At 35.8% G+C, this 63,641-nt stretch overlaps 1 non-coding gene across 1 annotated transcript; it reads right to left on the bottom strand.

Annotated features, from left to right (window-relative positions):
* Positions 1-7,648: 7,648 nt before the first annotated feature.
* On the bottom strand, positions 7,649-7,721 carry Trnak-cuu. The gene has a single exon. It is a non-coding gene; the product is annotated as a tRNA-Lys (tRNA).
* Positions 7,722-63,641: the final 55,920 nt, after the last annotated feature.

Raw genomic sequence — 63,641 nt, 5'->3', positions numbered from 1 at the left:
ATTAAAGTCACTCTATCGCTCCAAGTGCGCGATTGCGATACCACTTTTGAAAAAGTTGCTGTCGCATCGCGTATCGTACAAATTGCTCAAATTGTACAATTTCAACCTTCTAAGATCAAACCAGAACCTCAATCTCGTGTGAATGATTCAATGAACTTCAAGAAATTTTTGTGAATGATTAAAATCTTCAACCAAGCTCTGTAATGATTGAACTGAACTGAAACGATTAATCAGCTCTTTGAAGTGGGGTTCAGTTTTCTGCAACCCTCAACTCTTAAAAGACGTGAGACAATGACATGTGTGATGTGAATGTGCAGAAATGCATCAGGATGCACATTGCACATTGCATTTGTAAGGGAGGAACGCCTTTTCCAGATCGGCCTGAACGCAACTTTAACAGTCGTTTTACAGCCCTATAATTCCAGGACGCACACTCCTGTTTGCTACATTTCATTCTCTTCCTTCTTCCTCTTTCCTTCCGCATTTCCTTAGTCATCACAGAGTTTTCTTCCAACTCGTTTGTCAAATCTTCAATTTTTCTCCTCGTTCACTACTTTGTAACATTCTCAGTTTGTTTTGGCTTCTTATCTTACACTTTTCGATTCTATTATCACCTCTTCCAAAACATCCTACTACTTTCTCCCACTCATTTCATCATTCCCTGCCCTATTTCAGCTTCATTGTCATTCTTATTTCCCCTATGCTCGTTTCATATATTTTCGCATCTCTTCCTATATATTTCTTGACCTCTTCCTTCTCCACGCGCTTTCCTTTTGCTATTCCACATTATTCATTAAGCAATATCCCCTTCTTTTCTTGTTCTGCTTCTCTCATGCACCTTTTTACTCTTTTCTTGCAACTCATTTTTCATCATCTATCGTTGCCTCTTCCCTCTTCTTTCGGAATTTATCTTTCTCCCCTTTCTCTAATTTCTTTTCCCGTTGTTATTCATTCTTCTCTCCATAATCTCACCTTATCCTTGACAGTTTATCTCAACTTCTCTTTCTCCTCATCATTAGCCTCTTCCTCTCTGTCTACTTCTACGTTAATGAGGTGATCATTCTCCTTCGTCTACCAGAGCCAAGGAAAACTGTTTTCTACTTTATTCGCTCTTCATTTTTTCCCAACTTCTCTTTTTCCTCACACTTTTCTCCTTCATCTCCTCACCACTTCCAAATCTTCTCTTTCATCCCTCAACTTCCATCCATTCTTCTCCTTTTCTCCCTTAATTCTATCTTCTCTACACTGCATTTGTTCCCTGAAAAAAACCTGGGATTTCGTGGAGCGAGATGTTTGTTCTCCACTGCAGCAAACCGTTGTGTCACGTTTTACGATGCAAGAAGTACGTCGCGGAACGCCTTTTAAATGCTCGCCTGTAAATGCATCGCTGCAATTCATGCATAAAATGTGCCAACACCACTGCTTTCCTTTACTTGAATTCACTTCAAACTCACAGCATTGGTTGAATGGAGAGAGCTGGTTCCATCCATTAGGAAAGCTGACAGTTCAGGGTAACTCTACAGCATTCTATTGGCGGTGTTCGCTAATTTTACTTAATTTACTGTATTTATTGAGTGTTGAGTGAACTAGAATTTATGAACTGAAATCGCTAGACAAGATGAAGAATGCTCGTAAATGATCTAAATCAACTGAAGAATCGTTTGAAGGAGATGTCAATTATCGCTCCATTAACAGCCATTGAAGTAATGACTTAGGAAACGGGCTATTCAGTTATTTCTGAAATGATGTTTTCCCATTCACATTATTTGTGAATTCCTCATATTATTTAAATCACATTTTTGCGATGGCTTTCCTTTCCTTATACTGTATAATCCACTATTGGCTGGAATTTGAGTATTTTCAATCACAATCAATATCATTGTTAATAAACAGCTGAACTCAAATACAATAGAATACAACTCAATATCATAGAATCACTTTACTTGTATGGGCTACTTTATTAAAATTAATAAAAACAATATAAAAACATGTTGAAATGTTTTTATAAGAAGGGTACTAGAATACATGTTTCTTTAATATTGTTTTTATTAATATCATAGAATATATTTTATGTAAATGTAGCCGTGTGAAATTTACACTCACACAACTACCGCTGATAATATTACAGGTGCCTGTGTCATTCATTATTCATCAATAATTCATACAATCTATACAATAATAATCTCCACGCCCCCCACAATGGCAGTTTTATGTTCTTCTAGTTTTTCTTTCCATGTTGTTGTGTCTTTTAATCCAATTTTATTCATTTTTCCACATTTTTTTCCTCTTCATATAATATTGCGAGAGAAAATGAACTATTCGAATTGAATACCTCAATCACAATTCACTATCCTTTTTCATATCATATGTTTCTCCAATTATGAGCAACAGTCTCCTCAAATACAACAAATGATGTTAATTTCTCAAATAATTTGATTATTTCTAGGACAAGAATGCATGTGAGTAATAGGAAAACTGATATTCTTAGGTGTAGAATGAAGGATAGATCAGAAATTATAAAAAATAAGAAGATTGAAACTGGTGATTCGAGGAGTAAAATATAATATATTCATAGTATGAATAGTAGAAACTTCTACAACACAAATTTTGTTTGATCTGTGGTAATGGAAACTGTGCCTATAGAATAATCTATCTATTGGCAATAAGAGTGAGAATATACAATAGTATCGACTCAGCTCGTTATAGAGGCGTCCGAAACCACATCGCATATCGAATGTGAGCACATTTGGTGAACGGGACGCGAGAGTCACGAACAATGGATGCCTAATTCAGTCGTCATTGTTGAGAAGGAAATGCCGCTATCGAGAAGTCCCGCTTAGTGACCGACAACCACTATAAATAATCAATCCATTCACGACTGTGTGTGAATAGTGAGTCATACCGTATCAAGCTGGGCATTTCACAATTATCCGAGTTATCCGAATTATTCAATTATTTGAATTAATCCAATCAAGTTGTATATTTTGATGATGATACAATGAAGCTGTTTCATCCCAATCATAAACTTATTACCAAGTAACTGATAGATCTGATGACATGGAGAGGAGCTAGAGAGAAAATCAATTCATATAATAATTGATGAGAGGTCATCATTTTTTTGTTGGATACAACTTTAGAAACTTAAAACGTGAAAACGTAGTTTCTTGTAAAACGTAAGCGGCTTTCAGTAATATGACAGAGTATCATGTATTAACACTCTTCAGATGAGTTATTGCAGTAAATTATCAAGTTATAGGGATATTATTGAGTATAGTAAATAATTGTTGGTACATATAAATCATAATGTATCACATTTTTAAGCTCTCCCATATGGAGTACGATATTAACTAAAAAGTTCTACAACTCTAGCCAGAAATACATAAGAAGTGGAAGGCAGAAGGTGAAGAAAATCTGAAGTAGATGAAGTCGAAAATGAATGAATGGGAATTGGAAATTATTGGAGGAATTGAAAACAAGAGTACTTCAGGAAGATTCTACTGAATATTAAATATTCAGCACCAAATATTTAATATTCAGTAGAATCTTCCTGAAATACTATTGTTTTATAGTCAAATTTTGACTATATTTTCATTTGAGTTTAAACTTTAAAGTAGGAATTACAAGTCAATGATGGAGATCCATGACTGGCAGACTTTCATCACTATTGAATACTTTAATATGAAGCATTGTTGGAATCATATAAGGAATGCTGACACTTGAAAGCGAATCTCATCAACACTGAACTATAGTGAAACTTATCCTTAACTGTCCCATTCGTTGAATGGGAAGTTTTGATTTATCTACAATAAATATGCTATCAATATCAAGTCAATCTTGCTATAAGAAGGAATAGTGCTTTGAATGGAAGAATACATGAGTGGAATTAGAAAAGTCAATAGTTGAGAACAAGTTACCTATTTTGACAATAGTTCACAAGTGGGAGGGATGCACTTAATCAGGGAAAACTAGAGGTTTGAAAATGAAGATTATGTAACCAAATAAATGGAATATCAATAATGGAAGAGCAAGCAATAGTTTTCTAGTGAAAGAGAGTGGAATTGATGAGGATGGGTTAAAAGCTAGTCGATAGAGGAGTGGAAGATGGAAAATTGGTGGTAGAAGAGGGCAACGGGGGTAGAAAAATGAGAAAAGCAATACTAGTAGACGTGTCGGCTACCAAATAGAATCTTTTTCGGCCAAAAGGCTGGACTTAGGACCAACAGCTGGTCGGCTCCTTATGAGATTCCCAACTTATCCAATAAAGTAGGGAAGTATAAATCCAGGCTCCTTCTCATCCTTGGGGATCTTTGGGATCTCCTTGAGATTTTCATTCGAGATACGATTGGATGACCCTCCCGGGCTGGATTGGCTATTCAGGCGTTAAAATGTGAACTCCAAGTAACGTTTCCGATATCTTTTATGCGAGTCGACGCCCTGAATATATTTTGGAAACGAATGTAGTCTCCACTGAGTCTATGATCCCGTCCTTGCTATTTTATTATCAATATCGATGATCCTTACATCTTATTTGGGAAATTTATGTTATCAGTTCTCTGAATGATAGACCTTGACCGTACCGGCATCTACAGAGACCAATTCAATAGTTACAAGATGCAAATTCATATTATTTCATACTTCAAATGAATTATTCAGTTCACAGTTGAAATGATTCTTCAGGTGTGAGAATATCAAACGCTCTTCACGTATCTTATCACACCTGGTTCTATTCTTAGCTACCTTTCAGTATAATTATTAATTATACTCGAATGAGTTGTATGTGAAAATATGAAAATATCGTATCCAATCATTACTGAGATACATTTTGAGAAAGTAAAGTAACTCACAAGGATAAGGAAGCTGAAACATGCCTCACAATAGTTTTATTTGTGCAGCTAGTGTGCAAAGTGACAGTTTGCTGCACCGTTTACGTACGAGCCGTAGGCGAGGGCGGAATGGTTTCTTGAGTGCAGCAGAGGAACTTGGCGCACGTATTTCACATTGCATTTTTCCTACAGTTGCCATTGAATATGAAAAGTTGTTGATTATGGGTAAAATTATAGCTGAAATCCATCAAATGTTTGTCTGTATAATTTTGTTATTAATAACAACTTTAATTCATTTTATAATCCAATTGAAAATTAATAATCAATAATTTATTCAAATTAAAAATTAAATTAATCCAATTAATCTGGAAATTTGAATAATTTTGAGTAAATCTTAATTTCTAAATAATTCTTCAGCTAATCAATTTATGAATGAAAAAAATATTATTTGAAATAATGAATAATATTCAAAATGTATAATTTAATGAGTTCACATTTTTATTTATTTGAAAAAAAATAGATACAACAAACTCGCATTCAAAATACACGTCAACAATGTCAACAGCTGATTGGGATGGCTGCAAGATAATAAGCAAAGTATTAAGAGTACACAAAGTAATACTTTGCGCACTAGAGCGGAAAAGTGATTCTTTGCGGCCTGGAATCGGTGCAAAAATGCTCACTTTCCAAGGTACCTGTAAGAAAAATCTATTTTATACAAGACTAGCAGGTAACCCGTGCTCTGCAAGGGTTTAATTGGATACTCAAAAAATAAAAAATTGTCCTACTGAAATCTTGAAGAATTTAAAATACACCTATAAACATCCTCGATAAATTAAGAATCAATATTAAATATATGCAAAATTTCAAGTTGAGACGTGATGATGCGTCATTCGTGAATTTCCTTTCCCGTACGTGTATAAGCCAATTTTTTCCTTTATCATATTGATAATTAACTCAAGGAACCTACCACAGTAAATCAAAAACCTGAAAATAATTACTCGATCCTCTCTCAACAATGAATGGGGGATCTTCTACCAATTGGTTTCCACAATCTTGTATTGAAGGATTGATAGTATATTGAAAAAGGAACAATTACTGTCGATTTAGCAATTTACCGTCTCTTATTAGCAATAGCTTGGAGGTCTTTTATTTGTTGTAAGCAATCTTCTATTGAAAGAAGCAGTTAAACAGCTTTTGTTGACTATTATTTATGTTACATTATACAGCATATCTATATATAAAAAGGATATAGATGGATACATATATCTATACTGACGTTATACACTGATGTTATATTTTTATTCTTTACAGTTCTTGTACCCAAAGGTAAGAGGTTGATCCGGAGAATACTGCACCTTTATCTATATCTATACTATGAAGGTATAGTTCAGACTGGAAGTAGAGGGAGTTTTTTTCATTGTTATCGGTCGATGTTTTATGGTCTTATTCTCAACAAAGGACGTCGGCGAATATTGGTCGAAGAAGAATGAAAAGCGAGAGTAAAGATGGATGATAAAGAGGGGGAAATGAAATTGGTGGGTGCAAAAAGAAGCCGTCCGGCTGTTAAAACTCACGTGAACCTCCTCTATGGTTAGATTCACTTAAAACTGTCTGTATTGGTTGGTCTGTATGGGGGTAGCTGACAGTATAAAGTGGATGTCACTATAATACCGGATGACTGATGAAATGAAAGATTTAAGATAAGAGATAAAAGTGTGGGGCGTAGAGCATCTGGTCAGTTACCTGTGCAAGGTGGGTGATTCAAGATGGGGTGGCCCCCTTTTTGGAGTGCCTCAGGGCTCTGTGAAAAGGTTGACACAACCTTAAGGGTGTAATTGTCGTCCGGGGGGCGAAGAACGCTTGAATGGCTGAAGCTGCATTTTTCTTTCCGGTTTGGCTTCACGCTTTCAAATTAATTAAGGCGAAACGTTGAGACCCCTCAAGAAGGCGGAGCTGCAAACTTTGGCGGGAGACGGGAGTCCTCCATTAGTGATGGAAGTTAGGGTCGGAATTTGGAGACTTGGCTGTTGAATGTTGGATGTATTGTGGATGAATTCTTAATGGGATTGAAGTGTCGTTGTTGAGTTGAGAGTCAAGAGTGATTTGGGGTTAAGCGACTAGAAGTTTTATCCAGAGCTGCTACTGTTGTTAATCTTGGGATTGATTTGAATGATTCAGTAAATCAGTACAGCATAGTTGTCTTATCAGGGCTGGATTTGAGGAACAGGCAGAGTGGGCTAGGTAGTTGCCTAGGGCTCCGCGGCACATGCAAGGAAAAATGTAACAAAATAAATTGATTTCTCAAGATAGATCTTACACTGAAAATAAGATTATATCCTTCAGATATCGGATATGCTAAGTAAAATTGCAAGGTGAAATTCACACCTTCTCCTTCCACTGCTTCTGAAGTTCTAATAGTAGACTAACCAATTTTTTCTCAGAAAATGATCTTGGAAAATTATTTAAAAATAATATTTCTTGATTCTTGATAGTCTCAATTTTTTTATTTTTCAACTTCTTCAACGATTTTTTCTTTCTCCTCACTTTCAAAAAATATCCGCCTAATGTGGGGAAAATTCTTTAAAAAATAATATTCCTTGATTCTCGATAGTCTCAATAATAATATCTCAATTTTTTTCTTCTTCTACTGTACTTCTGCAACTATTTTTTCTTTCTCCTCACTTTCAAAAAATATCCGCCCAATGTGGGGAAAATTCTTTAAAAATAATACTCCTTGATTCTTGATAGTCTCAATTACTTATCTCAATCAATTTTTTTCTCCTTCAACTATTTTTCTTTCTCCTCCACTTTCAAAAAATATCCGCCCAACGTGGGGCTCGAACCCACGACCCTGAGATTAAGAGTCTCATGCTCTACCGACTGAGCTAGCCGGGCTTGATGATGACCAATAGTAGGCGCTCTAGTAGGATCATAATAATGAGATAAATAACAATCGTTTGTCAATGAAATTAGGTTGGGCCTATTGATCAACAATGATGTGTTATGAGATAACGAATTTGCATTTTCCATTCATTAATAAAACAATCAGAATGCTCTTAGGCATTTTTATCCAAATAGATTATATTTTCACAAAAATTTAAAATTTTCAGACATTGAAAATTTTTAAATACTGTCTTCTTCTTTTTATTCTTCTTCCTCTTCTTTTTCTTCTTCTCCCTCTTCTCTTGCTTCCTCTTCTTCTTCTCAAGACGAGTTCCAAACTACAGACACCTCTTTACTCCTCATATACTAGTAGTTCTGTGAACAGTAGACCTCGCGCTCAATAGGTTACATTGACCTGTTGTTATGTTTTTCATAGTAATATTAATTACTATTAATTACTATTAAATATTTCAAGTAATAAATAATTTGTCAATTTAAAATGTCTAGAAAAAATCCTAAATAAACATAGAGCTTTCTGTCTTATCGTACCGTGACGTGTCATCCAGGAATGTGAGTGTGAGCGAAGTTATCAGGTCTGGCTGCAACTGTCTACAACGTTGATAGAAAGATTCATTTTCAAGATGTTCGATGCTTTTGAACGAATAGTATTATAGTCCTCTAAACAGCTGATTTATAGTGAATAATTCTATAGTCTGATTTTTACTCTAATATTGACGTATGAAGGAGGCTCCTTTCTCCTTTAATATTATCCTTGAAATGCAAAATTTCAAAAAACCTTGTATATACGTCGACGCGCAATTTAAAAAGGAACATACCTGTCAAATTTCATGAAAATCTATTACCGCGTTTTGCTGTAAATGCGCAACATAAAATAAACATTAAGAGAAATGCCAAACCGTCGACTTGAATCTTAGACCTCACTTCGCTCGGTCAATTAAGTAATGCTAAAAAAATATCCACTCTCTCCTTATTGATCTACAATGGGCCTATGTATAGTAATATTTATGTGATCCTCAACTTAGTCAAAAAATAGCATTATTATTTTGCTTGAAGATATATTCAGATAAGGTGGCTGTGTATTTACTTCTTGCTTATACTGAGGGTCATCATTATATTATTTGGAAATTTGAGAAAAATTCTGGCTACACAGTTAAATGTGTAAGTATAATACGTTTTTTAGTGGAATAATATAATATGATTCAATCGCTCGTGATCTGTAAATTTATCAATTCCAATATAAAGTTTATTTCAAGTTCAACCCATTCATTATCAACTTTTTTCCAAGAAAAGAATGTGAATTTGATACCTTCATACATTTGTCACACGTGAACAAACATGAAATATTGTACGATGATAATTCATGACTAATTTGGTATAAGATAACTTGATTTGTTCAGAAATAGATAATATTATATTATGAGAAATAATTTTTTTCACTCAAGTATTATCTAATCATGATGACCTCAACACTCTTGTAATGATGTAAATTCTATTTCTGAGCATCTAATCGCATGGTAATTCAATTTACGAATAACTTTATTCGTAGTAAAGTTACAGTTTACAGTTAAAGTATAAGTTTGGAAAAGTTGATAGTCTGATAGTTAGACATATTCTTGGGCCCAGGAGAGACATGGTAGAAAACAACAGACCTCGTACCGAAAAATATGTAATATGGGGAACATTGAGAGGTTTGTATTGTAGTTTTTTTATGCATTTCTTTCAGGTTGTTGAACTGATCAAAATAGGACTAAATTTTTCCAATATGAACTCACTTGAACCTTGTTCTTGATAATTGAATAATTCATTCATGCACAAAGTAAGAACCTAAATTTTGTGTTGCCAAAAAAGATTTGCTAACTTGCTTCTTATCCATCCAAATTATTGTAGACTTCTAGCATTTCCATAGTACTGGCTTGAATTTCGTAATGAAATTAATGCAAACGTATTTGAACCGTGTGACCCCACGACGTTTTAACCTGAAATTATTAGGCCGGGCGCTCCACGTGTTTTCTTGCAAATCAGAAAATTTGAGTGGAAGAGCGGCAGTTCTAATCGAGTCGTCACCGCGAGAAGAACTGATGTAGTCGCAGAACAAGTCTCGATCTCTAATTTAGGCTTCGGCCTAATTAGATGAAAAATCTCCTTATTATTTTATTTTGTATAAATCAAAAGCATGTAGTCTGAAATATAGTACCGTAGTTGAAATGTAAGCGTGAGTGAGAATGCCGATTTATTTGTTAAATTTTCAATTCATTGGTGAGTGCCAAAATTATTTTATTAAGCTCAAAAAGATTGACCAGATAAATTGACCGAGCAAGCAAATTCTTGACTAAATATCAATCAAGAATAATTGCTATAAAGTAGTAAATTGAGAAATATTATTTCAAATTAAATTTTTCAATGTTGTAATATTGAAACAAGTAATTGAATAAATAACCGGATTGATTACAGTGAATATTATAATTCGATGTAACAGAATTTCAAAGATTACCGATAATTGTATAATTCAACTATTAAATTAATACCAGTAGCATTTCTACAAAATCTTTTATTTTACGTTCCTGGCTCGTGATAAGTTAGTAGAGTAAGATTGGGATAACTGATGGGCTTTTTTGCTCGAAATCCCCTCCTTCCTCTCCCCCCTCGTCCATCCCTCCTCCCCTTCCCCCCGCCTGTAGGGTGGGGGGTGTTCTAAAAATAGATTTCCCCTTCCCCTTGCCCAGTGGTGGTGAGGGGGATGAAAAGAGAGAGATATATATCTTTCTCTCTCTCTCTTTCTAAAAATAGATTTCCCCTTCCCCCTGCCCAGTGGTGGTGAGGGGGGTGAAAAGAGATATCTCTCTCTCTCTCTCTCCCCTTCCCCTTCCCCAGGTGAGGGAAAAAAAAATTCCCTTTTAGGAGGAAAAATTCCCTCTCTATACTGTCAGATTAAAGTGAATCCATATTTCTACATCTAATGCTATACTGACAGATTGAGGTGAATGCTAGATGAGGGAAAAAAATCTCTTTGAGAAATTCCCTTGGTGACAGATTAAAGTGAATTCATATTCCTACATCTAATGCTATACTGACAGATTGAAGTGAATCCATATTGCTATACTGACAGATTGAAGTGAATTGAGAAATTCTCTCCCAGTATAGATGAGGGGGAAAAATTCCCTTGCTGACAGATTAAAGTGAATCCATATTACTCTATACTAGCAAATCCAGAGTGAGGTCAATGACTCTCTCTCTCTACATCTAATTGAATTGAGAAATTCTCTCGCATCTAATGCTATAAATCTCTACAATGATCTAAGTTCTTTTACATTTTTTATCTGCAATATCGTACAAGCATTTCCAAAGTTCATCGGAATTTTTAACAACAGATAATGACGAATCATTTGTACAATCATAATGTAGATGTCCGCTGTCTAGAATATTGAGCAGTTCGAAAATCTCAGATAAAATCGAAAAGTGTACATTTTCTGTTTTTGTTAACGGTAAATCAACATCTTGACATCCTGTTGAAAATTTAATATTCTTCGCAATTGAATCAAATTCATTAAATGAAATTGACATCAAGAGACGAGTTAATTTTTTGAATTTTGAAAAACCATAACACTGCATCTCGCAGATGTTTGACGTGTCTCGAATGAGGGGGAAAGATATATCTCTCTTTCTAAATTGATGAGATGCACGTGTTATAGGGGCTCGTGTCTGTATAAAAAAGATCACCCCACATGTGTTGTCTGGTCTAGCTCTAAGCAGCAACTAAACTAAAAAACGTGAATGGGATATTGGAATGAAAAATCATTTGAAGGCAGAAAACATTTATTTACACATTTCGACACAACTATTCATAATTTCATCTTCAATTCTAATTAGCTTATCTATACACAAATCATGAGGACGATAATAACATAGATAGTCTCTTATATCATTTAAATTAACCGTGCTTAGAAAAATGTCTTTCAATTGCTTTGCCAAACTATAATTTTCAGGAGTTGATTTCCTAATTGCACTTTCACACTCATTGTACCAATCAATACAGTTTTTTAACCTCACTTCCAATTCGTTGTCAGCAGCCAATCACTTTCTCGGATCCATGTTGTTGAGCGAATGAAGAAAACTAAGTATATGCAGGAACTATTATAGAGTAATTAAGTGGTCTTTCTTCATTAATTGACGATAGACAACATGTACGCGCTTTATGCAGTCTCAATGCATGCAGGCAATAAACACATTGTAGATCCTTTCCGTTGTAGAAGAATCCATAACGAGCAAAGTTTCTTTTCTGTGAATTCGTGTACATCGGAGCCATTTTCATACTTTGCATTCGATTGTTTTCGCACAAGAAATTATTTGTTTGATACATATTTTTAAACAACAAAGAATTATAATGTTGGGCAGAGAATAAAGCACAGCGAGAATGTGGTCTATTTTTATGAATGTTGCACGCAGCATAACACCATGAACTAGTGAAAAAGCTGAAATCAGGTTTTGGAAAATCCTCTGGTATACATTGAACGTTGCTATGCAATCTTCTTAAAAACTTTGCTTTCTCAGTTCCTTTTGTGAAAATTTTCTCATAAGCTGCAAGGTAATCACGTATTAATGACTCACTGTATTCTAAATCTCCATCTTCCCATTTTATTTTATGATAGTGACGTTCTAACCATGTTACATCGTTATACAATTTTGCACTCAATTCTGTCTTTGCAAATGGTGATTTGAAATGGAACACAATATAATTATTAAACTGATCAATTATGGCAAGTTCTTTCACAATAATTTGATTACAATCTTGTTTAAACCAGTGAAGATCAACCGTAGCAATTTTCGCACTCGCTTCCTTGTGCACTTCTTTCTCTTCGCCGACCTCGTTGAATCCTTCGTCTCTCCCCTCCTCTTCTCGTTTCTCCTCCTCCACCTGCAGCAGCTTCGGTGTACCCTCGAATCCTTCGTCTCTCCCCTCCTCTTCTCGTTTCTCCTCCTCCTCCACCTCCAGCGGCTTCGGTGTACTGCACCTTGCTTCATAATAGAAACTATCAAGATCGCACTGAATACCAATAGAGCGAGTTTGTGGCTTGTCCAAAATATCAGAACACAAAGAATAGGACATGTTGTCTGTTCAAAGGTGAAACTGATAATGAACTAAATTGAGCAGAATGCACACCTTATATAGGCGGCGCGCTCTATCAATAAAATTACTGAACTTCTTTCACCATGCTCGTGAGAGGTGTGTATTCCATCACACGATCGCTAATTAAAACGCAATAGGCGGAAGTATTTGCAGGTACTGCACTTTTAAATTCCATTTCAATACGAACATCTGTCGATGATTTCAAATGACTTGGTTGGTGTGAACAATCTACAACAATCAGCGGTGTTGATTCACAAAACGTTTTAAAATCGATTTCTGTTCCGAGTTCGCTATTGATTGAATGATTATAATACGAGGGCGCGAAATCCAGGAACATCCGGTATAAAACTTCCTTCTTACCTAGCAGATTTTCATATGGATAATACTCACTGTTCAAATATACTTTAACATTGTAAATACTGCAGCTATCGAAATTAGATATTGATTTTTTAATTTTATTCTTACGATCAGTTTGAAATGCAATTATAACGTATTTTGGACTATCAAAACTCGATGTGGTACGAACTGCCCAAGAATGGTTAAGTGAATTTTGCAAATTTGGTAATTCACAAATTTCCCAATGGCGGAAACCTAATTTCAGTGGAGTGTCAGCATCAAGCAGTCTCAAAAATTTCAGTCTTACATGATCTTCTAAAGTTATGTAGGGCATTCTCCATTGCAGTTTTGTAATTTTCACACTAACGCTTGTTCCACTTTGAGACTCAACACAATTTAGATCTGTCGGTGACCTCAATAAGACGAGTTCCTGTTTCAAATTTAAAATTATTCTTTGAAAATCTTCAAAAAACGGGAGGATTAATTTCAGCGGTACACAGAAAGTGAATGTATTATCCATTAGCTCATATCCTGCTCTGTCAAAACCAGCCAAGTGATATGTGTTTTTATCGAGAGTATTTTTCACCAATATAGCTTTAATTGTGGATGTTAATCCAATCAATCTTGCTGACCTGCTAATTCATATCGTATTTCGTCAAAAAGGTTACCGATTACGTTACTGCTTAATTTATAGTCTGCTGCAACTGGTGCATCGGCTGGGTCTGTTCCCGGTTTTGTACAGCTAACTGTTCCCTCAATCAATATGAATGATTTACAAGGTAAAGAATAGACATCTAAAGAATTTATGCCAATACGTGCCTCGTCAGAGTTTTTTATTTCCTGTCCCGAATAAACTGTATGAGTGTGAAATTGGAATTTAGTAATATCATTATAAAACTGAAGGTCTGTCTCCACATCCAGAATTTCACTAATTGCCGCTCCCCCTCCTAACATTTCCCCAATTAACTATAAAACCCAACTTTTCTAATATTCTCGCGCTTTTAGCCGACAAAGCACGTTTGTTTTTAGGTGTTGTCGCTATCGCGTTCCTTTCTCTAATGACTTGATTGGTCTTATTCGAACGTGGGTTGAAAATAAGATAACCCATTACTTTTCACGTATGTGCAACCTAATTGTAATTGTATCTCCGCGGAAATCAATAAACGATCCGTTCTGGTCCGTTACCTTTACATTAATAGTTTGAATTCGATGCGTATTCAAAGGTACATAAATAATCGGTGATGGTACTTCGTTTATTAAATAACCGCTAGGAACCTTTGGTAAAAATTCGTAGATTATATGTTTTTGTTTTCCCTCAGAGTAACTGCCGCAAGCTAAATTACACTCAACTACAATACTGTCAACGCTTGTTATGTTAACCAAATGTTTGGAATAATGCCATTTATTTGGCTGCAAAACAACATTATCAAAACCAAGTATCTTAGCAATCGAATCAGAACGTGTTAAATCAATGGGTTTATCAGAATGAATTTCAATCTTCATAGTATTTACGTTTGCACGTATAATAAGTTTATTCTTCTTGCCATCAATATTCAATTTATTCTTTAAAGATTTTATAATATCCTCAACTTCATATGCACCAGTATCCAACTCGATTAATCTATCACCATATTTGAAGCTGGAATTTGTTCCTTTGTTAATGTTTGCAATACTATTGTAACTGGAAAAATTAATCAATCCAATTTCCCATTCACGATTTTTATCCAATTCTATAATTTCTTGTAAATGTTCATAGAGATCACTTGTGTTAGATCGTAATGTAATAACCACCATCTTGTGTGTTCACCACAAACACTTAATTACAACTGATTTGCAAGAAACAATAATGTAAGATGACCACAAAAATCGCTATTTAATGGTTGCATATGCTCTACATTATAAAATATATTTACTCCATTTTCTTTTTTCCAATATTTGTCCAATTCGTATGGAGGTTGTAAATTTCCAATTGGATCAAAATACCAAACATTAGAACCAACTTTCTTATATGCTACCCAATGTGTGCCATCCTCGCTTTCCCTTGCTAAATTCACAATGGCATTCTCGTTTTTTAGAATTTTTTTGGGTAATGCATCTAGCATATATATGCCTCTTAGCTGAATCTGTAATAATTTCGACCAATCAATCAAATCATAATTACTCAATTCTCCTTCAATATTCATGCCTTCTTCTTCTTCTTCTTCTTCTTCCTACTCTTCTTTGTTGTTCTACGTTTCTTAACTTGAGGGAATAAACTCACTCCATATGATGATGGGGGTAGGGGTGGAACTCTCCCCCCACTAGTTATTTGAGGAAAAGGCTTCAAAAAATATCCTTTTCCTGCAATATGCTTTTTCAACTGAGCTATAGCTTTGCGTCTAATTTCGTTACTATAACTTCTCCTCTCATTCTTCTTCTTCTTCTTCTTTCTCAAAGACCCACCAAACGCCGCTTTAGCTTTCATAACGTTTGTAACAAGATAGCTAAGTGCTTTCTCGGCAAGGGGTGTTTGTGGATTTTTGAAAATGTCCCATGCAGCGTTTGCTAGAGCTCTGTTGGCTACCGCCCGAGTTTTATTATCGCTATTTTGAGTATAGGCTATATCATGTATCTTGCAAGCTCTATCTAACGAATTTATACCTTGATCACCTCTCTTTAACCTTTCATTAACCTTTGTGCCCGGTCCGCAATACTCGTATCCCGGAATATGATATTCTTCCCCCAGGTTATCAATTACCTTATTTAAAATAGTTGATGTCACATTACCTGCCAAACCTGACACACCTTTAAAAACTCTTGCCGCTGAACTCAAGATTCCTCTACCCCGTTTCCTCGAACTCTGCTTTTTTCTCCTACATACCATTTTTCATTACCTTTCAACTCAATGGTTGAACATTAACTGAGGTTAATTAATCAATACACCAACTTGAATTGGTTTAATTTTCAATCGAGTTGGAAGTGAATTCATATTTCTACATCTAATGCTATACTGACAGATTGAAGTGAATCCATATTGCTATGATACATTGCTTGAATGATAAGAATATTATTTCAAATCTGAAAGGTGAATGCGATTTGAAAAGGGGAGAAATGATGCTGGGCCACCCACATCTGTAGGAGCACGTGCGAACACGAGAAGGAGGGAGCGAGAAGCTGCCAGCGCTTGCCTGCACGGCTGTGTGTGTGTGTGTGTGTGTGTGTGTGTGTGTGTGTGTGTGTGTAGCGGAAAAGACTAGTGAGCATGTTCACAACAAACTATAAAAGTCGTACTCACCTTATTTGAATATCATTCACAACAGAGCAGCTGAAGCATTTCTTCTTCTGCATGTTTCTACTATTCATTACGAACTTATCAACAACGGCAACAACAGGTAAGAATTGAAAACAATTTTTATAGAAACAATATTTCAATTTTATTTTATCTATATTCACACATACATATTAACATGTAAAGCATGTTAATGCTAGATGCTTACCGACATTAGAATTTAACAATTTTTATGTCAGTGATAAAAGCATTAACATGCTTTACAAACAGAGATAATGTTTTACACTTTATTTTGAAATTTTCAATGTCTTTTGTGCTCAAAATCCGGGTAAATCTTTCTGGAAGATACACATCCGTTGTTCTTAGCCCGGGTACCCGGATTTTGAGCACAATTCGCCGCCCGTGCTGGTTGGACACCTCTCTCACGTCGCATATTGGATAAGGTAACCCCTCTTCCAGCTCACGCAGAGGCATCCATGGCTTCTCGGTGCGACTATTTAATAATCTTAAAAAGCTCTCTGATTCCATCTCGTTCTCTATCTCCACTTCCTCCTCCTCCTCCTCCTCCTCCTCCTCCCTTCGTTGCACCTCCTTCATCAGCGGACCCATGGATGAGTTCTTGTGCTCTTCCGGCACACGTTTCTGTTGAAAAAATATTTCATTAGACTCTTATTTGTTTCAGATCTCTACATCAGATTAACATCGAATTGTCATCATCGAATTCTCTGCATAAAGTGAGTAATATCAGTTATTGAAATAACATTGGATTGACTACTTTAAACAATAATTTCTAAGCAGTTCAAATAATATTCCCTTTTCATTCTAATCATTTCAAATAATATTTCCTTAGCATCAATTTCTATTCGGTTCAAATCATTCCAAGCAGTTCAAATAATATTCCCTTGCATTCTAATCATTTCAAATAATATTTCCTTAGCATCAATTCTATTCGGTTCAAATAATATTTCCTTAGCATCAATTCTATTCGGTTCAAATCATTCCAAGCAGTTCAAATAATATTCCCTTTGCATTCTAATCATTTCAAATAATATTTCCTTAGCATCAATTTCTATTCGGTTCAAATAATATTTCCTTCACATTCTAATCACTTCAAATAATATTGGTAACATTTATGCATGATTGATTACTTTAAACAATAATATCTCATAATACCATTTCTAATCAGTTCAAGGAAATAACATTAATACATGATTGATTAGTTTAAACAATAATATCTCATAATACCATTTCTAATCAGTTCAAGGAAATATTGCTTGCATTCTAATCAGTTCAAATAATATTCATATCAAATAATATTCGTATCAAATAATCAAAGACTCGTATGTGCACAGATTTTTTAACAATCAATCACAGAAAAAAAAATCTGTGCATACACAAGTTAATAATATTTGTTGAAACTAACCTTTGATTGAGTGAGCACCTCATCCTCCTCTTCGCCGCTAACTTCAGGCTCCTCGAAGGTTAATTTCCTCTTGGCCTGCCTCTGCCTGATGTTGTTTGACAGCGTTGTCAGCACAGCACGCTGCGGCGCCCAGGTAGGTGCTGGAGCCAAGCGCTGAATAGGGCTGTCCCCGATCACGATCTCGCCCCCTGGTGATGTTGGATCCTGTGGAGCGGGTGCGGGAGCAGCGGCAGCAGCGGCAGCAGCGGCAGCAGCAGCAGCAGAAGAGGCGGCACAGGACTCGGCAGCTTTGCGCTGCCAGTAGTTGAGCACACGCTGCGGGGGTGGGCTATCCGGCAGGATAAAGGATGGAGAACTCATCTCGTACGATGCATGAAGTCTCTGATGTCTCTGATGTGAATGATAATTTTCCTCTCATCGCTTGTGTTTATATAGCATACGTTTCTCTCTCTGTTCCAGGCACGTGCGAGCAAGAGCGTGCTACAAGGCGAAAAAAATTCGAATTTCTCCCCCAACAACATGTGCTCCCAGATCGTTATCAGATTGTAAGTATCCCACACATGATCATTTTTCAAATAGCATCCATGTGTTAGAAGACGAAAAAAAAAAAAAATCTCGTCTAGAACTCAGCATGAGACTTCACCTGCTAGAAGCTGAAATCCCCATGTCTACGGGAATAAAACCCATGATTCTAATTTTATAATTCAAATCAATGTTAGATCCTTCAACATGGAAGTAAGAGGACCTCATTTTTCAAACATGAATCTTATCTTGTCAGTGTTTTCTATCATCAATATGACATTTTAATATTTAACCAATCTAATGTATTACAGTAGCAAAGTTGTTGCATTTCATTTATTTACAATATTGCACACATACTTGATTTTGATCTTTCTTTGTCAATCCTGTTCTAACCCTGTCTTATCTGCAGAATCTCGTAAAAAATTCCAGATAAGTTGATTTAATTGTTCTTCTGTTAAATGAGCATTGTTTTCATTATAACTTTTTTAATTCTATTGATAGACTCTTTAAGGATTGCACACACACATCTCCATGAATCGGGGCGGTCCCCATTCCCCCAGAATTTATCATATGATGTACCATATAAATCACAAACAAGAATATGATCGTATCCATCACTGAAGCAAGAACCTAATTTTTCATAATCTCTCACAAAAGTTAAATATTGTAGATTTGTCCATCCTTTTTCTGCTAATCGCTGCAATATATCTAGGTGCGTGTCCAAGAGTTCACTTAATTTATATTGATATCTCATTTTTTCTAAAGGAACAGAATGGTATTCACTTAATTGATTAAAATGTCTATCTATAATGAATTGAACGCACAAATCTGAAGACTTTAACTCAGACTCCGCACCAAACACATTATCCATCTCAGTACACTAGCTTGATGTTGTATCAGCAAAGACAAGATCACTACTAACAGATTACCTTGCTCTAGCTTATTATTATTATTATGAAAAGCACACTCTAGCGATAATTTATTGTACTTTATAGCACTCTATTTCTAATAAATATTTCAGACCATAGAGGAATAGCATTCTTGATTCAGTTATTAAATATTTCACGAGATAGAGGAATAGCATTTCTCGATTCAGTTATTAAATATTTCATTGTTTTCACAGCATTTTCTCACCTCTCAACTCGAGTTCCGAACCTCATAACCAGTTGAGCTCTCGTTGAGACAAGAGAGCTGAGAGGAATCAATCATAGGACGTTATCTACAGCTCTAGCATAGACCGCTATCTACACCTGTAACCCGCTATCTACACCTGTAGCCCGCTATCTACACTCGAGGAGATTCACGCAGCATCAAGCACTACATGTAAGTACATTTTTACTTTGATTTTATCCTCTGAGGAGGAAAATAGTCCTCCGAGGACAGTTTTTCTCCTCCGAGGACAGTTTTTCTCCTCCGAGGACTATTTTTCTCCTCCGAGCACAGTTTTTCTCCTCCGAGGAGAAAAAACCTTCTACAATATACTGCATGCATGCGATTTATCTTTAGAATATGGTATATCCGGAACATCCAAGCCCCGCTCTTCTTTCTCACACTCTTCATATAGACAAAACGGTAAATGTATTACTTTTTCAAATGGTCCATCGATAATATATTTACAATAGACACATTGCAGATAGTGATAGTTATGTAAGAAATAACCATTTCTCGCAAAATAGTCTGCTCTATCAGTTAATGGTTTGCAAATGTAACAATGTAGATGGTGTGGAGGTAGTTTTTCAAAGTACTCTCCTTGAACAGATAAATCTTCTGGCATATTGGTAAATGATAAATATCTTTCTTCATATTCTCGCAGAATATTATTATCGTAATTCTCATCTTCAATTGTTATATTCCCTTTCCTTCTACAGTTTGGACTGAACTTTGCATGTTCTATTGCTGGTATGTCACTTTCTTCCCATTTTCCCAAATAAATTGAACAAAATACACATCGCACAATGTCTGGTGGAGATGAGAATATAAATCCCTCTTTCGCCATGTTTTCCGCGGACAAATGCGGAGAAGATTTCAACCATCTTTTATCAAAAGATAATAATCTTAATCTTTCATACAACATTATGTGATCTTGAGATATCATTTTCACACACCCTTCTTCTACCAATGACAATTCACAACTAAACATGTTGTTGTACTCTATCTCATCCTGATCGTTTTGTTTTTCAGAATCATGCCGAGGGAACGCAGACTACGTGGCATCAATTCAAGCGCAGCCCGCCATCGCATCACCCTCGATGACGAGGATATCGACATCACCAGCGTGCTTGAGAGCTTGAAATGTCGAGTTTTCGATATAATTAGGGAACATGCAGCACACTATGATGGGAATGTTAAGTGGTTTATAGTCTTAAACGTTTTGCTGTATAAATTAGTGGTGATGGATGACAAGCAGGTTGGTGACTCTGTCTCATCTCTAATAAATCTACATAGTTACTCCAACATAGCGCTAAACGTGCTTGAGAACTATGAAGATTTTAATGAGCATTTTTTCTTGGCTGTGAAAAAAATCCTCTCATCTTTCGAAAATTTCGTAAGACATGGGAGTGGATGGGTGCTAAAGAAAATTGAATCACTGGATGTGAACGTGATTAAATTTAATCCTATATACACATCCAGTTTCATTCAAACACCCCAGTTTTTGAAAAACAAAAAATGTATTATAAATGTGAAAAATCTCTCTGACGAAAAATGCTTTTTATGGTCAGTGCTCGCGTATTTCCATCAGAAGCCAAGGAACTCGGACTTGACTGTAAAGTATTTGAGCAAGTTTGCTCACACACTTAATACGCGAGGTGTAAATTTCCCGGTGACGACACGCGATATTAAGAAATTTGAAATACTCAATCCGGACATTGCAATTCACGTCATCGCGTATGACAACAAAAAGTTTTTCCCCTTCCGTACAAGCATTTTCCGCACTCGTAAACACCAAATTAATCTTTTAATGCTAAAAGGCGATGCAGGAAAAACTCATTTCTGTTTAGTAAATACCGCGAACGGGAAAAACGGGCTATCTCGTCTTCTCTCCCACCTTTCAAAATCCCACGGTCAAGTACATGTTTGTAATTTCTGTTTTCACCGGTTCACATCAGACAAAACTCGAAATGTAGACGGTAAAGCAAATTTGTTGAAACATGTGGAACTTTGTTCCAAGTTTGAATCTCAGCGCGTTTCATATCCTAAACGCGGAGAGACAATTAAATTCAAGAAACTAGGCGCGACGTTGAAGAAAAAGTACACCATTTACGCGGATTTAGAAACATACGTTGTGAATATTAATGATGATGATGATGATTCCGATTCTGATGAAATTACTCGTAGTTACACAAAGAAAACGGCGCGTCATATTCCCTGCGGCTATTGTTTCGTTGTTATAGATGTTAACGGGGAAATCGCCTACGGGCCTGTACTCCATAGATCGAGTAGTTTAGACAAAAAATCATGGAGAAATTTCTTCAGGAAATTACAGATCTCGGCGACATTTTGTATGAGGATATGAAACGAGAAATTCCGATGCAAGCTTTATCCGAAAGTCAAGAGCGTGAATTTCAAAATTCAGTAAACTGCGGGCTTTGTGCTGAACCGTTTTTAGACAGCGATATTAAATGTCGTCACCACGCGCATGAAACCGGTAATTACTTGTGTGCGGCACATGTTTCTTGTAATTTAACAGCTCGTACTCCGGAGTACATATCGTGTTATTTTCATAATTTCTCCGGTTTTGATTCGCATTTTATTCTGAAATCGCTCGGTAAATGTAAAAAAGAAATTTCCTGCATCGCAAATACGTCAGAGAGATTTTTGACACTTTCAGTAGGCAAAATTAAATTTTTAGATTCCTACAAGTTTATGTCTGAATCCTTGGAAGTATTGGTGCGTAATTTGGTAGAAAGTACAGACATGGAAAAGAAGTTCGAACGATTATTTTCGGTGTTTCATGATCCACCTCGCGAACACAGACAGCTCTTGTTGAAAAAAGGAGTATATCCCTACTCGTACATGAGCTGTCCCGAAAAATTCGCGGAAACATCGCTTCCTCCCATCGAATGTTTTCATAACGATTTAACTGATACACCTCTGTCTCGCGAAGAATATGAGCATGCGCAAAGAGTGTTCTCAACATTCAAGCTGAAAAATCTGGGTGAATATCACGATTTTTATTTATGTTTAGACGTAATGCTATTAGCAGTAGTTTTTGAATCCATGAGGTCTACGCTTTTTAGCTCATACGGCCTCGATGTGACCCATTTTGTTTCTCTCGCACACTTCACCTGGAATTGCATGCTGAAACACACTAAAGTCGAACTAGAATTGATTACTCATCCTGACATGCATCTTATGTTTGAGGCGGGGATGAGGGGTGGGGTGTCATTTATCGGTAAACGTTATTGCGAAGCAAATAACAAACATCTACCCGAAACATACGATCCTTCAAAACCGTCTAATTATCTGCTTTATATCGATGCAAACAGTTTATACTCGGAAGCTATGAGCCGAAGCTTGCCTGTTGGAAATTTCAAATTCCTCTCAGAGGAAGAAATTTCCAGCCTTGATTTCGCGAATTTGGACAGCAATTCAGAAACCGGATATATAATAGAATGTGATCTCAAGTACCCTCAAGAGTTACATGATAAGCATGCCAGCTTCCCCCTTGCACCTCTCCACCAAACGCCGCCGCGCGAATTGCTGTCGAACTACCAAACGAATGAGAACGGTCAAACTGGAACCAAAAAGCTCATGAACACACTTTTCGATCGTGAAAAGTACATTGTTCACTATGTCAATTTAAAGCTCTACCTTCAGCTCGGTTTGAAATTATTGAAAGTGCATCGCGTCATTAGCTTTTCCCAATCTCCCTGGCTGAAAAGCTACATCGACTTCAATATCCGGAATAGACAGAACGCGAAAAATAAATTTGAAATATCCTTCTTTAAGGCCTGTTGTAACTTAATATTTGGCAAGACGATACAGAGTAGTCGTAAGCAAATGAATGTTAAAATTATCACGGATGAAAAACGGTTAGATAAGTACATTTCAAATCCACTATGTAAACGCTGGCAAATAATTAGTCCGAACGTGATCGCGGTTTTCTCTCGTAAGTTGGAACTTAAAATGAACAAGCCTGTCTATTCCGGCTTTTCCGTACTGGAGTTGAGTAAATTCCATATGTACGATTTTTTCTATTGTAAATTACAAAAAATTATACCGTGGGATCGTATAGAACTGTGTATGACTGACACCGACAGTTTTCTTCTAAACCTAAAAGTCGAAGATGTGTATCAGTTGATTAGAGAAAATTTGAGCCTTTTCGATACTTCTAACTATCCACCTTCCCACCCTTGCTTTTCCATGGAGAGAAATAAAGTTGTAGGAAAGTTCAAGGATGAGACCGGGTCAAAACCTGTCCATAAATTTCTTGGACTTAGATCCAAACTTTACTCATTTTTAGTATGTAACGAGAATGAAGAACCTGTAAATAAATGTATAGCAAAGGGTGTACAGAGCGGAGTGGAATGTAGAAAGCTTAATTTTAATTTATATAAGAAATCATTGTTTGAACATAGTGAACATGTAGAAAAATTTAATATGTTAAGATCCTATAATCACACCATGTATCAGGTTGAATGTGCAAAAATCTGTTTGAGCCCTTATGATGATAAGAGGTATATTGCTGAGAATGGTGTTGATACTCTCCCATTTGGACATTATAGTCTGCCAACTGTGAACTGATTGCTCAGTATGTCCCATGACAATCATCTGTCACCACTGATTTGACTATATCATGAATATTATTAGATCTAAGTTAGCTTTAGAGCTTCATAGCGTGCCACGTGTGAACTATCCCACTCGCAAATATGAGTTGAAAAGTGAAAAAGACTTGCTTCAAGCCGATCTCATTGAGATGACGAGTTTATCGCGTTTTAATAAGGGTTACAAATATATCTTAGCTGTTATTAATTGTTTTTCAAAATTTGCATATTGTGTACCATTAAAAGACAAGGCAAGCCAATCTGTATTTAACACTCTCGAGCCAATTATTTCTAAAAATAAAGGAGTTAAGCTGTTCCAAACAGATCAGGGAACAGAATTCTTTAATTCAAAAGTTAAAGCGTTATTAGATAGATATAGTATTAAACATTATCATGTTTTTAGTGATAAGAAAGCCTCCATAGTTGAAAGGTTTAATAGAACACTTAAAGCAAAAATTTATAGATATTTAACTGAACATGGAACCAAAAACTGGATATCGCAACTAGACAGTTTAGTTCGTGATTATAATGCGACAATGCATTCATCCATTAGAATGAAACCTAAAGATGTGGGGAAAAAAGATCGTAATCATGTTTTAATGTCATTGAATTCTGCATTCAATAGACGATATAAATTGAAAAATTCAAAACCGAAATTTAAGCTAGGAGATGTTGTACGAATCTCAAAGAAAAGGGTTCTTTTCGATAAATCTTATAACATAAACTGGAGCGCAGAGTATTTTGTAATTCATTCTATATTTCCTTCTCAACCTGTAACGTATAGCTTACGAGATCTAAACGGAGAAGTAATTAGTGGTAGGTTTTATGCAGAAGAAATTAAAAAAACACAATTAAATGAATCGGAGAGACAAGTGTATTTGATTGAAAAAATATTAAAACGTGATAAAAAAGGATTGTTAGTGAAATGGATTGGGTTTTCAACGCCTAAGGATCAACTATTAGATGAAAAATAATCTTTTGTAATCTATTGTAAATATCATGCAAATTTATTGTAAATAATCTATTGTAAATATCATTTACATTTATTGTAAATAATCTATTGCAAATACATTCCATTCAGTGTAAATATGACAAAGATTTGGTGTAAATATAATACGTCTCTATCAAAAAATGCTTCTCAGTTTCATTTTAATCTGAAGTTTTATTTGGTAAGGCTTAGATAAGGGGGAACACATGCATTCTCGTGAAGAGGGTGCGGGAGAGAGAGGGACCGATATATTGAAGTGAGAAACTTCTATCAGTGCACCACTGTGAAAGGGGAGAGCGAGAACCTGTCGCTTGCATCCCGATGTGATAAGCTATACACAGCCATGTGGTGTCTAGTGCACAGCCTCCTCCTCCTCCTTGATAACTTACGAAAAATGATTAGTTCCTTATCAGATCACATGCTGTACACGTGACTAACATGAGTAATATCCCGATAGTTAATTTTGACAATGTTATAAGAGAGAAAGAAATGCCAACATGGTGTAAAAATGGTAAGTTATTACCACATAATGCAAGGATCCTTATAATAGGCTCTTCAGGTTGTGGCAAGACCAATTTACTATTTAATTTAATTTTTTCAAAGAATGGGTTGAGATTTAAAACTATATACTTGCACACGAAGAGCGAGTATCAAGATAAGTACTTGTTTTTGAGAAAAGTCTTTTCAAAAATGAAGGGTATTGAATTTCATATAAACAGCAATTCGGAATCTATACCTCACCCCAACAAAATTCAACAATTTTCTCTTGTCATATTCGACGACTTCCAACTTAATCACGTACCTCAAATAAGAGAATATTTTACCATGGGACGACATCGTAATATTGACACTGCATATTTAATTCAGAGTTATGGAGCTACACAGAAACATTTCACTAGGGACAACGCAAATATGATTATAATCTTCAAGGTAGATTTATTGAGTCTGAAATTAATTCACAGAGATCATGTTGGAGCAGATATTTCTTATAAAGATTTCGTTAAACTTTGTCATACAGTTTGGAATCGTAAACCTCATAATTTTCTAACTATTATGACCGAGTGTGGAATTAATAGCGGCAAGTACCGAGATTCGCTCGATACGTTTCTTACCGTTCAGTAGAGATTAATTCTTTGTGCAGACATGTTGTCATACAGCAGCACAAAACTGAATAGAAAGAACGTTGGTTTAATCGAAAAGATTAAGAAATTGAGAAAAGTAATTAGAGAGAAGCATAAAAGCTTAGTCAATTTTGAAAAGCGATCGGAGGAATATAATAGGAAAACGCTCTCCCCGTTGATAGAGCCCATAATTGAACTGGGAAAAAACAAATTCTCACACTCTGGTGTAAAACCAAAAAAGGAAGAAGTAAAAGAGGAGAGTATGCAAATTGATGATAATGGAGAGGGGGATGAACAGAGTTATGAGAGTTCAACAGACAATTTTTTAAGCTCGACTAAATTGAAAACAGTTTACTTGGTTCTAGCAGAAACGATGATGTGCTGTCACAATATCTAAAAACGTTTCATGCGGAAAAATTGAATAATTCAATCAGTTATGGAATTTCATATAATTCTAAAGATGATGTGTATTATATTGGAAATCAGCAAGTAATATTCGATAACGGTTATATAGATATTAATAATGAAAGATTTCGATTAACACACGGTCTACTTGAGTTATTATTCAGTGCGAGACCAAACTCAAATCTTTATAATGAGAGAGATCTGGATAAGTATAAAAAAATCTTAACACTTACAGGTATACATTTAGATCGAAGAGGCTATGTTAAACAAAATCAGGGAATTAAATCGCAAATGATTCAAAAGTTATTTCCCAGTAAAAAAATTAGTAAAAAGAAGGGTTGGGGTTTATTGAAATTTGCAAAAAATAATTCTCATGATAGAATTTATCAATACTTTGATAATTTTGACGAATTAGTGGAAAGATCAAATTTACTCTATTCCTCAAAAGCTAGTGGGAACAGTGGGCATGATGTGGAGATCCCGTCTATAATTGAAGAGCTAAAAGAAGCAAAATTAATTGTTTAGTGTCACGATGACTCTACATCGATTCGGACGAATTGATACGGCTAGTGCTAGCGGAGCTCTTGCTAATCTTACGTGTGATATTGACTCGATAACACAGAAGATAATCGAATCGATAAATCAACAAGGAATCAGCGAAGCTGTGAAATTTTATTTAGATTCGCAAATAACCAAACTCGTTTCGGAAAATACAAAGAATATTGGAGTGAGCATAATTGAAAGAGAACATATTCTAAGTACATTACAAAATTTCAGTGCTAATATCGATAAAGCTATTGGAGAGAGAACTCAAACTCTAGAGAGTGCATTAGGAGAAGTGAAAACTTTAACAGACAGCTTTTCATCTCAGTTGCTCAGTATTAACAACGATAAAGTTGATAAAGCTTATTTAGATGAAAAATTAAAAGCCGTATCAGATAAAATTAAGAATTTGGAGGTGCTGGACAGAAACTATCTCAATACTAAATTGAAACAACTTAGTACAGAAATTTTTACTAAAGTAAATGAAACACAGCCATCGCCAATTGATAAGCAATATTTAGAATCTACTTTGCAGAAATTGATTAGTTCTTCATTAACAAAGGAAGAGTTTGAAAAACGATTATCTGAAATGGCGAGTGCAATAAAAGCTAATATTATGGAGGGTATTGAGCAGTTTATTACAAAAGATGCTATTGCTATTCTAATTAATCAAATTGCAGAAAAGTATGCAACTAAAAATGATATTGGAGATTTTATTAAGAAAAACGAGATGGGAGTCGCTGTGAAAAGCGTTCGTGATGAAATAGCTGAGGCAATTAAAAATTCGGAAGAGGGTACTGTCATGAGACTGCAATGTTCGGCTCCATTCATTGAGTACCTAAGTTTATTCATCCACAGAATCGCATTTGACATTGTATCCAAATATGCCGAGGTGTCTTTCCATATGAATTGGATTGAGGCAAAACAACATAACCTTACAGAAAATCAGGTAGTGCAAATTATTACAGAAAAAATGGATTTGGTCAAATATAAAGACTTTATATTGGGCCCGAAAACATAAAATCTTGATTTGTGTGAGAGAGAGAGTGAACGATATGTTGTTTCAGTCTAGACGAGTGTGATTGATTGTATAAACACTTGTGTGAGAGAGAGAAGTACAGACCTATAGTTTCAAATTTCAGTCTAGACATTTTTGACTATATCAATAAATCTTGTAGAAGGATGTGTGAGAGAGAGTGAACACCTATAGTTTCAAATTTCACACCCTAGACATTTTTGAGTATATCAATAAATCTTGTAAAAGGATGTGTGAGAGAGAGTGAAGTAGCTTTAACGACTAAACACTTGTCACATAAATCGATTTAGACATTTTTTTCATGTAACGGAATGTAACGGTTTTCGGTGCAGGAGTTATCGGGCTTAGAAAGGGACCTCACAGGGAGCAGAGCACATGTGTCTAGATGAGGCACATGCCCACGACCGAGTGCACGCGTCACTTTACTCTAAACAGGTGAACTGACAACATGATGTCTAACTATTTTGACTGCACAAGTTTCAACGAGTTGTCTGTAGAAGCAAATCCACTAGTTGATTGGGGTTTTGAATTTTATGCCTATGATTGGTTTGTGGTAACAAAGGTAACATTTGCCGATAATGGTGAAATTCACCTTAAAATTATCGATATTGATAGTGAAGCCGACTTTAAACATACTATCAAGTTGCCGAAAGAATATTCACTGGTTTTGAATGAGAATAACATCAGAAGTTTTAATTCTCGTTCATGGGAATTAAATGTGAGCGGAAATTGTATCTTCTTAAGGCAGTTTCATGGTAACTATAGACGTTGAGTTCCGTCCCGAGTGAAATAGGTCTGAGAATGTGTAAGTATTTTTGGATATGCTAGCACATTCCAATTATACTTACATATTGTCGGAGAAATCACTTTAAAAAAAACGACTGCCATGTTTGTACAGCAAAAGAGCTCAATTTTTTACACATTCATAATCAGTTTGATTGAACTCTTGACTGTCAGTTGGAAAGCAAGCATAAATATGACCCATTATAGAACTTATACTAAATTCGCTAGTATAACATTCTTCCTTACTCGCCTTTCATAATGCTGGTCAGAGAGAAACGTTTCACTTTAATCTGACAGTATAGGAACGGTCGATCAAAATGGAACTTGATCCTTATCTCCTTTACTCGCCTTTCATAATAAAGAAGGAATTTAGAAGGGTGCGGGAAAGAGATGCCACGAGTAAAAGAAGGAGAAAGCAGATCCGTCTGCTGGTTGTGAGAAGCGAGGGGAGCGTATCCTCCTCTCTCTCTTGAGCCCGTCATCGTAGTATAGCAATATGGATTCACTTCAATCTGTCAGTATAGCATTAGATGTAGAAATATGAATTCACTTTAATCTGTCACCAAGGGAATTTCTCAAAGTGAGTCTGGCATCGTAGTATAGCATTAGAGCGAAATGGATTCACTTCAATCTGTCAGTATAGCATTAGATGTAGAAATATGAATTCACTTTAATTTGACAGTAGAGAATTTTACCCTCTCAAAGAGATTTTTTTCCATCATCTAGCATTCACCTCAATCTGTCAGTAAAGCATTAGATGTAGAAATATGGATTCACTTTAATCTGACAGTATAGAGAGGGAATTTTTCCTCCTAAAAGGGAATTTTTTTTTTCCCTCACCTGGGGAAGGGGAGGGGGAGAGAGAGAGAGAGAGAGATATCTCTTTTCACCCCCCTCACCTCCACTGGGCAGGGGGAAGGGGAAATCTATTTTTAGAAAGAGAGAGAGAGAAAGATATATCTCTCTCTCTTTTCATCCCCCTCACCTCCACTGGGCAAGGGGAAGGGGAAATCTATTTTTAGAAAGAGAGAGAGAGAAAGATATATCTCTCTCTCTTTTCATCCCCCTCACCTCCACTGGGCAGGGGGGAGGGGAAATCTATTTTTAGAACACCCCCCACCCTACAGGCGGGGGGAAGGGGAGGAGGGATGGACGAGGGGGAGAGGGGGGAGGGGATTTCGAGCAAAAAAGCCCGTCAGTTATCCCAATCTTACTCTACTTAAGTTACTTGTTTCTAAAACAGGTGTTGTTGAACAATAGTGGAGATCTTGGCATTTGCATGAACGAATCCATCCAAAGCTCTCAACCGAGGATTCAAATAATTCAAACAGTTGAGTGAAGATTTTTAAAGCAACTATTCTTATATTTTTCCCTTGTTACAAAATTGGGTCCTCTCATAAATAAACTCCCCCCAGGCTTCCCACCCGTTACAAATGAAGTCAAGTGTGGGTATTGGTTATATAAATACCTACTCCTATTACAAATACATCTATAGCAAAATCTAAAACATAATCCTCACAATGAGGAAAAGAAGACTCTCTTTTTTTGGATATATATCAAGAATGGATGATGACCGACTTCTAAACAAGTTTTTTATAATATAATGAACCTGGAAATTAGGCCGGTATGGTTTGTGCAGACGTTGAAGGATTGTGAGAGGGCTGGTATCAATGCGGAGAACATTCCAAATAGAGAAATCTTCAGACGAATAGTGCAGACTGTGATCTTCGGGGAGGAGGAAAGAAGAGGACGTGAACCCACAACATCAAACAGCTGAAAAAAGAGAAATCAGAAATAATGAAATAGATGCGGGCACGCAGGCGAATGGAAATGAGCTGAAAATAACATAGCATAAAAGTGTCTTAAATATTGACTAGTAGTTCTGTGAACAGTAGACCTCACGCAATATTCTCATCCACAGTACCTGATTGAAACTATAGACCTTATGGAAATACAGCAATAGACTGGCTTAGACTCCACACATCTGTGTAATCACTTGTCAGCTGATTTATGATGAATAATTATATAGTCTGATTTTAACTTCATTGGCGTATGAAGGAGACTCCTTTTTCCTTTTATATCATCCTTGAAATGCAAAATTTCCAAAAACCTTGTATATACGTCGACGCGCAATTTGAAAAGGAACATACCAGACCTGTCAAATTTCATGAAAATCTATTACCGCGTTTCGCCGTAAATGCGCAACATGAAAACATATAAACATTTAAACATTCAAACATTTAAACATCAAGAGAGAAATGCCAAACCGTCGACTTGAATCTTAGACCTCACTTTGCTCGGTCAATTAGACGTGCCCTCTCGAAAAAAGTTACATTAGGCTACAGATAATCAAAATGCAATCGAGATTCAATAAAGAATGTGGTTAGGAAAGGAGGATTGTGATCGTGATTATAGTTTTCTCAAGCATTCTTGATGATATTATAATAAATTCATTTATTCAAACATTCAAATTATATATTCGTAATTTTACCAAAAATATATGTTTTACGAGTGATGTTATTCTATTACCTACTAATTTCCTACTACACCCTCGTCTCCCAATCGTCCCTTTCTCTCTCAGTGTCTGTCTATCCTGTTGTTAGCCGATGTCACCAAACCACATCAGCTAAGAAGCGGACCAGACAAGACAAGAGAGCAACATTTCTCCGGGCCGATCACAACCCGAGCAAAATGGATTAATACCACCGACAAGGATGAAGAGTGATGGAGAAGGAAGATATGTTAGGAGAGGAGGAGAAGTATGAGGTATAAGGATGAAGAGGTGGAGGTGGAGGAGAAGGAAAAGGAGGAGTAGTAGGAGGAGTAGGAGAAGGAGGAGAAGGAGGAGAAGGAGGAGAAGGAGGAGAAGGAGGAGAAGGAGGAGAAGGAGGAGAAGGAGGAGTAGGAGGGGATGGAGGAGGAGAAGGAGGAGGAGGAGGAGGAGGAGCATGTTGATGAGGTGGTGAATGTCCGGATTAGCTTGAGGGATGCGGTAATTAGAGCAGCAATTCGTCTCAATTATCCGACAATCTTTGATCCGAACTTTGATGTTTTGGAATTGTGCAGGGCTGGCGGCTGGCTGAGTGGTCTCTTTCGTAAACTGAGACTGCTGGAGAGGGTGTGGAAAGAGGAGAGGGGATGGTGTCTACTGTCTGCTGGAGGGATAATGAGGTTGCTAGGATCCACAGTGGTCTCTGGCAAGGCTGAAATTGATGGATAAATAGGAGGAGAAGGAGAAGGAGGAGGAGAAGGAGAACGAGGAGGAGGAGGAGGATGATGATGAGAATGATGAGAAAAGGGATAATTCGAAGAAATGGAGGAGGATGAGAAGGAGGAGGGTGAAGTAGGAGGAAAAGGAGCAGTGATTGAAAGAGGGAGAAGTAGTGATTGAAAGAGGAAAAGGAGGTGGAGGAGGAGAAGTTGAAGGGGGATAGTGGAGAAGAAAGGGGGAGAAGGAAGAGGAGAAGTACGAATGTGAAAAATAGTATACATACTATACTGGGATTGGAGAAGGAAGACCGCCGATGAGCGGAAAAGAGAAGAAGAGCATAAAAGAGAAATGTTCATCTTAGAGAAAAACAATGTTCTTCAAAGAGAAGAGGTAGGAAGAACAAGAAAAGTGAACTTAATGAAAGTAGACTATCCTACCAGAGACAAACGAATATCCTGAAAAATATTGATGAATAATGGACAAACGGTTAATAGTATTCTTTTTTTTATCCTAGTTATGAAGAACAAGTAAGAGGAGACCAAGAATGGAGAGAGTTGAGAGGTGGAAATAGTTGAACAGTGTGAATATCGTGAATAGTGAAAGTGGACGGAGAAAACAGATGATTAGAAAGCCGAATTGTTAGAAGGCAAAAAAAAAGTTCAAATATGAACAGTGACAGAAACCAATAATTGAAAAGGGAAGAGGCCGGAAGAAGGGTAGGAAATGGAGAAGAAATGATAAGGAGAAGGAGAAGTAGAATGACAAAGAGGAACGATTGATGTAGAGTGCACCAGCTGCCTACCACTAATCAGATTACAGGTCCACAAGCCTCGTCCTTCACTTCCTCCTTTTCCTCCTCCTTCAACTTCCTCCTTTTCCTCCTCCTTCAACTTCTCCTTCTCATTCTCCTTTTCCTTCACCTTATCCTTCACCTTCTCCTTCTACTTCTCCTTCTCCTTCTCCGTCTCCTTCTTCTTCTCCTTCTTCTTTTTCTTCTTCTTCTTCTTCTTCTTCTTCTTCTTCTCCTTCTCCTTCTGATTCTCCTTTCTCTTCTCCTTCTCCTTTCTCTTCTCCTTCTCCTTTTCCTTCTCCCTTTCCTTCTTCTTTCTCATCCTCCTCCTTCAAGATTGCTCATCCTAATCCTGAACCCACAGCTGAATTGCCATAGTTATTTCCTCCTTATACCCTGCTGCAGGCCTATCCTACCAACAAATGACAATCTTCTATCTATCATCATCATACTCTGTTAATTCATCTCTGATTACTTTTTGTGGGATTTTCATTGTCGAATTCATCTCTGATTAGTACTGATACTAGATTCGAAGAGATTTAACAAATCACTGTAGCTCATAAATAATACTTGAGAATAATTTTTCAAATATTCCTGCGAATTCCAATAAAACTCTTTAAATATACAATTTTCATGAAAAAAATACAGAATACCAGATTAAATAGAAGGAACAAAAAAAAATGTCAACAGAAAAGTTTCCTCTTTAGGCTGTAAATTATAGAACAGAAAGCAGAAGATCGATAATTGATCTTCAACCAGTAATTGAATCGAATTTCAATTATTGAAAGGTCACGTGAGAGATAGCAATAACTACATGTCATGTATGAGATGTAAATTTGTATAACTCACTTGGATTCAAAAAAATATAAGCTGTTTGTAAGTCGGAACAGACAATAGCCCATGTCTAGTTTCACACACATATCGATTTTTGTTCGTACAATATTTTGCCATCCTTATGAATTCTATCAGATTAAACGGAACTTGACAAGCATCATCTGTTTTAAATCATCAGTTTTATCCAATAGAATTTATAAGGACGGCAAAATATCGTACGAACAAAAATCGATATGTGTGTAGCTAGCCTTACTGGCTCATTCCTTGCACGTGAGATGAGATGAGATGATGATTCTAATACAAAACTATACGGATATGACAGGTATTAATAATACCCTGATGATACATTGTTGGACCAATCACCAGAGGCTTATCTCATAAAAACGGAGAGGTATTGTCATACATAAAAATGACTCAGTGGAGCTGGGTAAACATTGATAATTCAGGTACAAAACAGATCGGTATATCGAGAAGATTCTAATTTTCAGCCTCACTGAGCAGATATTATACATTTATTCATATTTATATATTTACACAATCGGTATTACACAACTTTAAGGAAAGACCCGCAGGCTTAAGCTCAAGACGTTCCAATTCCAATTTATACAACAGTCCGGATGTAACTAAATAAGAAATTAGGATGTAACTAGATAAGAAATTAGGATGTAACTAAATAAGAATAAATTTTAGTTTTTTTTTCAAAATCTTTCTTATACCTAGGTCTAAAACTTTTCAACACCATCCCACATGCTGGTAGAAGAGGTAGAACTTTGAAAGAATTTTCATCCATAGTAAATGACTGGCTATTTCAGAACCAAGAAATAGATAAATTTTTATCAATTCTCTCCTGAGAACCCATCACATAACTCAGCTACAATGGAACTTATGTATGCTTCGGTCAATTCCTAAATTTCTTGATTTTCTAATTAGTTATTTACATTTTCCACCTTAGTTCATACTTAATTAATATAGGAGTATTATTTTGTTATTATCAAACTTAATAACACTTTTGATTTGTTTTTCTAAATTATGTTTTATCATTATTTACTCACTAAAATACACTTGTACCGCAATGGCCGTATAATACTTCGCTTAAGTTTTTAAAACAGCAACTATATAGTATTTAATTTATGTAACTGAGATTGATGACACTGGCAGCGCCTATACACAATTGCTGCCACTTTAATTCTAACATAGAGATTCTTTATTGTAAAAATGTTGTTATGCAAAAGGAGAATAAACTTCATTTCCATTTTCATTTTCAACTTAGCTAGGCTATGTGTCATTTTCGAGCTACATTGATCAGTGTTGCAATGATTCATTAACTTCGCTACAGCGTTTTACCATATTAAACTCCAAGAAAATATTCTATGCTTTTCACATCAACATTTTTTTAGTCAATCAAGAACAAACTAGGAGATCCATTTTTATTTGACAAATTATTCATTTGTGCAGTAAACTGCACAGTTTTATCACATCACCCTCTCATACCATTACAGGGCGTAACAGAGCTGATTTTTCTCTCGCGACAGATTTCATTTGAGGGGGGAACCAGATTGATTTCTTCCGCAAATTTATTCATTTCAAGGATTCTTACTCTCCCTCTCATATCATTATATGCATAGCATGCATCTTGTCTGATTCCTCAGGGAGCAAATCAACTCCAGTGATGGCATTCCCTGAACGCTACTTTCCCTCAACTCCAACCAAGTAGGAATTGGAGGATATTGATAGTGATGATTGAGAAAGAAAATGAAGACGGAAAACACTACGAAGAAGGAGGAAAAAGAGAATAAGAAAGAAAGAAGGTGAGAGAGGGGAGTAAAAATCAATATATAATGAGAAGGAAGCAATAGAAACCTTTTGAAGGAATCACTGAAAAAGGAAGATGTGGGGAAGAGTAACTGGTCGATTGGTGAAAGTTGTGATACTTTTCAAAAAATCTAGTTGATAGGATAGTGTGAGATATAAAAAGAGGAAGATGAAAAATGAAGGCAATGAAAGAGATAAACGAAAAAAAGAAGTTGTAAATATGACCAAAAATCGTGGTTTCCCTGAAAATATGTAATCAATGAAAGATCGATCCTATGTATTACGGAAATTGGGAAAATTTGAGAAGGAGGAAGAGATGGAAGAGGAGAAAGTGGAAGGACTAGAGAAGTAGAAGGTGGTGCTAGAAATAATAGAGAATCCAAATATCCTTGATAATCTCTGATGAAAGAGTTATCGATTATACGGAACTCCTTAATTTTATGAGAAAGATTGAGAAGGAGGGGTGAGTAGAAAGTGATTGATTGATTGATTTATTGCCTTTATCAAGGGTGGAGTTAGGACTCCAGGCCCTCTCTGCCACACAAGAAAGAGGACGAGAAGTGAGAGAAGATGGAAAACACCTCATCTTGTGGATCTCATTGTAGTACTAGTAAAGTCAGTTACATACTCATCAATTTTTGACGTTCAATTTTTTGCCAAACTTATGAATTCTATCAGATTGAACGGAGCTTAACAAACATAATCTGTTTAATCTAATAGATTTTATAAGGACGGCAAAATACAGTAGGAACAAAAATCGATGTGTGTGTGTGTGTGTGTGTGTGTGTGTGTGTGTGTGCGGGCCGTCCTTATGAATTCCACAAGATTGAACCGAACTTGACGAACATCATCTGTTAAATCTGATAGAATTATTTATAAATACGACAAAAAAATCGCACGTCTAGAAATCTATGTGTGTGTAACTAGCTCGAGTTAGGATTGTACCAGCAACATACGAGTAGTATAAGAAGGATAAGAAGATTGTGGCAAAGAAGAACCAATGGGAAAGTGAATAGGAGAAGGTGGAAAAGTAGAAGTAAGTGACAAAAACAAGATGAAGAGTAAGGAGTAAACTGGGAAGATGGCGATGCTTTAGTATTATGAATAGCAAGCATAAGACAGAATAAGAAAAAAAAATAGTGGGGGCGAAATGATGGCTTGTGAAACATGTTTTGCATACAGAGTGCCCCATTCAGACAGCTTCTTACTACTTCTTGACACTTATTTCCATCCCCTTCCCCATCATTCCACTTTTATTTTCATCCCCCACCCCTCATTCTGCTTGAAGGCCATCTCTAATGACTAGCTCTAAAGCCAAGCCACTTTTGAATGCTTATTCCAATACCTGCAGCTTCCCTTTCTCACCTCCCTGACATCTAATCCCTCTTTCCCTCTAATTCGTGTCATTTCATCCCTCGACACTCGATTTCATCATTTTTGTCATTCTCCCCCCACTCTAATTCCTGTCATTTTATCCATCCACACTTGATTCCATAATTTTTTTAAAATCCTCTTCCACTTCTCTTTTCCTGTCTTCTTATTCCTCCTCATCCGATACCATAATAATTTTGTCATCCTCTTCCATCTCTTCATCCCTGTCCTCTCTTTGGCTATGTCGAGTGAGTAAACGTGTGTCAGCTCGGCTCCGTCTTCTAACAGATATTTCGTAGGGTTATACAGTTCAATTCACTAGATATTATACATCAAGTTATTCAGTTTCTCGAGCTAAATTCAATAGTGTAATTATATTTTTGATTAACTCACACTCTTTTTATTTATCTTGAAAAAACATTCCTAATTCTTCAGTTCACCTTCTCGCCTAGCCTATAAAAGTGTAAATCCACCTAACGGTACACGATGGTTCGACCGAACAGAGGCACGCCTAAGAATGAGGTCAATGCTCCGAAGCCAGGGCCAGCTATTTCTGGATCACTGTCTGAAGAGACCCTCCGAATTATTCGACAGCAAATCGAAGAGTCTGTCCATTGTGCTGTATCAATGGCTGTGAAGTCAATTTTCGAGGAACTTCAGGCATTGAAGGAGGAAAACAAACAGCTGCAGGATAGAATTCGTGAACTAGAGGTGTCTTGTCACCTGAAGGTCGACGACCTCGAGCAATATGGGCGCCGACATTCCATACGTATTTTTGGGATCCCGGAGAGCGACAAAGAAGACACGGACCTGCTGGCGCTCGATGTCTTCAACAAGAAGCTGAACGTGCCCGTGACTCTGGCGGATGTAAACCGCTCGCATCGCGTTGGAAGGCGTCAACCACCTCAACAAGGGCAAGCTAAACCCAAGGACCGACCCATCATAGTTCGACTCTGCAGCTACCGGACCAGGAAGATGATCTTCGACGCTAAGAGGAAGCTGAAGGGTTCCGGCGTCACCATTCGCGAGGATCTGACTGCGGAGCGTCTCAAGATCCTCAACGCTGCGGCCGACCGTCATGGGCACAGGAATGTCTGGTCATCTGACGGGAGGATTAAGATCTCTATCGGCGAGGGAGGATCCAAGAGGGTCCACACAGTCGAGAGGATGACCGACCTTCAAAAAATAAAGGTAAATTAAATCATTTCAGGATTCAATGACTAAGGTGCCCTTCACTACAATAATAGGAAATTCGTATTAATAGATTTCACAGTAGATATACCTTGGCATTTTTCATGAGCTGGCTTTCTGTTCTATAAATGAATCCTTCCACTGCTATTTATGATTATAATAAGGCAATTATTTCAAACTGAAGAGATCCACATTTGTTAATACTGATTTATCTTGATATTAATTCCCAAAACTACGTTCAATGCATCAACTACTTTACTCCAGAGGGGACTCAAAAAATCAGAAAATCATTATCTCTATTCTTACTAATAATTACATCTCTTACCAAAAGTATTTCCATAATTAATGATTATTTTCGAAATGCTAAATTCTTTATTATTCTTATTCATAACTAAATAATTAAATCTTATTCTTAATTCATAATTAATAGTCATTTTCGAAATGCTAAATTACAAATAAAATGGATGATTAACATACGTTATAGATATAGATGTAATCTATAGGTATAGATAGTAATCTCTTCTATATTTAGGTATACAGAATGATATCTTCTACTATTGCCACAGCTCGAACAATAAAAGCTAATGTGTGGAGAATTATTGATAGAACGGAGGGGTGGTAGTCTGTTCATATGCTTATATAGGGGCTGTGTTTCATTTAACGTTATCTTAGACATTCATCACTAAACTATTACAGTTCTCAATTTACTACTTTTATTGTTATTGCAACTCCCAATAGTTAATTATACTTCTAATACTATATAATATTTTTCACACTTCACCGTTCAATACTATTTAAAACTCATCTATAATAATCTAGCACTTTCCCCATCGTCTCCTCTACTCCTTATTTTTTCTTTCTCGTTTCTCTTCTTGATCTTATATTTATAATGATTACTTGAATATTGTTGTTTGCGATGATGATTAGTATTCTTTTCTATTCTTCTTCTTCTTCTTCTTCTTCTTCTTCTTCTTCTCTTTTTCAGTTTTTACCGGATTTCATCTCTCTCTATCTCCACTTGGACTCGATCTTGCACCACTGGATTCCATCTCTCTCTGTCTCCACTTGGACTCGATCTTCCACTACTGGATACCTACTCGCTCTATCTCCACTTGGACTCGATCTTCCACTACTGGATACCTACTCGCTCTATCTCCACTTGGACCAGATCTCCCACTACCAGTTCTTCCTCAATCTTCATCTTATTCACCATTAGGATTATTCATCACCGAAACTCCACACATCTACATCTTATTGTGTTTAGTGAATTTCTGAACTAGTGCTTTAAATAGTGAAGGGAGCCGAACTGTCAAGGCATACTGAATGCACTCGAATCAAGAGACTTTTTCATTTAGGTTAAGTTTTATCAGTTTCATCCCCATTTCCCCCGTCATGTGTCGTTCTGAGGTCGGTTCACGATTGGTCTGCTGCTTCCATGATGCCTCTTACTGACACGTCAGCTCGCTCGCCCTCAAGTAGGTATGATTATTTAATAGTAATAATAGTAATAATGACGCAGGTATGTTTCTAGCAAATAAGCTCCACTCTTTCAAAAAACTTTTCAAGGCTCCTCACCTTAACGTACAATCCCTCAGTTGCCACATTGATGAACTCAGAGCAATCTTCCGTTTTCAGGACTTCAATATAATCGGAATTTCCGAATCATTTTTGAAGCCTAGTATTTCATCAAATTTTGTTGCATTGCCTGGATACAATCTTTTCCGGAATGATAGATTAAATAAAGCTTGTGGGGGTGTAGCAATTTATGTGAAAGATGGTATCAAAACAAAAGTTTTAATCACATCTAAACAAGAGTATTGTTCCAGACCAGAGTTTATGCTACTTGAATTATCCTTATCTAGTAATGATAAATTACTCGTTGGTATCTGTTATCGCCCACCAAAAATAGGTCATTTCACAGATTTCGAAAATGCCTTGCTTTCTCTTATGCCTTGTTATAACCGTATACTAGTTATGGGGGATATGAACACCGACTTGAACATGACGAATCGTAACTTTGACTACTTTCAACTGACTACAATTTTCCAATGCCTAAACATGACTATTTTACCCCTCGATCCAACTCATCATACCAATGAATCAGACACACTCATTGACCTTCTCATTGTTAGTGATCCCAATGAGGTTGTTCAAGCAGGCCAAATCTCAGTCCCAGCTATTTCTAGACATGATTTGATCTACTGTGTACTTTCCCATAAGATACCCAAGCCAGAACAGAAAATTATCACTTATAGAGACTTCAAAAACTTTGATGAAGCCGCCTTCCTGACTGATGTGGCTCAGACTCCATGGCATCAAATTGAAGCATTACCCTCAGTTGATGACATGGTCAAGACTTTCGAAAATTGGACTTTGACTTTGTATGACAAACATGCACCTTATGTGACAAGGAGGATTAATAGAAAACGACGAGTACCGTGGATGACTGAAGACATACTTAAGATGATGGGACGTAGAGACAAAGCACATAGAAAATTTAAAAAGACATTTGACTTGGACAGTTTGATAGAGTACAGGAGCCTTAGAAATAGGGTTAAACAGGAATTACGGAACTCAAAGATTAGGTACTTGAATTCGTTTATGACAAACAATAGACAAGACTCTAAATCACTTTGGCAGGGAATAAAAGAATTCGGGCTTGGCAAACAGAAATCGAATCCACAAATTGACTTACCATTGAATAATATAAATGACCATTTCGTTTCACACTCTAACCAACGCGACGAAGTTGTCATTGCTAATCATATAGATGATCTTGAAGAGCAGGTTACAAACTTAGATTTACCAATCACTGATCAATTTCATTTCCATCCAATCTCAGAAGAAGACACTTTCAGAGCAATTCAACGTATTCATAGTAATGCTACGGGTGTAGACAAAATTCCTATTAAATTTATCAAGAAGATGTTATTTGCTGTTTTACCAACCATTACATACATTTTCAACAAGTCACTTGAAGAAGGCATTTTCCCTGAAAACTGGAAGTTTGCTCTGGTTCGCCCTCTAAATAAAGTTCCATCACCCAATAAAGTTGAGGATTTTAGACCAATCAGTATTTTACCTGCATTGTCCAAAGTGCTAGAAAGACTCATTCATGCTCAAGTTGTAAAATTTCTAGACAACAATAGTAAGCTTCATAACTTTCAATCAGGCTTTAGAAAATTCCATTCAACTGAGACAGCTCTGCTTCGTGTCACTGATGATATAAGGTTAGCTATGGACCAAAGAAAATGCACCATCCTCACCCTATTTGATTTTTCTAAAGCATTCGATACTGTTGATCATACAGTCCTTCTGAATAAGTTGGCTATTCTTGGTTTCAGTCGCAACTCGTTAGTTTGGTTTAAATCCTATCTATTAGGTAGGAAACAATGTGTATCTGTCGGTGACAAAAAGTCAACTTGGAAAAACGTTATGCATGGAGTACCACAAGGTTCAATTTTAGGCCCTCTCCTCTTCACTTTGTATGCTAATGACCTTTCTTCCATTATCAAATTCTCCAGTTTCCATACTTATGCAGACGACCTTCAAATCTATTTAAGCTGTCCCATAACAAAAATTAATGAAACAGTTGGAATAATGAATCAGGATATCAATTCGATAGTGGAATGGACAAAGAAAAATGGCCTTAAGCTTAATCCCATCAAAACACAACCCATTATAATTGGATATTCTCGTCTTATAAACAATATTGACCTTGAATCGATTCACAAAATTAGTGTAGACGGTAATGACATTCCTTACTGTAGCTCAGTTAAAAATTTAGGCATTATTATGAATAATACTCTTGACTGGTCAGAACAAGTAAACAAAACTTGTAAAAAGGTATTCTCAGCCATGCATGCATTGAAGAAAATGCACGATATCCTCCCTAGAAACATTAAATTATTATTGGTTCAATCTCTCATCTTCCCACATTTAATGTATTGTAATTCTGTTCTTAACGATATGCAAGTCACTCTGAATGATAAACTACAGCGTTGCCAAAATTATTGTCTACGTTTCGTCTACTCTCTCCAACGCCATGATCATATCACCCCAGCCCACATTGCTAGTTCAACATTGAAGCTTCCCGATCAGAGGCTTTTTCGAATAGTCAAGCTTGTTAGAGATATCTTGAAATACGGTAATCCGAACTATTTTAAAGATGATTTCAAATTTGTCTCTGAAGGTAGGAGGATAGATGCTTCACATACTAGAACCGGAGAAAGTACTTTAAGGATACCCAATCATCGAACTACTATTTTCACAAAATCCTTCTTAGTCAGTGCCTGTCGTGCATGGAATGCACTTCCTGTTTCTATCAGGTCCATCGAGAGCCGAGCGAGCTTCATCCTGACTTTAAAAAAACATCTTTTGGAAGAAATGACTGAAACTGTCCGGCCCTAGAACGATCACATGACAACCATCCCCCACCCATCCCACAAATACAAACCTTTAAACCTGTTATAGAACGAATTGTATATATATATATTATATAAGCTCATGTTATTTTACTTATCCACTGCATACTGCTGTATATTACTGAAAGTTGATTACCCTGATCTACTTTCAGCCTACTTCATTTTATTAATCAATTATTTGATCTTATCTACCTATATATTTATTTTACTTTATAATTTTCTGTTTTTTTTCTCTTAATATTCATATTGATTAAAACTTTTACAATATTTCCATTAATAAATAAATCCTTAGTTTAAATAATGAAATTAACGTTCTGGTAGAGAGTTAGTGGGGAGGATATTTTTAATATTCTTTCCGAAGAATGGACATTGATATGTCCAAAGCTCCGCCAATTTATGTAGATGCATAACAATATAATTATTATCTATAGTTATTATATTACAAATTGCGTTTTCATATCATATACAGTTCAATAATTATTTTCTTAGTCTATATCATGTAAATTCATCTATAATTTTGCTGTATTGTAAGCTATTGTATATAAGTGTATAAGACAGTATATATTGTAATCTACATAAATAAAGTACTCAATCAATCAATCAATCAATCAATCCTCTCATTCCTCCACACCCGGTTCAGGCATCCAACTTTTGGCATCCTCTCTCACCTACTCTATTCGTGTCATCTCATTCCTCCTTCCACGACTCCATCATTCACATCACATCGTCTCCTTCTTCCTACAAATTCTTATGTACTCCTTCATTCACCCTTAAATTCGAGCTACACAGGATCTATGACTCGGCTCACAATGAAAATGTTAATATCACATCTTGCAGAATATGTAAATGCTTGTGTATTCATACTTATACGCTCATTTTAATGAATAGAATATGAACTGCTCTCGATATCTGCTTCGAGACAAGCAATAATATATTTTAGTATTTTGTGCTTCAACATTTTAGTCAACTCATATTGGAAACTTTTTGCAAAACTAGTGACAGTAATGATGGACGTTGAACTGATAAATTTACATGGAATTATGTGAAATTTACATACGATGTGTATCAAAACGTAGGTAAAAGGCATTTATGTGCAGATTTCAATTTTATTTGACATAATAAATGTTTCTCGAGTCAATAACGAAAGATAAGTTAATACCTGGACATCTTGGACTCAAGTTCCAGATAAAGTAGATTATTGTAACTATTTGTACGACAGCCAATGAGAGAAGAATGGAGGAGAATTAATCATGGATTATACTATAAGAGAGCAGCAATCTTTTTGTCATAGCGACAGCCAATAGAAGAATAGTTGAAGAATAATCAACCAATCATAAGCTGTCCAATGACTGATCAGCGATTCCCCCGTCATTACAATAGCCAATGGGAGTAGAGTGAAGAGGAACCGAATGATTTAAAAGTAAACTGATGATGGTGGAGTCAGTTTTTTGACAAGACTACATACATTGAGAGAGCAGTAGAAAAATTCGACAAATCAAGAAACAGCCTTAAAATTGTCATGTAGACAGCAAAATAGTATAGTATAATCTCTATATCTATAAAAGGCTAAGCCCCGACAGACTGAAATCACACCACAGCCCAAACTACTGAGCATAAAAACTCGAAATTTTGCACAATAAATTGTTTATGGTAGCCTGAAAACATCCACTAAGAGAGGATTTTCAGAAATTTGCCCCCCTGAGGGAGATGGGGGCACCCCGAAATTTTGTACTTTTTGACCGCTCATTGCACAGCAAAGTCATGAGGAACTTTTTTGTTCAGCTACAAAAAAAATAGATCTATGCAGAAAAATTTCGATCAGGAGCACAGGGGGGTGAAGGAGAGGGCATTTTCCGAACATTTTTAAGTAAAATCAAAATGCAGCTCAAACTAATTGTCCTACAGACTTAAAAATTTGCACAAATATTCTTCAAACATGCTAGACGCGCACTAAGAACGGATTTTGAGATATTTTGTCTCTATGGGTTTCAAAGGATGAAAAAGGATCCTATCAAGTAAGCTTATGAACAAATGCTTTGTAAGGTGAACGCCATATGGAACTGAGATAATTTATTGATTGACATGAGATATTCTAACATATGGTTTAATCCATAGACAAGTTATAGAATAGACACGGTCCATTGTATGTTCATACTGAAACTCGATGAAGCCAACATCTACTGCCAAATCCACCCATCTTGACGTCACAGTGACGTCACGCATCGTATAGAAATTTATAGAAAACTTTTTTGAGTTTGTTGTGTTAGTGTTTGTGGTGTTCAACTTACATTGTTGTTTAGTAGCTTGTATAGTATAATAGTATAATAGTTTAGTATAGTATTGTATAGTATAGGAGAATTGGATCATTTCAGATACATCCAATGAAAGATCAGTCTTTCGTTCGTCACAGCATCAGCCAAGTTGAGTTAGAGAACATTTAACAAATTTTAGGTTGAATAAGTGAGCAACTATTCAGATGCTATGAAGAAAGAAATGGTAATGCAATCGTTCAGAAGTTATCTGTAGCAAGTTTGATATCTTGATTCTCTCCAAGATCCTAATTTCTCAAATCAAATTTTTCACTTTCCATTATTTAATAAGTGCTCATGGACAGCAAAACATTCAAAAAATGGAAAACATTGAACTTTCACCTATAAATATTGGGAGCAAAATGAATCAGACAATGAGGGATGATAAGAACAAGATTGTGAAAGAGGAAATACTTGAAAGGGAGTAGAATAAGGAGGAAAAGGAATGATAAAAGACTTAGTTGGGTCCGGGTCCCCCTTCAAACTTGAAAAAGTAGTAGAAATTTGAAAAGAAGCGGGAAACTTACAACAAACCCTGAAAGTCATCAACAATGACGTAGTGGCACTCCCCCTCCCCAACAGGAACAATTCATTCCTCCCCCCTTTCAAGAATTGTTACCCTGAAATCTTTTCATCGACGTTCACGTTTGACACGAGCCTAGCGTTTCCTTTTTGGTCCGTATAAACAGACGTAGTCTAAAACATCTCATTTCTTATTCCTGCAAACATTTGGAGATTTCCTTTCCCATCTTGGTCTCCCATTTCTTCTTTTTACTCCTCTCCACAAGGTGGGGGAGCAGAATAATAATGATTGGAGCCAGCGTGTGACAGATGGAGAGGGTGGTAACGTCTTCCCACTTGCCTAATAAAAAAGTTTTTTCTTGTCAATTGTCGGGGTGAGAAAGTGTGGAGTATAGAGTGCTTTTAAAGAAATCAGTCCCCTCGACCTCGCTCATTGACTTTGTCGCGTTCTAATTAATTGATACGGACGTAAATGGGAGCGAGTTTGCTAGTTTGAATGGGAGAGATTCATTAGGGGTGATAGTGGAAGTGGGAGGTCTTATGTGATCTTTAACCTATTATGAATCAACTTATCCTTATTCTATCCTTATCCCTCACCCTCATCAACTTATCAAGAATGTGTTTGAGGCGTTACTTGATGTATAATTCCAAAAAGTATTTGATTTGGATGGTAGTGTCTCTCATGAAACGACTGTGCAATGAATGCTATGTGCTTCTAATTAGAAAAACTTGAAATCTTTAAACGTTCAACTTTGTCAATTTAGTTCTATTCTCAGTCATTGAAACGTTTTTTGTCGCTTTGTTACCCAACATTACTGTTGGTAATGGTAGAGGATATTCTATTAGTTTCGAAAGTCTTACCAAAATCGTTCACTTTTGTGAAGGTTTCATCAAATTCAAGTTTTCATCAAAGGGAAAAAGTCATTTTTTTATCTTAATTCACTTGAATAGTCCTCTTATCACTCACCAAGTACATTGATTCATGTTAAGATTTCAAGGCATCTACAAGAATTTAATTTAAGTCAAGTCTTCAATTATGTTTGTGGCATGAATATTGATGTGGAACTTCTCCATAATTGAAGAGATAACTGTAAATTACAGCTGATGATGTTTGAGCACACACGAAAGCATGCTCCTGTAGAATATTATTTATTTTTATTTGAATAAAGTGGATTTTTTACAACATTTCAAGTCTTTTCAATTAGTCAAGTCTTTTTCTAGTCTCTAATAAAATTCAAAAATACATACGTATTAAACATATCAAAAATCCCTTCAATGATTACTATCATTCTAATTTATTGATTCCATTTTTTTAAAGTTGAATAATACAAATCTTCTCCAAATACACACAATAGCTACCAAATTAAGGCACAAAATAGCGAAATGAACATTAAGTAAACCCAGAATAGCACAAGCAAGATCATCGCATTTGAATAAAGCCATAAAATGTGAACTTTATCGTGAATTTATTTGAGTTTAGTGTACAGTATCATGAAACAATTTTTTCACAGCTTTCCGCAGCATCCAAATAATGGCTACTATTCTCTTCATCTCTTTTTGATTTGATCTATTATTCCTTCCCTTCCAATCTTTTCCTCTTCAATTTCCCTCTTGTAAGTAATTGTTTTCATCTACTGCTACTCCATTCTCTCTCTTCTCCTCATTTGTATCTTCGTCACCCTCATTAGTGGTATCTTGAAGGCACTTCTAGCTGGTAGCTGGTAGCACCAACTTACCTATTACTTTGCACCTTATGTCCAGATTTACTTGTATTACAACAATTGTTACTTGTATTTTCTACAATTGAATCGGAATCATTGATCAGAACTTGTTATTGTATTATCCCAAATGGTTCATTCGATGAAACTCATCTCTCTCACAAGCTGCAGACACTAACCTGAGTTGCATACAATTCGATCCTCATTGAACGTACGATTTTTAGGCGTCCTTTCAAATTCTATTAGATTGAACACAACTTGGCAATCATAAATGATGTTACCATGTGTTTGTCTAGTTCCTTTCATTCTCGTAGGATTTATAAGGACGGCAAACAAATGTACGTTCAAAAATCGATGTGGGTTTTACACACCACGTACGTTTTATTACATTTGTACTAATCATCGATATAAATGTGTGTGTTTATCCAATCACTGTATGCTACCACTGGTTAACAGCTCGAAGTGCCTTAAAAAAACCAGACCAGTCCACTAATATATTCCTCGGATTGGAAACTTCAACAATAGACCATGAAAATGTCGAAATTCAATAACAATTGGCGACCACTGAAGAGTTAGGCTACTAGAACTTCCACCTGTCCATCCATTGTTTTCGGCGATCCCGACTCGTTTCTCCAACCCGAATATTTTGCTTGAGGTATTTAATGAATTATTCTTGGTGAGAACAGAGAGTAGAGAATGTAATTCATTTTAAAGAATGTTATTCTAAAGAATTCTAAAGAATAATTCATTCTATACTATCTGGGTGAGAGTTACTATTATTATTGTAAATAATTGGAACAAGACAACAGTTCTTTCTCTGAATAATTATTGCATATACTTTAGAAAAAACAAAATTCGAAACGAGCTCGTGATTTAGTGGACAATTCATAATGAAAGAAAACAGATAGAAACTGGAAAATTACTATCAGAAACCTCTACTCCAAGCTCCAAGTTGAGTGTTGGAATAGTTGGAATAAGACAATAGCCCCCATCTTATTGCAAGGAATCAAAATTTGAAACTTTCCTATTCAACTGTTACTTTTCGATTCAAAAACTCATCTTTAAGAATCATGTAGCCTACTGTTTTCTTTTGTTTCGTCTAAGCATTAATTCAACAGAACAAAGGCCGGAGAAATGTCAGCACGAAAGTAAACACTTGCAATCAAAGTCCCCTGGCAAATATATTATTAACAACTTGTATCAAGGCTACCATTTGTGATTAAACTCTGGTCATTATGACCTCATCAACGTCATCGCCATAATAATCATGATAGTAAAGAAAATAGTAATCATCTATCATCATCTTCTTGAAAATCTAGTGTCAAAGAGTGAAAGAGCCTGCTAGTATCCGTTCAGTCCGCTAAAGAATGAACATTACTAAACAGATGTGATTCTTCATGTAGCCTCGGGCTTAACAATCAGTAAACAGCTTCTGATTGGTTTGCGGCTGATGAAAAATGAGAGCAAGAGAGATAGACAGTGCGTGTGAGAGAGTGTGAGAGGGTGAGGGTGGGAGAGAGAGAGAGAGTGAGAAAGTGATAGTGTGTGAGTAAAAGAAACAGAGTTGAGGAAGATTATGAGAGTTAGGAGTGAGAAGAATGGAACTATCTAAGGTTTCCTTCTCAAATAGCTCATCAGTTTTTGAAATAAGAGGAAAGTGTTCAAGATTCCATTCATTATTTTGGTACTTCTATGATTTATTGATAATAGCGGTAACTTGATAACTCTCTGTGCAACTTAAGGGATTGGTTCCGGTGTACATCCAATGACCTATTCAGAGCAGCTGTAAATAAAATTAAAATCGCAATCATGATAGCCAACCTCCGCCATGGAGACGGTACATGAAGAAGAAGAAGATAACTCTCTAGGTTATGGCTTTAAACAATCTTTGTATCGTTACTTCATACCTGGTAGGAAATTCAAAAATGGACTAAAGGGATAACCTTCTCACATTAGAAGTCACTCAGGCCTATGCATGAAAGTATCACACCGAAGTATACTGATGATAATAATTGAAATAAAATAAATGGGCCATCACTACTCAAATTTCTCATTAAATCCCTTTTTATCTATTCATTTATTGATATACATAATTATATTTGAAGGCTCACAGAAAGTACCATGAAGAGCTTTTTTACACTATCAATAGATGATAACCATACTACATAATGGAGAGAACTTGAAAGATGAAAAATATAATGAAAAGAACAATAGAAGAGAATAAGATAAAATATACTTTTGATGCTAGATACAATTCAAAGTTGAATATCTGCGTGATTATTCTCTAAAAGTGATCAACTATTATGATTACAAGATGGCTCCTGTCAGATGGGAAGAGTTGTAAGCAAATCCATTGTCCAAACGCCTTTTGATTGGCTTCAATAGGCCCCTCCCCTTCTACGTCACATCGCATCCTATTAGTTCTTGCGCAATCACAGTATTGTAGTTTACTATCTCACTATAGATTGCAGCACTCCATGAGTCAGTATCTATTGATTCAAGAAAATGGAGATGAGCGTCCATAAAATAAAATATTACAATTACTCATAATTCATTATTTATCCTTCTTTTCACTTCTTTAGGCTCACTTCCTTCCCACTTCTCACTCCACCTCACTTCCTTGTTACTTCTCGCTCCTCCTCACCCCCTTCTCCTCAAGCTCCTCCTTAGCCTTATCCCATCACTTTTCTCTCTCAACAACAATTGAAATTGTATCTTTTCCTAAATCTCCCCATCTCATTCTCTTTCTCTATTATCAATTTCCATCACTCCCATCCCACAACAACAATTATCACCAAAATTCTGGAATGATGACAGCTAGCACTTGCACGCCGAGTCCGCGATGCATTAAAAGGGACACCAGAGTATCGACGCAGCACACCCGCCGAATGACATTCAAACAACACTGGTGCCGACCACACCAGATCGTACGGACCGTAATGGAAGCTGCAATCATCCACTCCATCCCAGGAGAGGAAATGCATTATCAAGTTGAAGTACACGGCAAACAGGCCGCCTATGCTTTCACCGCTGGCAAACCTAATGCAGCATCGCTGTGTGTAACTTCTGTCAACGATTGTTGTCTCTTCAATGCGATGAGAGTTTGCAAAATTACAATGTTTTTTGAATGACTTGTGAGTGACTAAATCGTCGTGAAGTGGAAGATATAGATTCTTCAAAATGTGGGGTAGTTGCATCATGATTATTTTTGAAAAGAAATCGAGATACATAGCTGAGAAACAGGATAGAAGTAGCAGTGGATAGAGAAGCTTAAGACTGAATAAGATGATAGAAAGTCAGTGGTAGTAGTAATTTAACGTTGTTCATTCTATTCATTCACGCTTGAAAAGGACTTGAAAGCTCAAAACATATGTGATAATAAAATGGAAATACATTGTGACGTTATTTTTGTGAATAACGTTTTGCCTGGCTTGGCTGCAGTTGGTAAAGCATGGGTAAAAAATTATACAACTCTGGTTGTGGTTCTTAGAATACAACTTAGACAAAATTCTTATAGGCTCGCCCAGGAGCTCCCGCAGTTCTCTGCTCTTGGACAATTTATATAAATCTCTGGAACGTATTATTTCCAAAGATTCAATTATCAATGCTAAATATCGCTGTCTAAACCAACTTATTCGGTGAAGAATAAAGTCGGATGGTAATTTTATTAATATTTCAATACTGGTAACTCGATAAATAAATATGAAATTGATCATGCATGGAAGTGGGAAAATAAATAAAGGATACACCATAAAGAATTTGATACATATATTACACAGGAAAATATCAATGAACAAATAAATGTAGAAATATATAGAGCAACAAGCAAAATAATAGAAATAAGAACAAATATATCAAAAATAAAAATATCACAGATTAGCTCACTAGCTTTTCAGCACGAAACGTTACCATGTGCTTTTAAATCATTAATTATATGCATTTATTTTTATGCAGCTTAGATATCGACTCGCTGCTGCTTGTCGATTTAAAAATCCCAATATATATCTTCTTTCCAAAAATAATGAAATAGTCAACTGACAAATCATAAATCTCAAATATAAAAATATGTATAGATCTCGGTATATTTCTCAATATATATCTCTCAGGGCTTAAGGTTCGGCCTCTGGTGGAAATAGTTAAATTAATTTATCCAGTGAACAGGAGCTACATTTATATATTTACAATTTGCTAATAAAATTAATGATTGAGAGAGCATATGCATTAGAGCATATGCATCCTTAGACATATGCATTTGATATAATTCATTTAACTAGTAATATATGTTTCTTGTACCTTTTAAGACTTGCGCAAGTTTTATAATAATTTTTAATATTTATAACCTTTTCGACGAGCTAGCTTTTTATATCTTTGTTTCACTCAAAGCACTGAGGGCGCCCTAAATTTATATATTTTGATAATTTATCACTCACGTGCTGAATTTTCACAAGACGATGGTGGCGATCCGAATTTCCTGGTCGTCCTGGATTTTTTGGTGGCCGAAGTCGTCTTCTCCAAGGGAATAAATTAATATTTAAATGACTTACGCTTTAATGTAGCATCACTAAGTCTCATACAAATAAATTAATGAATTTAAACTTTAAGTCTTTCAAATGTACAATTCAACAAAAAGGGACTTGTGCTCTATAAAATTTAGTGGCATTCCATGGTGGCGTCTGGCGAGCAAGTGGGCAAGTCATACCCTTATTTTCTACAAACATATTTCTGACTTACAAATTTGCATACATTTAAATATTCCACTACTACGCCATTAAAAAGATCAAATAGTCCGTGCCAATCTGCTAAGTTATTACCTATATCTTAGGTATTATATTTTATAATTACTCGGACCATATCCGATACATAAACTGAGTAGTGATAACTTATAAATTCTTATCATTTATAGAAATATTTATAGATAAATTTGAATCGGCTCGCTATTGCCGCCCATCGATTACTGTAATTTGATTGGTTCATGCAAAATTCACAAATTGTTCCATGCGCCTACTGAATATCCTACTTCCTTAATATTTTTATTTATTTTTTGGTGTTTTGTATATGCTCATTACGAAAAATAAATATTTTTGAAATTTATAACTTGTTTTTCCCTCTACAACAAGTTGCCATGTGCTTACCAAATCCTCCAGTTGAATATTATTTGTTTACAACAAAATTTTGCCAAGGTGTCTGGCTAGATTTCAAATTATACGGCTTGATCGATTATTAGGTTGCCGACCAGTAGGTATTATAGCCTAACCTCAAAATTTCAATATTCTATATAATATAATAAATAGCAAGTAAAATTCTTTTCTATTCGTCTGTTCTAATTTTAGCCATGGTACCCGTTATTATCTAATCTTTCACTTGTTGCTATCGCACTTGGCGATAATAGAGCAGCTGTTTGCTCAAGACCTATAAAAATTCTTTCCATTAGCGATTTTACTTGCTTATCAAAATTTAATACGTTACAACATTTGAAAAGGATAATTTAATTTTATTTGAGATTTCAAAATCTATTCAAAAACAAAGGCACAAGAAATAGGATAATGAAAATCTTCAATTTTTCTGTAAGAGAATAATAATTTATTATGATTATTGCATCATGATGCAACTGTGAAATACATGATTCCCAGAAATGATATGAGTAATCTAAGTGGTGGAGGTAGAGTGTATTGTGGAAATTAATAGTCAACTTATATTTACTTTAAAGGAGACCCAAGGTATTCTCAAAAATATTGCATGAAATTCTTTGTAATTAATTAGTCTGTCCTGTTGTAGGCTATGACAATGATAGAATGTAGGCTAAGGTGAGCTATTAGTAAAATGCTGAGAAATTGAATAAAAAAAAAAGACAGAAAATCGAGAATGCATAGTATAGGGCGTTATTGTTATTTATTATCGTGGATCATCAATACTTTGTAATTGGAACCGAGAATGGAAAATACAATAATCTGTAATACACGCGAATTCAGAATATATTTTTCTATTCATGAATCATCGTTAGCTTCAGGGCTTCTGATGATTGTCTAAAAAAATGTACCTTAATGAGTGTGCTAATTCAATAAGAATAACACCTTTTCAGAAATTAGTGCAATGTAGATGCTTAATCCAATTAATGAATACTTCCAAGTAGAATGTTTGTCTACAATTTTCAAGCCATGTATCGTGAGGTATCCTTTCCACCATATATTTGAAATGTGAGGAATATTTTCGATAATGCTAGCCTCATCTACAAACTATACAAAGCTCGTATTCTTCGACTCTAGTCGTACAAATTTCTTCCATAGAATGAAATCGTCACACTATGATTTTTTCTGTCATTCATTTATTATTTAAGTAGATGCAATGAAGTTCATATTCAATAATTTCCAAGAGATCGATTGATGAGTTGTTCAAGAATAAAGCCTTGAACTCCTAAATCAATTCGTGGAGGAGAAAATTCAAGGTCAACCCTCAAAGCTTCTTCAATATCAATGATTCGTACCAAAGGTGAACTTCATGAGAATACATTGTGGTAGTGAACCCATACCCTTCCTAAACTGAATCCTTTCAAACAATTTGTACTGTCCACCGATTAGCCTCAGTAAAATTCCAATCAATAATCCCAAGTTCCTACAATATTTCAATCACACATTGCTTGAATTCAATTATCCAACATAGTCAATTTCATCATCTAACAAATTCAATCCCATCACAGAGCATCAATCGGCTTCCTATTAAAGAACGTAGAATCAGAGCTCTACAACAGGACTGGTGTCCTCCGACTAATCCTCAAAGACAACTTTAATCTTACAGAATTACTTGTCCAATAATACAAGTCAGCAGATCCACCTACGTATGCAGCTTTTGATCACTCACATACTGAATAGGGAATCCATATTAGCTCCACACATACACAGACACCAGATTAAGTATTCACTCATATGAAACAATGGGCCTCTTCACATGAGGAATCCATTGTAACTGTTCAATCCTCCATATAACGAGCGAATTCAAAGGCATATGTGGAGATTGCCTTCATATATGATTGTCTCTACATGTGTGATTGTTTCAATACGTAGGATTGGCAACGAACACTATTTTGCCAGTATATTCAATGTCGAGTTAGATCCGGACTGAATGACAATAATATTTAATCCGTATTGTCGGAACAATTGTAACATACGCTGAAGTGTATCTCTCCGGTACATGAGCCCTATATAATAGTGTAGTTTCAACATTATGTGTATATTGAGGTCACATAGAGCATAGACTTAATGCCGTATATATGGGCTCAATGTGGTAAACTTGAAGTAGATTATATGGCTATTATGTCTGTTATCGTCATTCACCAATAGGGAAATGGTCATTGCTCTTGGAAGCCCTCTATTCAATTCAGAGCGAATGAGAATGAGAGGAAGATCGAGAACTGTTGGATGATTGTAAAACTCTTGTAAGACCAGTGGAGTAACCTAGAACAAAATCACCAATGGAAATTCATAATAAGAGAGGGGCAATCCTCTGGGCTGACCTATAATATAAAAGTAGAATAATAAATCGATTTTCACGTTTGGATACATTTGATTTCGATTTATCATCTTTCTTTGGTGATTTATCATCACAAATAAAATGACTTCAAAAAGTGTCCAAATCTCTTCTCTCTTATTGGAAACTGAGAAACTGGTTGTAGATGATATACAATAATTATAAGAATCAATAAGTATAAACTGGAAATTGAAACGTGGAGCATCAGACTAAATGGTGGTGTGAATAGAGCTCTATGATTAGTGGTTAGTTGACTATCAAGATTATAATTTGCAATTGGCCTAGAAAGACATGCCCACAATGTGCGTTCCACTGTTCGGTTTTTTTTAAATTTATCTATTTCATTTCATTTATTGATTTATCATTATCAATTTGAACATTACTTAAGCAATTAGAATATAGGAATGGAAAATAGGCGCTAGTCCAGAACTTCTTCTGTTCCTAAATTTTGTCCAATGAAATGTTCGAAGTAGGGTTAGGTACTAACCTAATTATACCATTTTCTGGTCAAGGAATAGTTTTCTTGGAATTTTCACTTCCCATCTCAGTTTAAATCCAATTTTCGTTGTTTGGGAAAGCATAATTTGAACAAAAAGCTTGTCACCAAATATGAAGGGCCAAGATGCAAGCTACAGCATGTTTGCACTATTGAGATACATTATTGTTTCCTAGACTTCACCCCATTAGATTTCTCTCGTTATCATTTTCCTGTTTCCCTCTTTTGTTGCGCCATTAAGTGACATGCGTCCTTGACTCGTTAAGGGGATCATAGCTCAAATAGGCCGTCTTCTGCCACTTAGTACCAAATACTGCTTTGTATTGTTGATAGTGGAGTTCCAGCAGCTTGGATAATATTATGTAGGATATCTCTAGGGATCATGGTTCATGCTAGGATAATAGCTGATTATAGATATCCCGCGATATAGATCGATTCGAATGTTATTGAAGGAGTGACATTGATTCATAATTTCGCTAGGAAGTTCAATAAAAAACCTTAATACCATATTTCTTTTACTTTTTCATCAATCTAGAATAATATAACATCGACATAGAATAGAATACGGGAATAGTTGGATAGATTAGTGACATGAGTACAATCTTGTTGGTAATGCTACTATTTTTTATGACAGAAATTAATATTCCAACTTCCAAGGCCATTTTCACAGTGCAAGTTCAAACTTTATCATAGAAGCTACAGTGATATTCACTTGAACTGTCAACGTCTTCTACTAATAAAACCGACACTTCCCATCCAACTAATACTGTAGGTTTGAAGTGAATCTTACTATAGTTATCAAGGAATACAGTACTTGTACGTTAAATAATCAGCAACTATTGAAAACTTCAGTCTAACGACCTGTAAACAGTCATCAGCAATGCAACCGTCATCCACAGCCATTCGATACTATCGACCATTCAATAAAATCGATCAAGCGTACATCGACAATCGACTGTTCACGATTCGTAAAGTGCCAGCACGCCAATTAAATGCAAGCGGCGTTTTTGCGATGAGTGGCGGGGGGTTGAAGAGTTAACGGCCCACAACTAAATCTCGAAATCTAGGGGTGCATAGTCACTCAGCCACCCTTCCAAAACTATCATGCATGATTCACACACACTAAACTCTGCTGACACAATCAGTAATGGTGACCCTTACTCCTTTCTCTCTCTCTACTACCTATTCACTTAGTCTCTTGCAGTGATTGTTACCCTTTTTTTCAGCAATGACCCTTTTTCTTGAGTACTTCCAACCACGCCTTGACAGACTTGGGGTCCAACAGACCTCGAGGAAGTAGGAGCCAATTGCTGGGGTCCGACAGACCCCAAGGTAGTTGGAGCCAATTGCTGCAAGCGTCAATTTCAATCATCAACTGCAAATTGGTTTTGATTTATTGTATGTGACTGCTGTAGACATACTTTGTTTTCAATTTACTTAATGATACAGTGCGCATTGTTTTTTATGGTATTCGGACGCCGTTCTGTATAATATTCTATTCATAACCATCGGGTGGAAATAATTTTTGATTAATTGATGTTGACCCTTCAAGTGTCATGCATTGTTTTGCAATGAGTGAGCTGATTGACTGATGGAGGTATGCGTATACTTTCACAGGACATATAAAAAGTGAATTATTTAAAGTAAAAAGAATTATAACATATCAATCAATGTTAATACAAGGTGTTATATATGTTAATGTGAGAGGAAATGGATCATGTCATGTATGAAAAAGGTAATTCTATACAAAGACTTTGTATCAGCAACCAGATTATACAGAAGTGTATAGAAATGGAGAAAACTTACATAAAACGAGATTATCTTTATTGCACTAAGATAGATATTATTAACATGGTTTTATACATGATATTATACCCTTATTGATATCATCAACTCATAATATAATACATTAAAAAAATATCAAGATGTGATTGAACTTGGTTATGGACTTCGATAACAATAACATGAAAATTGTGAGACCCATAATAGACAAGTCAATGTCAATGGTACTTGATATTATAAAGAATTCATGATCAAGAATAATGGAGCAAAAATCATTGTCAAATTTTTATAAAACTCTATACTATAAGAAAGTCGCCAATAAACATTTCAAGAATTGATAAACTTTGATTAGACAATTCAATTATATACTCGCAACTATGGGTGTTAATACCTAAAAGAAACGTACAATGCTTGGTATTAATATTACTAAGATTTATGAGTGCGTTTGCATTTGTGTCTGAGGTAGAATAATTTATATAACTTTTAACAATTATCATGATACTGGATTATGAATTATCTCATTGGTTTGATATTAGGATTCCTAGGAAGTATGAGATGAAATTCATGATAAAAGTTGAATATCGGCTATTGATTTTCTTCATCTTATCTAGAAGAAATGAATTGAATTAAGAATTTTAAAGAGTTTTCCTCTATCATCAGTTTTGAGGAATTGCAATCTGTAGCTCCACTTCATTACAAAAGTGAATTATTAAATAATCATTGTTGAGTAACAGAGTATTATGAAATTCATGTTTTTTCTCATTCTGGAGACCATTTCAACAAGAAATCAAATCGAGCATGAAAGATTGATCTATTCTAAGATTAATGACAAGATAGAATCCATACCCTGAGGGGTTTGATTTTTTTCACTTCTCCAGAAGCAGTGTTTATCAGCATGAAATGACTAATAGCATTTGATGAGATCTTCAAGTGAGTGAAGGGTTGAAATCTCTTCCCTACTATTTGCTCATTTGTTTCGGGAAGAAGAAGATGTTTGCGGATGAGGAGACAGAGAAAATGAAAAAGGAGAATGACGAGAAGGAGAAGAAGGAAAAGAGGAAGAAGAAGAAAAAGAAGGAGAGGGGGAAAAGAAATTGGGGAGTTGAAGATGATGAAGACGAATTAGCGAAACAAACAAATTCGTCGGAAAGGGAGATGGGATTGTCAAGGAGCAATATTAAGAGGAGAAGGGGGATTGAAAGCGGGATATGGAGGATGATGAGGGGGAGAACGAAGAAAAGGAGTGAAAGAAGAAGAAGGAGAAGGAGTGAAAGGAAATATAGGCAAAGGTGGATGAGGTGACGGAGAAGAAGAAACAGAAGAAGGAGGAGGAAGTGAAAGGAAGAATAAGGAGGAATAGGAGGTGAAGAAAATGGAGAATGAGGGTAAGGAAGAGAAAAAGTAGGAAGAGGAGTGGTGGAAGAAGAGGGGAAGGGTGAACAAGAAGGACAAAAGAAGGAGAAGGAAGGATATGAAGGAGTAGAGGGAGAAGACATTGGAGTCAAAGATGATGACGAATTAGGAACGCAAACCAACAAAGACAATCGTCCAGAAGAACAAGATAAGATATCAAACAGAATAGAAAGAAACAAAGAGCATTGAAGGGTGAGGGTCACAGCTTAATACATCAACAAAGTACTCTACTACAGTATTCATTGCAAATGACATTAGAACTCTTCAGTTTTAATCACGGATGAGTAACCGTGGGTCCAAAATCAAATAGTACTGGCATTCTGGTCTCTTACATCATGGTGAATCGACATGGTTTGTCTCAGTTAGTGAGAATTTTGACAACATATTTTTAATGCCATATGTTGTATAAATACTGTTAAAATTGACTTCTATAATAATTGGCGTAAATTAGGCACTACAAATTCATCCATCCTGTCTCTCATTTATTAATCCATTACATCTATTTCTATTGAATTTCTACGAATTTATAAAAATTGATTGTAGTCTCATACTTATTTTTTCATTCATTCGTCTATTAGGTTAGCACAAATAATACAATGATCGGGAAAGAAAAACAAGCTATTGCCCAAAACTTATTCAATTTCTTAATTTAGTTTCAATCTGTCCAAATATTATACATAGGCTATGTCTATACCAAATCATCGATCTGGAAATATAAATTAGAATAAAACAAAAATTTAAAATTTGGATTGATTGATAATAAAACTTTCGTAAAAGTTTTTAACTATATTCAATACATTCACTCAATTGTGTTCACTCTTAGCAAGTTCAATTCTGAATGCTAGTTGCTAGAAAAGTAACACAATTTATGTTTTAAACTGAAATTTGGAAACAGTAGATGACAAGCTGAGAGCTCTTACCCTCTCATATCACGTTTCGGGCTAAAGAATGTTCATATTCAAAATTTGCCTGATACAGAAATTGAAATGAATAAAAACAATATAAAAACTCAAGTAGTACCCTTTCATTATAAAACTAAAGTTGGCTATATAAGTGAAGTGATTTTAGAAATTGAAATATCTTTAAGAAAGTTAGGAAACCTGTTGAAACCAAGAGAAGACGTGATTGACTTAATTACTTCAACAATAAAAGAAGATGAATTCCAAGATTTGGTAGGGAAACAACACGCTGGAATAGGGATGCGAATATTGAATTATCATCTTATATTGAGGAGAAGTGGGAAGGAGGGATGGAAATGGGCAGCTGAAAATGTAAAGATAAACCATGCGTATGATGTGTAGCTGAATTGCTATGCAACTTATTGAAGAATCAGTTCAGTGACTGTGTGATATTCATGAACGACTGACGTTACTATTCTTGATTAGATTCTCAAAATATGATCAAACTTTACTTCTTAATGTTCCAACGACCGTGAGAGTATTATCGACAAAGGATAAACCTCTCATGATGCATCTCAATAAGGTCCTTGAAATATGTCACAACAATCATCCAAAAATTTCTTCCAGTAAGTCAACTGTGGCACACTTCCGCTCTTCAAGATTATATTAATAATACATGTGTCACCTAATTGAAATATTTCTCGGTACTGTCGAAAAAGTAATAAGCTATTATGACATATACACAGTCACTCAGTCACTCATGTAAGTTGTTACATGCAACAATGGAAGGGGAATACTCTTGACATCGTTGCTAGGTGAGTCATACCGAAGAAGAAGAAAAGGTAGAAGAAGAGGAGAGAGAAGAAGAAGAAGAAGAAATATGCCCATCACCAACTAGATAGTAGGACTGCACTTGTAACCTAATCGGATCAGAGGATTTGAACGGACGCTGGATGATGATATAGGATGATCGAAACTTTTTTAATGAGTTTGAAGCAATTGAAAAGTGTTTTTCGGGGTGAGTGTTCTGTGAAGGGGACCCAAACTTCCATTCCTGCTGGTAATTGGTGCATGCTAGTGAGCATGATGTGAACATGCAATTATTTCGTTGTACAGAAGCTGCATGGTATCTGCTGATTGGTTTCATATAATATAAATATTGATGTCTCGTTAATGCTTTTACTGATATTATAGGCTCAACTGTATTGATTATCATTGAAATATTCATAGATAAATAATTATTGAAAAATATTGAGATACTGTTAACATTAAACCTTCATAATCAGTGGAAAAGTTTTAATATGAACTTAGTTTGGTATTCGAAAAGGGAATTAATTCCCTTAACTCTTCCATCCCCATCAACTCTTGGCAAGATGATGCCAAGTATGGTGTCGAAAACCGTGTGAATGGAAACAGTGTGAATTAATTCCGATTGAAGATCAAGTTGATTCTGACAAGAATGCATCTCATGATCAAAACTATTCGTTGTAATACAAAAACATGTTCAAGCTCGAATCGGTTGTTTCTCACCCATTAAACAGAATCTCTGGTATCAGTTTAGAAATATAATCATCGTACAGAGAAAGTTTGTTTTGTAATACATGAAATTTGCATAATATTCTACATGGCAAAATATTAGCAGAGTTACTTTGATGAAGTCGAATAGATTTCTTTCAATTATATCCTAGAAAGTAGGAATCACATAATATATGTATTTAAAATTTAGAATCATCAGAATTTGGAAAAGATGAAATGATATAATTTATCTTCTCACATATTTTTCAGTTTTTCTCATCTAAACTCTCATGGCTGGATGAAAATCCATTGGAATTTGGAAAAAATTGAGAATAAGTCATTTTCCCACATATCTTTCAGTTTTACTCATCTAAACTCTCATTGCTGGATGAAAAACCATTAACATATGAAAAGATGGAATGATATAAGGTATCTTCTCACATTCTTTCAGTTTTACTCATCTAAACTCTCATAGCTGCATATTTCCATGGCTCATAACATTGATGAAACATCGTGAAGTAAACAGAAATCTGCTTCACATCAATTCGTTTCTCGGTAGTTCGCTCTCTAAGTGTATTCCCGAAGAACATTCATTCTATATAGGAAATGCTTTTACAACCAGAGGAATGATTTTTTAATGAAATATGAATAAAATCTGTGTAAGAAGCGCTATGTAATCGAATAAAGGTCTGTGATTGAAGAACGCATTCAACTCCCTTCAATGTCGGTTCTAAAATGTCCAAAATGTAAGTTCTACTTTCCAATTCTGGACTCTCTCTTCTCAATCTGTGGTTCGGCTTATTAATATTATAAAACCCCTTGGTTGATTAAGCAATGTCAGATTCAACATAGAGCAGACAACTCAATTGAAAAGTAAAATATCTGCAAAGTAAAGAGATCAAATAGATACGAAACAAGGTGCAAGAGGACTGTCTTGTCTGGAGATACAAGAGAAGAAAAGTGTGGGGTGGTTGCGAAGAGGGTTCAAGTTTTTCTTTAGTTTCCTCATTATCGGTAGAGCACAACTGCCAAAACGCTAAGCAAAGTTCAAGAAAGAGAGGGGAAAGACAATCTCTTGGGAGAGCAGGAGAAGAAGAAGAAGAAGAAGAAGAAGAAGAAGAAGAAGAAAAAGAAGAAGAAGAGGAGGAAAAAATGAGGAATAAGGTGGAGAGAAGGAAGTGGGAGGGTTTGTATCTCCATTGAAGCGTCCCCCAATTTATTGAACAGCAAGCAAATATTGAAAGTGCACTTATATCTTTCTCTATTTGCATCTTCATCAAACCCAGGAACTTACTCAACTTGTTTCCTGTTGCTGATTGGTTAAGGTGGTGCAAAATCAACCAATCAGAAGCTAGGATTCATTTGAGGGGACAGTAGACCTATCTAGTTTGTCAGTGTTGGTAAGTTATTAGAAATTTACTGTAGCCTATTTTGCGTCATTAAACAAGATTGAATGCATAATAGAACTAGATTGTTAATTAATAACACTGGTGAAGCTTTTCTTTTCAAGGTTTGTTCATTGAATTTATTCAAGAACAGAGATAGACTATGAAATGGAATTGAATGATACTTATTGGAAAAATCATATGTTCAGGATCATCTCATCTCTATTGTAATCTGCATAAATAAAGTACTCAAGCAATCAATCAATCTCTCATCATTATCCTTTTCATTACACAGCAGCTCATCAAGGCATCACCCACAGCAGAAAGTGACATGCTTGTACATGGTACATCTGCTTCCATGTTTCAAACAACAACATTTTTGCAATGATTTGGAAAAAAGAATGCATGAGTCTCTCGATTCCTGGAGAAGATACACGATGAAGAAGACAAATAAATTATTATTATCTGATTTCTTTGCATGATCAACCATTCCAAAAGCAGATTTGGATAGAATGCTCAACATTCCTTCTAGATGCAATGCATCATGATACAGTCATCTCCCATACTATACATAGTAATTGAATAATTCACCTTCTGTATACATCTCAAGATTGTAAGTTTCACATTTTGTATCATTTTCCATTGCCGCCAAACTCCTAATCCCATTTTAATAAGTCACTGCTCCGATCCTTCTCTTTGTTGTCAGTTCCTTCCTTCCCAACACGATCACTTCTCTATCCTTTGTTGTCACTTCTCCTTTTTTCTATTAGTCATCTTCCTTTTTTGTTGTTGTCACACACGCTCTCATCTATTCTCAATATCCGGTGGTAGGGTGACGGATACCATACTGCAGTTTTCTCCAATTACATGGCTCTCTGGACCGGAATTGATTCTAGATAGGGTTATCTGATTGTAATGAAAGGCCACGATGGGATGAATTTGTCAGGATTCAATTAGAAAAAGTTTGAAGAAGGCTGTACTTGTATCACAAGAGTTTAAGCAATAAGTAGAGAAATAAGTTCCACATGTCAATGAGTGATTCAAAATTGTGAATTTTTCAAGTCAAGAGCAATATCATCTGGAAGATCAACCTATTAAGAAAAATCTGGCGTGTTACACTCACACAACTTTCCTTGCTCATTGAACTGTAAGCCTCATTCTTAAACAAGAATAATTTAGGGGAATAACATAATGACGATTGGCGGCAACATGTTTGAAACTACGATCAGACTACAGTAGATGTGCATATATAATTATTGTTTTCAGAGCACTTTTTCCTTTGTGTAAATTGTGAAATACGATGATTTTTTAAAAGTCGTCAAAACAGCTGTTCTACAGATGAAATATCTCGACTATGTGTTATTTTTATAAACTGCTCTACCTACCTATCTCATGCACGAGAG

This window comes from Nilaparvata lugens, chromosome 10 (genome assembly GCF_014356525.2).
Source record: "Nilaparvata lugens isolate BPH chromosome 10, ASM1435652v1, whole genome shotgun sequence".
Lineage (NCBI taxonomy): Eukaryota > Metazoa > Arthropoda > Insecta > Hemiptera > Delphacidae > Nilaparvata > Nilaparvata lugens.
Note: the sequence above shows the minus strand (reverse complement) of the source record. Positions and strands in the feature narration are given on the sequence as shown.